Source organism: Heterocephalus glaber, unplaced genomic scaffold, assembly GCF_053883595.1.
Source record: "Heterocephalus glaber isolate CG9 unplaced genomic scaffold, H.glaber_assembly_v1.0 deba00001461, whole genome shotgun sequence".
NCBI lineage: Eukaryota > Metazoa > Chordata > Mammalia > Rodentia > Bathyergidae > Heterocephalus > Heterocephalus glaber.
This window is the reverse complement of record NW_028258308.1, coordinates 48,204,072-48,276,160: the sequence shown is the minus strand read 5'-3', so window position 1 is coordinate 48,276,160 and position 72,089 is coordinate 48,204,072. Positions and strand designations below refer to the sequence as shown.

The 72,089-nt window shown below is 38.9% G+C and overlaps 1 protein-coding gene and 2 pseudogenes across 2 annotated transcripts; 2 read left to right on the top strand and 1 right to left on the bottom strand.

The window, feature by feature from the left end:
• Nucleotides 1-20,584: 20,584 nt before the first annotated feature.
• LOC147826846 (tetratricopeptide repeat protein 19, mitochondrial pseudogene) lies at nucleotides 20,585-34,919 on the top strand (annotated as a pseudogene). Its single transcript, XR_015438747.1, has 2 exons — nucleotides 20,585-21,041; nucleotides 23,464-34,919. The product of XR_015438747.1 is annotated as a tetratricopeptide repeat protein 19, mitochondrial pseudogene (transcript).
• A 4,884-nt stretch (nucleotides 34,920-39,803) lies between these two features.
• On the top strand, nucleotides 39,804-48,468 carry LOC101702205 (arginine and glutamate-rich protein 1 pseudogene; annotated as a pseudogene).
• Nucleotides 48,469-60,753: 12,285 nt separating this feature from the next.
• On the bottom strand, nucleotides 60,754-61,284 carry LOC147826845 (olfactory receptor 14I1-like). The gene has a single exon (XM_087216986.1). It carries the CDS (start codon nucleotides 61,282-61,284, stop codon nucleotides 60,754-60,756), a length of 531 nt encoding a protein of 176 aa, XP_087073112.1.
• Nucleotides 61,285-72,089: the final 10,805 nt, after the last annotated feature.

The following is a 72,089-nucleotide window of genomic DNA, read 5'->3' as shown; positions in this document are numbered from 1 at the left end:
GCATGGTGCCTCCGTTTGTGAATCCCATCTTCTACTGTCTATGCAACAAGGACATCAATGCTGCCCTGCAAAGAATGTTTGGTAGATTCTCAGTTCCAAATCAATGGTTTTCTTGACTAAAACAAAAATCTGAACTCTCATTTAAAGTTGTTTAATTCGTATTTGATGTGTGTTCTTTAATTAGGATCTACACTTGTAGATTATGTCTTTCTAGTTTTCTGTATAGTTTTGCTGTCTGTACTTGTTATGGTTGAGTATATGTCTAGGTCTTAAATATCTTGTACAGTTCTTGTGTGTCTTATATATGTAACCTGAAATACTGCACATCTGGTATACTTTGGTAAAATTTTTTGAAAACATTTGTGATCATTTTGAGCTAAAAATAGTCTGACATCATGAAGAGCAGGGAATGATTATTTGTTCCACCTTAACAGATGTCTGGGCTGTTGAGGGAACCTCAAGTCTGGATCTAACCAAACTGGAGAAGGGCACTGAGTGGTGCCCTGAGAAGACCCTGCTATCTGCACTGTGCTCTTTGCACTCACTCTTCAACTCAGGCTGGGATAAGGGATGAGGTGATTAGACAGGGGGTACAACTCAGGCTTGAGAACAGGATGGGCCAATCAGCTCTGAGATACCTTGCTGCACCAGCTAAAACCCTTTCCTCATTTATTGAAAATCAAGAAACAAAAAAGCTGGCTTTCCAAAAAACTGTAACTTGGAAGTGTTTGGTTTCTCCTGTAATCCAGATGAAAACATGCAGGTCATGCTTGGTCCATTCAAACTTTCTGTCCCATGAAAAGCATGAATCATAATGATGCATGGAGAAAGATAGATAATGGCTACTGGAATTTCTCTGGAGAACAACAGATAATGTTTGTACTGTGGGATGCATATTTTTCATCAAACAACATGAAAATTGATTCACTCAAAATGGGGTGTATTATTTTTCTGCCTCTCAAGACCTGAATCTGAATCCCAGTGGATAAAACACATTGTGTTTCTCACAACTGAATCCCAAATTTCTGGCCTTTTTATCTAGAAGCCCTGTCTGGGAAAACTTCAGCATGAGGTCCTGGTGCCCATTTAGCCCCAGTGCAGCACTGGAACAACAGGCACATCTGGCTCCCTACATCTCCATACTTGTTGCTCCTCCAAGAAGCAAGTGGTGTTTGGCCCCATGGAACTCCTTTCATCCAGAGCTCACATCCTGGTGAAGATCTAGATGTGTCTCACCCTTCTCTGATGCCTAAGAATCCTCAACTTTCAATATTTCTTTCGTGAGGGTTCTGCATCCATTCTCCAGCTTTATCTAGGTATAGGTGACATTGAAAATTGTGTAGTGTAAGGTGCAAATCTTGATTTGATTTCTGCATTTGTTGTGAAATATTTGCCCCAAACAACCTCACATGTCTACCTGTCTTTTCAAAATAGATCTCTACCTGGGTCATCTGCATAACTGTATTCAAAGAAAAAAATCACTCTCTAAGTCATATATAAATAAGAGTGCTATAAAGTTTCAGGGTTAGCATTTCTGAACCTTTTAATATTTTTGTATGAGCTCATTTTACCATATTGTTCATTTGTATCTAAATTTACATGCAAACCTTCTGTACTGGTTTATTTTCCTGAAGATATTTGAGTGAATAAATAGACTGATTTCTAATTTCCATGGTCATTTGATAAGGTTATGACAGTCCAGTTCTTATTTGTTTTGAACTTATCTAGAACGCATTATTTTATTAGGGAATTCATAAGTTCTATATTGTATTTTGTCTGTATATTTTTAGGTAATGTACTATTACCAGTTAGACTTTTTCAATTTTGATAATCAAGTCTTTTCTCTAGAGTAGTTCTTATTTCTGGAATATTTTACTTTTTCTAACTTTATGTGTTTATATAGCCATTGACAAAAAACAATTGTATGTACATTTGGGAAGCAGTGAGTGAACTTCTTTGATATTATTCATACAACGTGGATAGTTTAAATGAGATGAGTTAACTGCATCACTCATTACTCATCACTTTGGGTGTGAAACATTTGAAATCTACTGTTTTTAGCAGTTGAAAAATATATAATGCATTAATATTATGGTCACCCTTGCATGAAATACATCCTGAAGCTTGTTCTTTCTATTTAACTGAAATGTTGTATATATTGATCAATATTTACCCATGACCCATCAATCCCCCCTGCCTGGATCTGAACATTAATCTTTACTCTACAGATCTATGAATTCAACATTGTTAGATTCCCCATATAAGTGAATCAATGCGTGTTTGTCTTTCTGAGCCTGGGTGATTTCACATAGCAAAGTCCCCCAGGAGCAGCCATGTTGGTGCACAGGAAAGGCCCTCCACCATTTCACCTCATTATGTTTACCCTTCATCTGATGAGGGAACCTAGGTTGCTTCTGATCTTAGCTATGTGAACAGTGCCACAATGAGGAGGGAGTGCAGACATTCTTCCAGTAGACTGATTTCAGTGCTTTTAGAAACATGCACAGGGATAGGATTTTTGTATCAGGTAGTAACTGTTTTTATGGTTTTATGTTTTGAAGGATCTTCATACTGTTCTCTATGAAGGTTGTGCTAATTCACAATGAGGCTCAGGGTGATTTTCCTCTGCAGCTCACCAACACTGTCGCCTTTCATCTTTTTGGCATTAGGCATCTTAACAAATGTGATATATCCTCCTTGTTCTAATTGCATTTCCTGATGACTGATGATAATGAGACTTCTTTCATGTATTTATTGGAAACTTTTTTCTTCTTTTGAGAAATCTCTAGGTAGGTGCTCTGCCCATTCTTGGATTGGATTATTTGTTTCCTTCATATTAAGTTGTTTCACTCCCTAGTACATTTACGTATTAGTCAAGTATCAGCATATTTTTTGCAAACCTTTTTCAATTTTGTGAGTTGTCTCATTACTCTACATTTTTTTGTACTAAAATTTTTTGGTCCAATGAAATCTCCTGGGAATTTTGCTTGTCTTGTGTGTATTGTTTTGTGTGCTTTAGGAGTCACATCCAGGAGGTTTTTGCCCAGAGAAATAATGAAGTTCAATTTTCCTAAGTTATCTTTCATCATTTGCACAGTAGAAGGTCTTAGGTGAAGTTCTTATGTTCATTTTTGTATATAATATTAAATAAAGATCCTGTTTAATTCTTCTGTTTGTGAATATGAAATGTTTCAATATGATTCTTGAAGAGACCATCTTCTCTTTCTCTGAAGGTTTATTTCTGGGCGCTTTCTTCTGAATTATGTACCAATGTATCTTTCTTCTATGCTACTTTCAGGGTAATTTGATCACAAAAACTTTTTACAAAGCTTAAAAGTCAAGTAACATGATGATTATAGCTCTGTAATTTTTCTTCAAGATTGCTTTGAATAATTGCAACCTTTAATTGATCTATAGAAATCTTAGCATTTTTTTCATGAGAAAATGATGGAATTTTGAAAAGAATTGTATTGAATCTGTAGATAGTTTTGGTATGATAGGCATCTTAACAATATTTATTCTTCCAATCCAGGAAATCAGATACTTTTTCATGTATTCATGTCAACTATTTCTTTAAATGATATTTTACTGCTTTCAGTATTCACATCTTGGGTAATTGTTTATAATTATACATGAATGTTCTATTTTATGCTATTATGCATAGGATTTATATGTAATTTCTGTTAAGATAGTTTTCATTAATGTACAAAATACAATTGTTTGTTTTTGTTTATTTTAGAACTTTATAAAATTTATCATTCCTAACTGTCTCCTTATGGACTCTTTGGAATGTGCCCCATGAAAGCATGTCATCAGCAAACAATCTCACTTCCTTTCTTTACTTGAATGCCTTTTACTCCATTTTCCAATCTGTTTTGAATGGTTCCAGTGCTGCACTGACTAGAAGGGGAGAGTGAAGATCCTCCCCTCTCTCCAGATCTTGATGAAAACTTTTCAGATTTTCACCATTTACTGGAGGTTTATTGAGGAGGTTGCATGTGTGCAGGTTTGACTGGAGTTTGCATGTGTGTCTTTCTTGCACTGAAGTATGCTCTTCCTAATACCAAACTTGTTGAGAGTTTTATCACAAAAGTATGTTGAACTGTGTGAAATGACTTTCTGAATCTCTTGAGATTATCTATGAATTGTCCTTCCTGTTGCTAATTTTGTGTATCATGCATTGATTTGCATAAATTCAACCAAATTTGCCTCCCAAGGGTAAATCCCACTTGATCATAGTGAACATTAGCTTTAATTGAGTTGGAATTCTATTTGTTAGTATTTTGTTGAAGACATGTGTATCTACGTTCATGAGCAATATTGGTTGGATTTTTTTGTAGCAAATTTCTTGTCTTTGGTCCAGGATAATGCAGGACAATAAAGTGAGCTTGAACCTGAATCTAGATGCCCAGAAGAAGGCCAGAGAGGGCCTATAGCCCAAGTGATAACAGCTCAACCAAATCCAGCCCCAGGAAAAACTCATGCTTATCATAAGCTTCAGAGTAGTATCAGTTATACTGTTAAAGTGGCTGCTTCCATGAGACAGGCTAGCTTTTGGAGAGAAATTCACTGCAGTGCCCCATGTGTAAAAGTGGTACAGTCAGGGGCTATTTGCAGAAGAGGCATATTTAATAAGACTGAGACACTGTGGGAATCAGAATTCTCAGAACACCCCCACTTCAGTGTTGTGGTCACTCACCCAGGTGATGTGGTAAGAGATGGTGAAATAGAGCAGGAGGTGAGCTCATATTCCCTGAGCTGTGGAGCAGCAAACACCTCAGGCTCTGGAAAACACTGTGGTCAGCTCCCCCATGTGGCTCATGTGGTGAGGAACTGGCCTGTTGCATGGGGGCTGTGAAGCTGCTGGGTCTGAAAGTGCTGGGACTGATGTTCTCCTGACACCAACTCCAGAGCCATCGCTCAAAGCTTTGCTCCAGGGACACCTCTACAGCACGTAACTCAGGGATCTCTATTCAGAGTTGGGCTGAAGTTTTTATTCATTTTTTGTAAAAAAAAAAAAAAGAGAACACTAAGAAATCTGCATGAAAGTGAATAGGATACAGTGCCCAAGATCTTTGTGAAATGGGAAGGAATCCAGAGATGGAGGGTGGGGAGGGAGAAGAGGAAAAGGGGGATGGAAAAAGGAATTGAGATATTTTATACACATGTGCCAAATCCACACAAGGAATTCAACATTTGTACTGCAAATGTGTACTAATAATGAAATGAAGATCATATCTTTGTAGCTTATTGACTAATTTAATGATTTGAAAATACCAACAGGTGAAATTTTACATCCACCAATGACACATAAAAGTGTATCTGAGATACACAAAAAGCACCCTGTCACCCATCCCTAACACACACACACACACACACACACACACACACAGACATGTGGTTAACAGTGGCTCCTTGATGATTCTTTCAGTTCCTAGTGCAGGCTTTTCACTCAGTTCACACAGGAACAGTGTGCCCTGTGCTGTGGGCTCATCCAGCTCTCACTAGCTGTGTCACAGATCTGTAACCACATCATGACCTCCACTGTGGTTCAGACCTAAAATGCCCCTCATAGCCTCCTGACTTTGGTGATGACAGGTCTCACTCCTGCACTCAGAGTTGGTTCACTCACTGAGGAGCTCAGGAGCTCACTGTGCTGTTAGGAGGCTGCCTGAATGGAGGAGGTTGCTGGGGGATGAGCTGCTAGGGTGGAATCTCTTCCTCCTGCCTGCTGCCTGCATGGGGTCCATCCTTTCCTCTGCTATTGCTTCTGCTTTCCCCTCGATTGCATGCATCAGCTCACTGTGGACAGAGTCAGCTAAAAGCCATGAGCTAAAAAGAAATACTCTCTCTCTAAGTTGTGGGTGTTGGGTATATGGTCCAGTGGTGAAGAAGATGACTAATGCATGCTCTCTGAGAAATTCTGTTCCATTTTCCCTAGATTATCTACTAAAAAATATTTATATCCAAATATAGGGAGAAACTCTACATTTCTTTGGTTTGAATCTGATTGATTAGCCATAGGAGACATGAAGTGAGTAGAAGGCTGTGAGACCTGGTCAAGAGTGACTGATTAACTGAATGGTTAAACTGTGGGACAAAAGTGCACATGCTCTGTATGGAGGGAATGGTCAAATACAGGGCAAAAACACAAATAATTAAACCAGAATAAAAGGCATGCTGGCTTTGTGTGGAGTGAATGGTTAAACTTTGGGGCAATGCCACACAGACTGTGTGAGTATTGAATGGTTAAACAAGAAGCTTAGATCAGTAAAGCATGTTGTGTCTGGCCATGTCCTTCTCTGTTCTCCAAGAAAAACTGCCCCACATTGAGAGAGCTCCTGGGCCAAGCTGCTTTTCTGTGCTCTTACTCTTACACTGAGATTCTAAATAAAATTCAAAGCATTCTCAGCTTGGTGGCTCTTCCTTCTCCCAGAGTCTCCCTGATGGGTGGGCACTGTGGGTGGAGAATCAGCTTTTCTAGGCCCTTCTATTACTGAAGTGAGTTTTGTGTCTGAGTAATCTTTTCATCCTCCATGCTGCTGTCAGTCGCTCACTGCAACAAGTGCTGCCCTGTGTGAGGAAAGCCTGCTGCTGCAGATGAGTGTTGAGGGCCAGCCTGCAAAACTTTGGAAAAGAGAAAGAAGGTGTCCTCTCTTCATTCAGGGAAGGGAACATAGGCATCTGTAAAATAGCTTAGGAAGCCTAAGGGAGGTCAAGGTTTTCTAACTGTCCAGTTGTTAAGTGAGGTGGTTCCTTTGGTTTGACTTTGCTCTTTTACTGTCATTTCTCTTGCTTTGCCTGTGATGTGAGTCAAACTTTAAGAAGGAAAAACAATGTGAGCAACACTTACAACATCTCCTAAAAATGAAAACTCCTATCAGTATTATTACAAATACTCAAAGCCATGGGAAAGACACCTGAGACTGCACTCTGATTAAATCTGTTTATGTGTTCTCTTTGTGATCTTGTTTGTTCATCAACTATTAATCTTTTTTAATAACTGATAAGGTAACTGAAGCTGCTTCATGAAAAATTTTGAGCTCTCATAAATTTTAGTTTTTCCTTCATTTTTGACCTTATACACTTCTGGATCTTAAGTGAATGAGCTAAAATGAAACTTGTTACAGAACAAAAACTAATAGACTTAAAGAGAAATAATGCATAAAAAGCCTTACAGTTTGATAACATAAAAATTATATGTGATTTAGGCTAATATATATGCTTTCTAGTGTGTGTGTTAACTTTCAGGTTTATCTTACCCTCCAAGTTGATATATGATAGACACTCATGATATTAGCCTAGTGCCTTTTGGCTTACATAGCCTAACAGTGGGCTAAGTTAAATCAGTTGGTAAAAGTAAAGATGCCTTTAAACTTGGTGATGTTTCCTTTCTGGTTGTTAGCTCATCAAAATGATATCAAAATTGGTTTTATATATGCAATGCTTGTTATTTGCTATATGTAACAATTAGAAGTTTTTTCATTGGAATTCAAGGAACAAACATAAGAATGAGACAAAACAGTATATTTCTGGTACAGATTCTTATGAATTAAAAATAAAAACCTTATAAGTTTTCAATGTTGGTGTGCCTACAAACATCAGTCTTAAAAAATAGAAATCATGGATTTCTTTTGCAGCTTCTGAAATCCAATTTGGGTCTAGAAAAAAATTTATATTTTACAATCTGGGGCTCATCTGGAAAATTCCACACTTGCATGTAACAGGTCCTAGGAGAGAGAGAGACATATCCCACCCCATTTTTGAGTGGCCAGCTCTGCCTAAGTAGTAGGTCCATGCAGAAGCCATAGAATACCAGAGAGTGTTGTTTTAAGAACACTGAAACTGATGCAAGAAAACTTAAAACAGACACAGTGAACAAATAACCTCATATAAGAGCAAAAATTTAAAAAGTTTAAAAATAAAATTTCAAGAAATCTATAGATACTTCCTCTTAATTATGAAGACATTCTTCATCTAGCATGTAAAAGTCCCAGTGCTGATTGTGCGTCCCAGAAGCCCTTAAAATTTTTATAAGAATTACTAAAATGATTAAGGCTTAGCAAAATGTTGGAACTGAGGTTTATATGTCACAGTTCTTGCTGCTGTTTAAAGCCTCAAAAATGTTATAAATGTGGCAAAAGGGAGGCATTTTTAAAGGATTATGATGACAATAACCAAGATAAAGAGAATGAACCAAATCAAAAATATCCTAAATGTAAAAAAAGACAACACTGGGCTAATCAGTACTGCTCCAAATTTGATAATGAGGGTAACCATTTTGTAAAAAGCAGAAAGGCCCAACTCCCTCAGCCCCAGTAAAACTGGAGTCAACCCTAAAATACTACTGCTCTGTTGTGAGAGCAAACCAAGATTCCGAAGAAGAGCCTGTACTTAGAAATCTTAGCTACTTGATAAATTTAATTTTGGCTACCAACTCAAGTTAGTATTTTTAATATAGAGAACACATTTCCTGTGCATTATAACTTCTTAAATTACAATTATTGGGTTAATTTGCTCTTCTCTCTGCTTTCTGCTAGCTGTAAGAGCACTGCATCAAGGTAACATGAAAGTCAGATGGCAGCCATTCAAGTTTAAAAATGGAACAGTCAGAGACCAGAGGGAAAACAGGGACAGAGGGACACATTAAAGTCCAAGCAGACAAAACCAAGTTTGTTACACAAAGTTTATTGTAAGTAGGATAGAGGAAAATATATAAAGGAGGCCATAAGATAAGAAAAGCTTGTGGTGAATGCAGTTCATAAAAAGAAATATGAATGTTTGCTTGTTGGTTTGGTGGAGCTCAGACTATTTCTTCTGAAAGCTCCTTGTTGCTCAAGGAAGATGAGGGGCTACAGCCCTAACTCTCATGGGTCACTGCTCCCCACATCTCAGCTCCCCTCTCTGGTTGACACAGGCTACAACTCTCATTTCTACAATTAATAGTAAGCATGAGCTTTTCTGCATGAGTAGTAGAGGCACCCAGGCAGATCTATGACAAAAATAAGGCAAAACTGCCTCCTGGGGCAGTTCCAGCCTAATTTGTGACACTCATTATTGCTAGCTTTATCATGTATTAAGTATATTAAATATTGTTTCCAAAATGCACAGGTCTTCAAAGATACAGATACTTTTTCAAACTTATGCTTAAATGATTATTACATATATATTAAATATTTATGCTACAATCTTAAAAAATCCTCAAACATTATATGGTCCAAACAGTATCAAATAAAATACATCTCTGAACAGATGCATTATTTTTGGGTGATATTTTATTGCAATATTACAATTTTGGGAAAAATTTCTTCATACAATTTAATACAATAATATCATCATGACTGTTATGATAATGTGCTATGTTGTCCTTGATCTCAAATTCTCTCTGTAAACTTTATAATTTTTACCTGTTAACAGTTTAACTTCTAAGACAATCTTAATTGATTAAAAAAATAACAGTTCCCTGATTCACCCTCTCAATATAGTCACTGATTCAGCCTATGTGGTGGAGACTCAACAAGTAAGTAAAACTCCCCTTGTTCATAATAAATATGATGAGATGCTCTTTCATATGTACCCTAGCTCACTAATGGAAGGCGATGCCAATTTTCTTACAAATTTTCCCCCTACTCTGAAATGTTAAGCATGTAACCAATATTACTCACAACCTTACAAGACAAGCCATTGTAAGAAAAGCCAATGAGCTCCTGAGGCCCCATTTATTAAAATAAAAAGGGGGGATATGGAAGTTGAGCTCCCTCACAAACAAGTATCTAAGGAACTGTTTTCTTTAAATTTTTGAAATTGTGATTCCTGAGCTTTTACAAATGGACAAAAAACAAACAAACAATTCATCACTCAAGCTGAACAGATGCTTCAAAGAAGAATTCTCTTCACTTCTAAAAACCTGTTTCTTACAAAGATCATGTAAGTCACATGCAACCCCAAAATTACAAAGGTAGAAGGGCTCCTTATCTTTCTGAGTTTGCTGACATATACACCTCAAATAAGGCACATGGTTTATGGGGCTCATGTTCTTAACTCACCTGTCTTAGGTATAGTGGAAAAATCCAAGATCACCTCTTTCCTCTAATGGCACCACACATACAGACAAAATTTAACTTCAACTCCTGGTGCTGTAAGGACTCTGGGAGGGTCTACACCCACTCTGGCTATTCCAGTGGTTGCCACCTGTAATTGTACAAATGGCACATTATCACAAAAAGAAAATCGGGCTCAAAGAGCATCAACAAGCACTTTAGACACACACTCAACTTAGTTGTGATGATATTTATCATTTTATGTGCATCACATCTCTTGCATTGAGCCATTTAGAGTCCTAAAAGGAGGTCCCTCTGGGGAGCCTGCTGACTGAACCAAGTCTCATCTCCCAGTAATCTTATCCTCCATGCTGCCCATGGATGACCACTGTGACAGATGGCCTCATGTGGCAGAGACTCCAGGAAATCTGTAACTCAAATGCATAGCTCATTCTATGTCATATTTTACTTTTCCAATTCCAGTTTATGAAAAATGTCAATGTTTCACAGTCCCAACAATATCACACTATTGAATTCCTAATGTATTGTATCATTCCATTGATGATACTTATTCTAGGTTATGGGAAATTGTTTTTAAACATACATTTTGCAACATTTGGAGATTTTTACCAGAGACATTCACATACTTCTTCCTTTCCAAAATTTTTCATCCTCCCAACTGAAATTCTGTACTCAGGAAACACTAACCTCACATTCCCCTCCCTCCTAATACAGAGAAGATGATTAATTCCTAATTTACTTTTATGCAACATTTTTGAATACACACTGTTCTGGCAGTTTGTATAAATAAGAATATACATATTATATATATATATATTATATATATAATATAATATATATATTCAAGTTTGTGTAAATAAGAATATTAGTGTTTCTATCCACACTAGTAATGCATAAATCACATGCAAGTACTTTTGAAGTACTACAAAATCTTAAGCAAAGATGATGTTTTCAGCCCCTGTGTGCTTGTAGAATACATGAACTATTTCAGATTCTTATGTTTATTTCAGGCAATTAGTTCTTCAAATGCTCTGTGAGGAACTGTGTTTCATAGATGGTCCAGGTTAAATGGAAAAATCATAGTGATGGGAAGTCACCTGGAAACTGAGCATCCGGTTAAGTGATTTCCAATGGGTAACTAAGAGAGCTATAAGCAGATGAAATCTATGAGGGCATTTCATGCAAATCAAACGACATAAGCAAACATAGTCCTTAAATTAGTAACAGAAGTGGAGATGACTAGTAAGGTAATTATTATGCATAATTTTGATAATAGCTGAATATTATAAGATTTACAATAAAATGTGATTTTTAGTTATATTATTATATTTCCCCCATTTAATAATTTATGAGGAATTAGCAACCACCCCTTTGATGCTGTCCATTCTAGTGTTGTGAGTGAAGTAATTTCAAAATACTCTGAGGAAAGGAAGAGGTGTAGGAATCCCTGGATTCCCCTCTGTGTAAAAATAAGATGCATGGAGAAGAATGGGAGAGGTGAATTAGCACAGGGAAATGGGAGAATTTGCTTGCAATGAGGAGAAAGGACAGTCATCAGGATAGATGGGGGGGACCAGGCCTCTATTGACCTCTCTTTGTGATTTTGGCAAAGGAAATGAAAAATAGCCATATGTATGGTTATATCTGTAACTTATAATGTATCAGTTCTATCAAGATTATCAGCTGGTTTCAGTTGAGAAAGTAACATTCTCTGCCAACAGGATTTTGTCTCTAGTAGAGAAGTAAGGCTAAAAGAAGAAATCACATGGAATTAAAAAGATTACCAGATAAAACAATCTTGTTAAATATTTTTGTGATACACTGAAAACCCATATGAATGTACAACTGTAAACAAATCATTATTCTTATGCATGGAAAGGCAGAAAAATAGTGTCTTTGTAATGCCAAATTAATTACCTATAAAATGTTTAGTAATAAAGGTTCTAACATTTTCAATATTATAATTTCTCAGTCTATTTTTTAGCAATGAAAATAAAATAATGCCAATATTATATCTTTTTTGTAACTAATTTTAGTACTGAAAAGATCATCTCCAAACAAACTCTTTCTACTTGGAATGCTTCAAAACAAGTACAGATGGGACCAGGAAGGTAGTTCAGTGGCACAGGGCCTGCCTGGCAAGTGCAAGGCCCTGAGTTCAATTCCTGGTACCAAAAAAAAAAAAAAGACAGAATAAGGACAGGTAAATAAAGTGTATTTTAAACAATTATTTTAGAATAAGGAAATTTGCACAAAAGCTCTGAGATCACTAGAGGCCAGATGTGGAGAAAATGCTGGCACCTCATCAAATGTTAGATCCATGCCTAATAGAAGGTTGCATTTTGGAGGCGAACTAGAAACTGATTTTGTTTTGTTTTGTTTTAAGATAAAACAGGCAGACAGGGAAGTATAAGATGAAGACAGGTTCAACACTGTCATTAGGAAAATAGAAATTTTATACCCAAATGAAATAACTTTCTGAATAGATGAAGGTGCAAAGGGGGAAAGAAAAGGCTTACAATCAGTTCTGGAAGAGCATCTGAAATGAGAGAATACTGTGGGGTGACTGGCCTAGTGTCCTTTTGTTCAAAATCATTGTCCAAGGAAGCTCAGATTCATGCATTAGATCTGTTAGGGAAAACTGAGGAGAGCATCAGCCAGAGAAGGACTGCATCACAGTCCTTCTCCAGTCCAGGACCTAGAGAATGACCAGCAGATGTGGGATTTCCAACACCTGGAGTTGTTACATAAGCTCACATAGAGTAGGTCTAGGATTGCTGTTCAAAACTGAAGCAAATGGTGTCCTGGAAGAATTAGAAAAGTCATTTTTATTTTTTTTACTTTTATTTTTTATTTATTTGTTTGTTTATTTATTTATTTATTTATTTTTAGTACCAGGGATTGAATCAGGACCTTGTGCTTGCAAGGCAGGTGATGGCACCACTGAGCTAAATCCCTGGCCCAAGAAAAGTCATTTTTGAAGAACAAAAATATGAAAGATTTCTGGGGCTTCATTTCATTTCAAGTACTATATATTTTTTTCAATTTATTGAGTTTATTGGTACAAATTAGGTACACATTATGATCACATTCATCTTAGAGAATTTGTACCTGTACATGACATATCTTGGTTCTATTTTTTTCCCATTACCCTTCCTTCCCTTCAACCCCTCCAACCCCTCCACCCCTCGACATTTAAAGAAGCTTTGTTACCATTTTTTCCTTCTTTTCTCATTTTTCCCTTCTTTCCTTTCCCCCACAGTTCCCCTAGTACTCCTTCCACTTTGAAACTTTTATTTCCATGTCACAATATCTATTATACACTTTAGCATTCATTTACACTTTGTTTCTCACACCAGAGAAATAATGTGGTATTTACACTTGTTTTTCCTATTTATTTTACTAAAGAGTATGGTCTTGAAATGCATCCATTTAGCTATAAATGACTCAATTTTCTTTATATTGATTACTTATCTCATCCCATAAATATTAAAATAAACTGTGTCAGAAGTTTGGAGAAATGAAACTGAAATAGAAATACATATATTCACTGGATTTCAAAATGATTGTATGTACTTATTTTCTCCTGAGTTCCTGATTAGAGTCCACATTTTAGTTGTAATGGGTGCTCTGCATTCTGCTTGTAGCATCCTCTGCTCACTGTAATATCTGACTCTGTAGAGACCATGGCAGGTGGGCAGACATGGACAACCTCACCATCTTCACAGAATTCCTCCTCATGGATGTCACAAGGTCCCAGGAGCTCCAGGTTCTGCAAGGTGTGCTGTTCTTAGTGATTTATCTGGGAGCTCTAACAGGAAATCTTGTGACTGTCACTGTCATCATCACAGACACATTTCTGCACTCTCCCATGTACATTTTTATAAGCAATATGGCCCTCCTAGACCTTGGCAGTATCTCAGTTGTTCCCAGAGCCTTGGTGACTTCCTTGACAGGTGGTAAGATGATCTCCCTGAGGGAGTGTGCTTTGCAGATTTTCCTGTTCACAAAATGTGTAGCTGTGGAATTTGACTTCCTGGTGGTCATGTCCTATGACTGTTATGGGGCTATTTGCCACCCTCTGCATTATGGGGTAATCATCACTATGAGTCTGTGCTCACAGCCTGCAACTGGTTCCTGGGCCTCTTGTCTGGTCTACTCTGCTATCCACACAGGGGCTCTGTTCAAGGTTCCCTTCATCAAGACCAGTGTGATCCAGCAATATTTCTGTGATGTACCTCAAATTTTGAGGATTTCATCTTCACATGTCCAGTTTTCTGAATTTGTAATCCTTGCTATAAGTATTTTCCTTGTCTCAATATGATTTTTTCCTTTATGTTTTTGTCATATGTTAATATTTTCAACTGTGCTTAAAACTGGTTAAGGGGAAGATACAAAGCCATATCTGCCTGTACCCCAGAGCTGGCAATTCTACTTTTGTTTCTTATTTCTGGGTCAGTGGCTATCTTTGGTCCCACTGCAGAGAAGCCATCCCTTAAGAATCTACTGACTACAGTGTTCTACACAGTGGTGCCTCCATTTGTGAACCCCATCATCTACTGTCTACACAACAGGGAGAGCAATGCTGCTCTGCAAAGAATGTTCAGTAGATAATCTGAGTTCCCACTCAATGTTTTTATTGAACAAAAGAAAAATCTCAACTCTCATTTCAAGTTGTTTAATCCATATTTGATATATATACTTAAATTAGGTTCTACAACTGTGCATTATCTCTTTCTAGTTGCCTATTTTTTCTGTCTATGTCTCAAATATATTACACAGTTCATGTACATCTTATACATCTAACCCGAAATACCACATATCTGGTTTACATTGTAAAATGCTTTGAAAATATTTTAGATCATTTTGAGCTAGAAAAAGTCTGGCACCACGAAGAGCAGGGCATGTGCTATGTGTTCCATCTTAACAGTCACCTGTGCTGGACCTGAGCAACCTAGAGAAGAGTACTGAGTGGTCCTGTGGGAAGACCCTGATGTCTGAACTGTGCTCTCTGCACTCACTCTTCCACTCAGGCTGGGATCAGTAACATGGTGATGAGACAGAGGGACAGCTCAGGGTTGAGGACACAATGGTGCAATCAACACTGAGACACTTGCTGGCCCCTTTGCTGCATCTGATAAAACCCTTTCCTCATTCAGTGAAAATCAAGAGGCAAAATAACTGACTTTAAAAAAGACTATAACTTGGAAGTGTTGGTTTCTGCCTGTAATCCAGATGAAAACATGCAGGCCATGCTCACTCGATCCATTCAAATATTTTGTGCCATGAAGAGCTTGAATCAGACTGAAGCATGGAGAAAGAAAGATAACTGCTACTGGAATTTGCCTGGACAGCAACAGATAATGCTTGTACATTGGGATGCATTCTTCTCATCAAAAAGTGCATTAAATTGATTCACTCAGAATGGGGTGTATTATTTTTTGCCTCTCAAAATTTAAATCTGAATCCTGGTGGATAAAACACATTTTCTTTTTGTCAGAACTGAATCCAAATTTCCCTCCCTTTTCACCTAGAAGCCTTCTCTAGGAAAACCTCAACAACAAGGCACTGTTGTCCATTCAGCACCCTTGCAGCCCTGGAACAGTCTCCACGCATCTCCTTACTTATTGCTCCTCCCAGAAGCAAGTGATGTTTGGCCCCATGGACCTGTTGTCATCCAGAGCTCATGTCCTGGTGAAGGTCTGGACATGGCTCACCCTCCTCTGATGCCTGAGACGCCTCAACTTTCAAAGTTTCATCACTGAGGAGGACACATCTGTTCTCCAGCTTTATCTAGGTATAGGTAACATTTAAAACTGTGTGAATGTAAGTTGCAAATCTTGATTTGGTTTCTGTATTCATTGAAATATTTGCCCCAACCAAGGTAATATGTCCATGGGTCTTTTCAAAATATATCTCTACCTGGGTCATTTGCATAACTGTTTTCAAAGAAAAAAATTACTCTTTGAATTATATATTAATAACAGTCTTACAAAGTTACCAGGTTCACATTTCTGAACTTTTGAATGTTTTTGTATGAGTTTATTTTCCCATATTGTTTATTTTTATGATAATTTATATGTAAACTTTCTGTCCAGGTTAACATTTCTACAGATATTTGAATGAACAAAATAGACTGATTTTTAATTTCCATGGTTAATAGATAAAGTTATTTCACTCAGGTTCTTATTGATTTGATTTTACTTAGAACACATTTTATCAGAGGATTCATAAAATTCCATACTGTATTTTTTATATTTTTAGTTAATATTCTAGTACTAGTTAGATGTTTTTAATTTTGAAACTCAAATCTTTTCTTTGGGTATTTTTTTTTTTTTGGTACCAGGGATCAAACTTGGGATCTTGTGCTTGCGAGGCAGGCAGTGGAACCACTGAGCTAAATCCCCAGCCTGCTTTGGATATTTTTATTTCTAGAATATTTTATTTTTTGTAAATTTGTTTACTTAGTTATTGACAAATAACAATCTTATTTAATGGAGTGAGATTCTGTGAAATAATTAGTACAAAGTGTATCATCAAAATGTGATGACCTAACTGTATCCTTCATTATACTTATCCTTTTGGGCATGAAACATTTAATATCTACTGTTTTTAGCAGTTGAAAAATATATAATACATTATTACTATGGTCACACTTGTATGCAAATACATCCCTGAAGCTTGTTCTTTCTATTTAACTGAAATGTATACCTTGATCAATATTTTCCCATGACCCATCAATCCCTTCTTCCTAGATCTGATAACATTAATTTTACTCTACAGATCTATGAATTCAAAGTTGTTAGATTCCCCATATAATTTAATCCCTGAGTGTTTGTCTTTCTGAGCCTAGGTGATTTCCTGTAGCAGAGTCCTCCAAGAGCAGCCATGTTAGTGCACAAGAAAGGCCCTCTGCCATTTCACCTCATTACCTTTACCCCTCATCTGATGAAGGAACTTAGGTTGCTTCTGATCTTAGCTATGTGAACAATGTCACAATGATGGAGTGTGGACTTTCAGTAGAAGGAGTTCAGTGCTTTTTGGAAACACACCCACAGATGGGATTCTTCTGTCAGGCAGTAACTGTTTTTATGATTTCATGGTTTTATGTTTTGAGGGATCTTCATTCTGTTCTCCATGCTGGTTGTGCTAATTCACAATGGAGCCTACGGTGATTTTACTCTGTACATCACCCACACTGTCACCTTGTTTCTTTTTGGCCATAGCCATCTTAGCTAATATGAGGTGCTGTCTCCTCCTAGTTTTAATTGCATTTCCTGATGACTGATGGCAATGAGACTTCTTTCATGTATTTATTGGTGACTTTTTGTCTTCTTTTGAGAAATGTCTATGTAGGTGCTCTGCCCCTTACTGGATTGGATTATTTGTTTTCTTTGTATTGAGTTGTTTCACTCCCTAGTACATTTACATATTAGTCAAGTATCAGCATATTTTTTGCAAACCTTTTTCCCATTTTGTGAGTTGTCTCATCACTCTACCTTTTTGTTTGTACTAAAAACTTTTGGTCCAATGCCATCTCATGTGAATTTTGCTTGTTTTGTGTGCATTGTTTTGTGTTCTTTAGAAGTCACATCCAAAAGGTTTTTGCCCAGCTGAATAATGGAATTCAATTCTCCTATGTTCTCTTTCAAGATTTACACTGTATAAGGTCTTAGGTGAAGTTCTTAGGTTCATTTTCATATATGATATCAGACAAGAATCCTGTTTCATTCTTCTATTTTTGAATATGAAATGTTTCAATATTATTCTTGAAGAGATCCTCTTTTCTTTCTCTGTCCTCTGTCCTCAGCACTTTATACTGGATCATTGGTTTTGAATGAGGGTTTATTTCTGGGATCACTCTCCCGATTTATATATCAATGTGTGTGTCGTCTATGCTACTCTCAAGGTAATTTGTTCACAATAAATTTCTATGAGACTTAAAAGTCAAGTAATATGATTATTCCAGCCCTGTCATTTTTCTTCGACATTGCTTTAAATAATTGCAACCCTTAACTGATACACAGAAATCTTAGCATTTTTTCATGAAAAATAATTTTCAAAAGAATTGCATTGAATCTGTAGATAGTTTTGGTATGATAGATATCTTAACAATATTGATTCTTCTAATCCAGGAACTCAGATACCTTTTCATGTATTCATATCATCTACTATTCTTTAATTGATATTTTACTGCTTTCAGTGTTCACATCTTTGACTACTTTGTTTACAATTACATGTGAATGTTCTATTTTATATTATGCTTAGGATTTATATGTAATTTCTGCTCAGTTAGTTTTAATTAGTGTACAAAACTTTTTTTTCTCTCTTTTATTGAACTTTACAAAATGTGTTGATCATATCTAACACTCTCCTTGAAGATTCTCTGGGATATGCCCCATGAGAGAATGTCATCGGCAAACAAAAGGTCTCACTTCTTCCTTTCTTTACTTGGATGATTTTACCCCATTTTCCAATTGCTTTCTTGGGGTACCAGTGCTGCTCTGACTGGAAGAGGAGAGTGCACTTCCTTCCTTTTCTCCAGGTCTTGATGAAAACATTACAGGTTTTCACTATTCACTAGAGGTTTGCTGTGGAATCTCATATATGTCTTTGTTGCACTGAGGTACACTCCTCCTATACCAAACTTGTTGAGAGCTTTTATCATGAAAGAGTGTTGAATTGTGTGAAATGACTTTCTGAATCTCTTAAGATTATCTATGAATTGTCCTTCCTGTTGTTAATTTTGTGTATCACACATTGATTTGCATAATTTCAGCCAAAATTGCCTCCCAAGGGTAAATACCACTTGATCTTGGTGAACATTGTCATTAATTCAGTTGGAATTTAGTTTGTTAGTATTTTGTTGAAGACATTTGTACATGTGTTCACGGAAAATGTTGGCAGGCAATTTTGTTCTGTACTGACTTTGCTTGTCTTTTTATCTGTGTAATGGTGGAGACATGAATTTGAAGGCATTCCTCCTCATCCTTTCTGTGACAGCCCAAAGGAAGGCTAGGGAGGACCTACACTTCAGGTGGTAACAGCCCAGCAGCACCAGTGCCATGAAGACCCATGATTATTATCATCTGCAGAGCAGTGTCAGTTTGAACCTGAAAGTGGCTCCTTCCACTAGGCAGGCTAGCTTTGGAGGAAAAATTCACTGCAGTGCCACATGTGTAGCAGTGGTACTGTCTGAGGCTATTTGCAGAAGAGTCATATTGGAATAACAGACACTGTGGGAGTCAGAATTCTCAGAACACCCCCACTTCAGTGTCATGGTAACTCTTCCCTAGTGACATGGTAGGACATGGTGAAACAGAGCAGGAGGGAGAGCTCAGAGTCCCTGAGTTGTCAGCAAGGACCTCAGGCTGTGGAAGACACTGTGGTCAGCTCCCCCATGTGGTTAAGAGTCTACCTGTTGCATGGGGGCTGTGAGGCTGCTGGGTTCACAAGTACTGGGACTGTTGTTCGCCTGACACCAACTCCAGAACCAGGGCTGGCAGCTCCACTCCCAGGCCACCACCATGCAATACATAACTCAGGGATCTCTGTAGAGTCAGTCTGCAGTTCTGTTCATTGTTTATACCAAACAAATCACTAAGAAATCTCCTTAAAAGTGGAAAGGATACAGTGTCCAAGGCCTTTCTGAAATGTGAAGGAATCCAGAGATGGAGGGTGGGGAGGGAGAAGAGTGAAAGGGAGATGGAAGAAGGAATTGAGACATTTTATGCACATGTACCAAATCCACACCAGGAATTTAACATTATGTACTGCAACCATGTACTAATAAGGAAATAAAGATCACGTCTTTGTAGTTTTTTGACTAATTCAATGATTTGAAAATATTGATAGGTAAATTTCACATACACTAATGACACATGAAAGTGTACCTGAGATACACAAAAAGCACCCTTGCACCCAACGCTAACACACACACACACAGTCACACACAAAAAGATGTGGTGAACAACACCTCCTGGGTGATCCTTTCAGTTCCTACCACAGCCTTAGGGTTTTGACTCAGTTCACACAGGAAGAGAGGACCCTGTGTTGTGAGTTAATCCAGGTCTGACCAGCTGTGTCACAGTTCTGCAACCACATCACCAACTGCACTGTGATTCAGACATAAAATGGCCTCATAGCCTCCTGGCTGGGATGGTAATGGATCTCAATGATGCAGTACAAGTGAATTCACTCACTGAGGAGCTCAGGACCCCACTGTGCTGGGAGGAGGTCACCTGGATGGAGGAGGCTGCAGTGGGGTCAGCTGCAAGGGTGGATTCTTCTCTGTAGCTCTTCCTACTGCCTGCTGCCTGCATGGCATGTGCACTTTCCTCTACCATCGCTTCTGCCTGCCCCTTGATTCTGTGCATCAGCTCACTGTGGACAGAGTCAGCTAAAAGTGATGAGTGAAAAAAATGGTCTCTCTCTAACTTGTGGGTGTTCGGTATTTGGTCCAGTGATTGAAAAGATGACTAATGTATCTCTAAAACATTCTCATCTCTCTGAGAAACTCTCTTCCCTTCTCACTAGATTATCTACTAGAAAAAGTCATTATACCCTAATACAGGAAGAAACTATATTTCTCTGATTTTAACCTGGTTTGATTAGCTATAAGAGACACCATGAGATAGATAGCTGTGGGACCTGGTCAGGAGTGACTGATTAACTGAAAGATTAAACTGGGACAAAGTGCACAGGCTCTGTAAGGAGGGAATGGTCAAATACAGGGCAAAAACACAAATAATTAAACCAGAATAAAAGGCTCTATGAGGAGTAAATGGTTAAATTATGGGGCAAAGTCACATGGACTGTGTGAGAATCAAATGGTTAAAGAAGAAGCTTAGATCAGTAAAGCATGTTGTGTCTGGCCATGTCCTTCTCTGTTCTCCATGAAAAATGGCCATGCCTTGAGATAACTCCTGGACCAAGCTGCTTGTATCTGCTCTTCCTCTTGCACTGAGATTTTAAATAAAGGCAAGTGTGTTCTTGGCTTGGTGGGTCTTTCTTTTCCCAGAGTCTCCCTGGTGGCTGGGCACTATGGGTTGAGAAATACTCCCCTGGGCCTCTGGATTACTGAACTGAGTTTTGTGTCTGAGTAATCTTTTCATCTTCCATGCCACCCTCAGTCACTGACTGCAACAAGTAGTGCAAGTGGTGTGAGGAAAGACTGCTGCTGCAGATCATTGTGGAGGGCTGGCCTGCCCAGCCTGGGAAAGGAGCAAGGAGGCGTCCACTCTTCATCCTGGGAAGGGAACATAGGAATCTGACAAATAGTGTAGTAAGCTTAAGGGAAGCTCAAGCTTCCAGTTTATCAACACAGAGGGTTTTTTAACTGTCCAGTTGCTAAGTGAGTGAGGACAGTTCATTTGTTTCTCACTTTGCTCCTTTACTTTCATTTCTCTTGCTTTGCCTACAATATGAGTCAAACTTTAAGAAGGAAAAGCAATGTAAGCAACATTTAAAATGTCTCTTAAAATGAAAACTCTCATGAATATCGTTACAAAGAGTCAAAGTAATGACAAAATCATGAGTGGACTCTGATTAAATCTGTTTATGTGTTCTGTTTGTGATAGTTCATCTGCCTGTTTTAATTTATTTTACTAAGTGATAAATCTGTTAATCTGTTTTAATAATCTGTTTTAATCTGTTTTAATAACTGATAAAGTGCCTGAAGCTGATTTATTCAAAATGTTGAGTTCTCCTAAATTTTAGTTTTTCCTTTATTTTTGAACTTATAAACTTCTGGCTCTTAAGTGAATGAGCCAAACTGAAACTTGTTACAGAATAAAAACTAATAGACTTGAAGGGCAATTACACTTGAAAGCCTTACAGTTTGATAATATAAAGTTATACATGATTTAGGCTAATATATTTGCTTTCTATGTGTGTGTTAACTTTCAGACATATCTTATCCTCCAAGTTGATTTATGATAGACACTCGTGATATTAGCCCAGTGCCTTTTGGTTTTCATACCCTAATAGTGGGCTAATTTAAGTAAGTTGGTAAAAATAAAGATGCCTTTAAAGTTGGTGATGTTTCCTTTCAGGTTGTTAACCCTTCAAAATTGGTTTTATAAGTGCAATCCCTGTTGTTGGCTATATGCAACAATTAGAAGTTTTTTCACTGGAATTCAAGGGACAATCTTAAAAATGAGACTAAAAAGTCTATATTTCTGGGACAGACTCTTGTGAATTAAAAATAAAAACTCATAGCTTCTCAATGTTGGTGTGCCTGTCAACATCACTCTTTTTTCTTTTTTCTTTTCTTTTTTTTTGGTACCAAGGATCAAACTCGGGGACTTGTGCTTGTGCAGTGGGCAGCAAAACCACTGAGCTAAATACTCGGCCTTAATTCTTAAATAATATAAATCAAGGATTGGTTTCACAGCCTCTGGAATCCAATTTGGGTCTAGAAAAATAAATTTATTTCTTACAATAGGTGCTCATCTGGAAAATTCCACACTTGCATGTAACAGGTACTAGGGGAAGGGGAGACATGTCCCACCCCACTTTTTAGTGGCCAGCTCTGCCTAAATAGTAGGTCCATGAAGAAGCTATAGAACACCAGAGATTGTTGTGTTAAGAACACAGAAACTGATGCAAGAAAAATTAAAACAGACATGGTGACCAAATGACCTCGTACATGAGCAAAAATAAAAAATAATAATCTATAGATACTTCCTCTTGATTTTGAAGACATCCTTCAATGAGCATATAAACGTGCCAGTGTTAGGGCTGGGGATTTAGCTCAGTGGTTCCTGCACCTGCCTTGAAAGCACAAAGTCCCAAGTTTGATCCCCGGTACCAAAACAACAACAACAACAAAAAAAACAAAAACAAAAGTGCCAGTGCTTATTGTGACCCCTCACAACCCTTAAAAATTTTATAAGTATTGCTAAAATGATTAACGCTTAGCAAAATGTTGGAACTGATATTTATAAGGCACAGTATTTGCTGCTGCTTTAAAGCCTAAAATATGTTATAATTGTGCAAAGGGAAATATTTTAAAGGATTATAAAGACAATAAGCCAAATAAAGATACAGAAACAAACCAAAAATGCCCTAATTGTAAAAAATTACCTCACTGGGGTAATCAGTATGGCTCCAAAATTGATAATGAGTGAAACCTTATTGCAAAAAATGGAAATACCCAACTCCCTGAGCCTCAGTAGAAGCTGAGTCTACCCTAAAATTCTCCTGCTCTGTTGTGAGAGCCAATCCAGAGTCAGAAAAAGAGCCTGTTTTTACAAATCTTAGCTACTTGATAAATATACTTATAGCTTCCAAATCAAGTTGGTATTTTCATTTAATTAACATGCTTAAAACATTCTTGTGCTTTATAAAATCTGAAATTACAATTATGGGGTTAACTTGTTCTTCCCTCTGCTTTCTGCAGGTGACAAGATCACTGACTCATGGTTACATGAAAGTCTGCTGGCAGCCAGTCAAGTTTGAAAATAGAACAGTCTGAGACCAAAGGAAAAATGACAGAAGGAACCTTTAAAATCCAAGCAACTGCAGACAAGTTTGTTATAAAAAGGTTTATAGTAAGTAGGAAACAGAAAAATATACAAAGGAACCTATAAGATATCCTTTTGATATGAGAGGATTTTGTATGATAAAAGTTTTGCTTTGCTAGAAAGATAAAGAGAGATACAGTGTTAGAACTGGAAAGCTCAAGTATGTTGATGAAAAGCTTGTAGAGGATGCAGTTTATAAAAAGAAATATGTGTGTTTGCCGGTCAGTTTGGTGGAGCTCAGACTATTCCTTCTTAAAGCTCCTTGTTGCTCAAGGAACATCAGGGGCTGGAGCCCTAACTCTCATAGGTAGGTCCTCCCCACATCTCAGCTCCCCTCTCTGGCTGACAAAGGCTACAACTCTCATTTTTAGAATTAATAGTAAACATGAGCTTTTCTGCAAAACTAGCAGAGGCATCCAGACAGATCTATGACAAAAAATAAGGCAAAGCTGCCTCCTGGGGCAGTTTCAGCCTAATTTGTGACACTCATTATTGCTAGCTTCATGATGTATTAAGTATATTAAATATTGTTTCCCAAATGCACAGGTCTTCAAAGATACAGATACTTTTTCAAGGCTTATCCTTAAATGATTATTACATATATGTTAAATATTTATGCTACAATACTTAAAAAAGGCTCAGATATTATATGGTCCAAAAATATCACATAAAATACATCTTTGAACAGATGCAGTCTTTTTAGGTGACATTTTATTGAAAGTTTACAATTTTGGGAAAATTTTTTCATGTCATTTTATATAATAATGTCATCATCCTGATTGTTATGATAATGTGTTATGTTGTTCTTGATCTCAAGTTTTCTCTATAAACTTTATAATTGTTACCTGTTAACAGTTTAATTACTAAGACAATCTTGATTGATTAAAAAAATACCATTTCCGGGCAGGGGATTTAGCTCAGTGGTTTCGCTACCTGCTGCGCAAGCGCAAGGACCCGAGTTCGATTCCTGGTACCAAAAAAATATATATATATCATTTCCCTGATTCAGCCTCTCAATATTGTCTTTGATTCAGCCTATGTTGTGGGGACTTAACAAGTCATTAAAACTGCCCTTATTCATAATACATAAGATGAGATGCACTTTCATATGTTCCCTAGCTCACTAATGAAGGCAATACCAATTTCTTTAAAAACATTTCTCCTACTCTGAAGTGTTAAATATGTTACTGATATTGGTCAAAACCCTACAAGACATCCCATTGTAAGAAAAGCCAAGGAGCTCCTTAGGACCCATTTATTAAAACAAAAAGGAGGGATATGTAGGTGGACCTCCCTCACAAACAAGTATCTAAAGATCTATTTTCTTTAAATTTTAAAAATTGTGATTCACGTGGTTTTACAACTAGACAAAAAAAGCAGTTCAACACTCAAGTTGAACATACACTGCAAGGACAAGAATTCCCTTCACTTCTACAAACCTGTTTCTCACAATGATCATGTAAGTCACATGCAAATCCAAAATTACAAAGGTAGAAAGCTTCCTTATCTTTCTGAGTTTGCTGACATATACACCTCAAATAAATGACATGGTTTATGGGGCTCATGTTCTTACCTCTAACCTGTCTTAGATAGAGTCCCATGGAAAAAGCCAAGAACATCTTTTTCCTCTAATGACACCTCTCAAACAGATAAAATTTAACTCCAACTCCTGGTTCTGTAAGGACTATAGGAGGGTCTACACCAAATCTGGCTATTATAGTGGTTGGCACCTGTAATCATACAAATGGTACTTTCTGATGAAAAGAAAATCAGGCTCAAGAAGCATCAACAAGCACTTTAGACACACAGTCAACTTAGTTGTGATGGCATTTATCATTTTATGTGCATTACATTTCTTGCATTTAGCCATTTAGAGTCCTAAGAAGAAGTTTCACACCTTTTCATTGTTTCCTTTCACACAAATCTGGATGGAGACATCACTAATCTCCAGGGCTGACCACAGGCCCAGCTTCATAAATCACAGTGGAAGCTGGCAATGTCATTTTAAGTTACCTTAATAATATCACCTGCTGGATCAACCCAAAAATTTGGTTTTCTGGCCTCAACCTTCACACTGGATTCTTATTACTGTTGGAATTATCTTTTTGTTGTTTTTTCTTATAGTCCTCAAGGCCCTTTATATGCTATTCCAACAGATGCTATGTGCCGAGTCCATGATGACCTCCCTGCATGAGGCCCATTACTCCTTACACTATATTTCTCTTCCTCCCCAGGCCTGATTTTGTAAAACAAAAAGGGGGAAATGTGGGGAACCTGGCCAGGAGTTAATGATTAAATTGAATGGTTAAAATGTAGGGCAAAAGCACAGGCTCTATGAGGAGGGAATTTTTAAAATATGGGACAAAAACACACAAATAATTTCACTGTGAGGCAAAAGAACACAGGCTGTGTGAGATTCAAGTGGTTAAGCAACAAGAAATTTACATTAGTAAATTATGTTGTGTCTGGCCATGTCTTTCCCCTTCCTCCAAGAAAACTGCCCAGTCTTAAGGCAGCTCTTGGCCCAAACTACTTTTCTTTGCTCTTTCTCTTACACTAAGATTCTAAATAAAAGCCACAGGGTATTTGGTAAGGTGCTGTTCCTTCTCCCAGAGTTGCCCTGATGGCCGGGCTCTCTCTCTGTGAAGCAGCAGCCCCTATGGGCTGTCTGGTGACTGAACCAAGTCTCATCTCCCAGTAATCTTCTCATCGTTCATGCTACCCATGGATGATCACTGTGACAGATGGCCTCATGTGGCAGAGGAACAAGGAACTCTGAAACTCAAATGCATAGCTCATTCTATGTAATATTTTACTTTTCCAATTCCAGTTTATGAAAAAAGTCAATGTTTCACAGTCCCAACAATATCACACTATTGAATTCCTAATGTATTGTATCATTCCATTGATGATACTTATTCTAGGTTATGGGAAATTGTTTTTAAACACACACTTTGCAACATTTGGAGATTTGTACCAGAGACATCCACATACTTCTTCCTTTCCAAAATTTTTCATCCTCCCAATTGAAATTCTGTACTCAGGAAACACTAACCTCACATTCCCCTCCCTCCTAATACAGAGAAGATTATTAATTCCTAATTTACTTTTATGCAACATTTTTGAATACACACTGTTCTGGCAGTTTGTATAAATAAGAATATATATATGTATATATATATATATTTTTCAAGTTTGTGTAAATAAGAATACATATATATATGAATATATTTTTATATAATGTTTAATAGCATTTATCTGACTTGTGCACTGCAGGCAATCAGAAGATCTACTAGAGTAAAACATCAGGACATGGTTTAGTGCACAAATAAGGAATTCAGTGAAACACAGGCAATGATTCCTGAAGTACTGAACTCAGTATGATTTGGCTAGACTTAGAAAAATATTTACATGTCACTATTGCTTCTTATGTAATAAAAGTTATGCTTACTCATTTCAGGCTTGACATTTCAAATATATTACTAATTTTTATAGTCTTCCAATTTTCAAAAAAACCAAGTATTATTCTCATTTTGCATTTTAAATGACTAAAATTTAGGACAGTTAAGTGATTCCTGACTTATCCTGCTATTGAAGTTCACTGCCAACCTAAAACAAATTTTATGATGTAGTCCTTTTTCTACCTGTTTTAGCCAAAAAGAAACTGTCTGTAAAGCTATCATGACATTGTGGAATGATACAGGCAAGAAATGTGCACTACACATAGCACAGGGGCAGTTGTCACCAGGCTGTGTGTAATGCCATGAACTAATAACATGAGTGAACTACCAATACCTTGCTTCACAGATTCATATTTCTGGTAAAGTTTCACTTTGACAAAGCCAAAGGTTTTGTAATTGATTGAGTCACTCAATGTTTTAATTAATCAATTAATCAAAAAATTATTATCCCAGCATATTAACCTATTTATGTAAGGATTCTACTGTCTTTTATTTCATATGTATATATTATTGACTTTCCAACTTGTAATCATATATGTGTGGAAATCACTAAATTTTACTTATACTGCATGCATTGTTGATATTTTCCCCATTTTTTGTCTCTTTTTTAAGTTAAATATTTATTACATTTTCAGGTTGGTCCTTTATGCTTGATCTTTTAAAAATGTATTTTATGTTCATGAGCACATTCAATATGTCTTCTAACTCCATGCCTGGCATCCAGGGAAAATAGTTATAACATGTGAGTTGCAGAAAGTTTGGGCTGTCCCTACTCCTGGTCCCTATAACATAAATTGGTCAGGTTTCTCATCTATGCCAATAAATATCTCCCCACAACTTAAATGATTAGAGGTTAAATTTTGCTCTTGGATTCAAAGAATTCAGTCCTTGGTCATCTGGCTGTAAGATAGGGATGTCAAAGACATGGAAAAAAAACAAAAACAAAAACAGGAAACACCACAAGAGAGGAAGAGGTTCCAGACTCAATATAGACCTTTAGGTCATGTCTCCGTGAACCTGACACACCCAGAAATGTACTTCACTAAACCTCTAAGTGTCTCCTGACACAGTCAGTATCACACTTCAAAGAATGGGAAAATCCTTGAGCATGGATGCCACTATTTGATACCATGATAATTTATGTATTTGGTTCAAGTATGGAATTTACAATTGATAATGTCCAGTTAGTTGGGTGATTCTTTACATTCTTATTTTGTTCGCTATTCTAACCAAGGTGAGACCACCTACATGTCCCAGATATATGAGCATGCAACACCTAGAGAAACAGGGCACAAGAGAAGACAATTAGAATGCCTAGTGGGAGGGAATAGCTAAGTGACTGAGCACACTCAGCAAGAGCATTCATAAATCTACCAAGCACATGGAAACACACCCTGAATGAGCCAGAAGAAGGATTTGCATTGATGACATAAGTAGCTGGGGTGCTGGTTTCTTTCAGCAGAGATTCTACCACACTGGATGTATTTATCCAGCTACAGCAGGAGGTGTTGGGTGCCACCTCATTGTGCCTAGTTCATGTAAGGAATAAAGCAAAAAAGTCGTGTTATCAAAAACAAATTTAGCAGAAGAATTGGAGCTCTCTGGGCAACTGTGGTCTTTGCAATAGATTTAGCGATAGCATCCAATGTTTGAAATAGATATCTTATGTTAATTTTATTTACATTTACTCAAAACCAGTGTAGGAGTATTTTTTAAAAAGATACCCCCTTATATGTGCTAAATTATTCTTCATGCAAATTAAGAGTTATAGAAAAATAATCAATTTCATTTAACCATGGAGTGAAAATGGTACTAATCAAGTCTCTTTTGAGTCATTGTCCCATGGACTTTCCCACATGAACAGTGGGTAATTACATCCCTCAGATGAAAGGGATCCTGGGGAGGCAGAAGGGAGCTCCCTGTGGGATGCCTTGGGACTTCATTTCCACCTTTAGGGAAGCACTAGTAATATCCATTTCTCAGGCTCCATTATCAGAGTCTAAGATACATTTGAATGCTACTGAAGATTATCAGATTGGGGATGTGAATTTGTCTCTAAATTATTGCATTAACTTTCATTTGGTTTTCTTATTCAATTTCTGGTGTAATTTACTCATAAAGCCATCAATGTAGGATCTCCCCAGTGCTAAACTAAAGTTAGCAATTTGAGTATGTGAAAATAAAAACCTAACCATAAAGGATGAGACATTGTGCTTTCTACATCGATGAAACTCACTAGACATAAACCAGAGAATCTTTAAGATCAGGAAAATGCTTCCTTCTAACTTGATGCTGAGGCTTGTATGCAGTCCATGCTCCAAAATTTGTGTGTCCCACTCCCCAGTGTAATGGTAACAGGAGATGACAGAACCTATGGATGTGGGGCCTGGTGAGAGTTAAATAATTTATGGGTAAAATCCTCCAAAAAGACTAACAAAGAATCAAATGTTCATCCAAAGAGAGTGTCGTTTAAATAGACCAAGCTGAGGTCTTCACCAGTTCTCTTCTCTTTTCTCCTTTCCTCTCCACTCCCCTTCCCTTGCCTCCTCTCCCATTCTTTCTGCTCCTCTCCCCTCCTCTCCTCTCCTCTCTTCTTCCCACTGCTTTTTCTCCCATCAGCCACTCACCAGCACCAAGGCCCCAGCCATGGACTTTGACCTCAGAACTGTTTGCTAAAATACATTTGAAAAATAAAGTATTCCCCACAGGTACTGTGCTATGCTGAGCACAAAAGAGACCAAGACACAGGACAGCTAAGCTTTCTGAGGAACCTATGCATTAAAAATTCCTACTGAACCTTATCTTTTCCTGTATGAAGAAAGGACCAGGAGACTTTCATGGTTACAGAGGACATGACTCTCCATCTCTGAGCTTGGGAAAGCTGTTCTTTGTGATTAATTTGGGAGCACCAACAGAGAATCTTGTGACTGTCACAGTCATCATGACAGACACACATCTGTACTCTCCCATGTGCTTTTTTATAAGCAATGTAGCCCTTGGGGACCACAGCAGGATCTAAGTTATTATTCCCAAAGCTGTAGTGAATTCTATGATGGGCAGTAAGATGATCTCCCAGATAGTGTTCTTCACAGATTTTCCTGTTCACACTGTGTGTGGCTGTGGAATTTGCCTTCCTGGTAGTCATGTCCTATGACTGCTATGTGGCTGTTTGCCACCCTCTATGCTATGGGGTCATCAGTAGCCTGAGTCTGTGCTCTCAGGGCACAGCTGGCTCCTGGGGCTCTGGTCTGATTTACTCTGATATCCACACAGGTGCTTTGTTCACGCTTCCTTTCACCATGATCAGTGTGATCCAGCAATATTTCTGTGATATTCCTCAAATTCTGAGGATCTCATCACCAAATGTCCAGTATTTTGAATTTGTAATCATTGCAGTGTGTTTGCTTTGCCTCACTGTGTTTTGCATTTATGTTTGTGTCATATATTAATATATTTTCAGCTGTTCTTAAGACCCATTTAGTGAAATCCCCTAACAAAGCCATGTCCACCTGTACCAAGCAGCTGGCCATTTGGTTTTTGGTTGTCACTTTGGGAGCAGTAGATCTCTTAAGTCCCATTGCAAAGAAACCATCCTTTAAGAATCCTCTGGCTGCCATGTTCTACACCATGGTGCTCCCATTTGTGAACCCCATCATCTATGGTGTACACCACAGGGAGATCAATGGTGGTCAGAGAAGAATGTTCAACAGATATTCTCTGTTCACAGTCAAGAATTATCTTGACTAAAACAAAATATTAACTATCATTTACAGTATTTTATTTTATGCTTGATACATGTTCTTAAATAGGGATCTATACCTTTGAGTTATCTAATTTATTTGACTGTGTACATTTTTGATTTCTGCATGAATTACAAATCTATGTCTCAGTTTTCTTTTTCAGTACTTGTATGTCTTATACATGTTTCCCAAAACATTAGAAGTCTGGTGTGCATTGGAAAATTGTCTCAAAAATGTTTGGGGTGATTTTGAGATAAAAACTAAGACAGGTACCATAAAGAGCAGTGTGTGAGTTATGTGTTGCACCTTAACAGACACCTGTGCTGCTGAGATAACCTCAGTTGTTGGATCTGACCAACCTGGAGAAGCACACTGAGTGGTCCTGTGAGAAGACCCTGCTGTCTGCAATGTGCTCTTTTGCACTCACTTTTCCACTCAGGGCAGGATAAATGACAATGAGATTAGACAGGGGATTAACTCAAGCCTGAGAACAAGATGGGGTGATCAACACTAAGAAACCTCACGGGACCCTTTGCTGCATCTACTAAAACCCTTTCAATTCACTCAGTGAAAATTAATACACAAAACAATTGGAAATAAATCTTTGTAAATAGAGAGAGGTGAACTTCTCAAAATTTTTATTTTGGAAGTTTTGCTTTCTCCCTGTGCTCTGAATGAATAGATGAACCTCATGCTTTATTTACTAAAATTTGTGCATGAAGAAAAATAGTTATCAGATTGTAGGATGGAGACAGATGAAAATATAATTGCTCCTGGGATTTACCTGGGGAGTGACAGGTAATGCTTGCATGTGTAGTACATTTTACTCATCAAATAGTGGATACAAGTGCATTGATTGAAAATGGAGACATTTTTATTTTTCTGACACCCAAGAGCTAATACTGCAATCTAGAGGTTAAAATAAGTACAGTTTTGGAAATTTGATGTCTAATAACTGAATCCAAAATTTTCTAGATTTTTGTCCAGATGCCCTGTCTAGGAAAACCTCAGCATCAAGACTCTAGTGCACATTTAGCCCTAGTCCAGTATTGGAACAACAGGCACATCAGGCTCCCTGTATCTCCATACTTATTGTTCCAGGCAGAAGCAAGTGGTGTTTGGCCCCATGGACCTGCTGTCATCCAGAGCTCATGTCCTGCTGAAGGTCTGGATGTGGCTCACCCTCCTCTGATGTCTGAGATGGAACTTTCAATGTTTCATCACTGAAGAGGCTACATGTGTTCTCCAGCTTTATCTAGGTATAGGTGACAATTATATATTTATATAAGGTGCAAATTTGATTTACTTTCTGTATTTGTCATCAAATATTTCCTCCAACCAAGCTTACTAACATATCTACATGTCTTTTTAAAATATAATAGTATCTGGGTCATCTTCATAGCTACTTTCAAGGAAACAAGATCTCTTTCAAATTTATATTTAAATGACACAGTTGCAAAAGTAGGATGTCAAAAATTCTGAATGTTGGAATATGAATTTCTTTTGCCCTATTTTCTCTGTTTATTTAGATTTATGTAGATTTTTCTGTCAAGATTTATTTTCCTCCAGATATTTTAATGAATAAGAAGATTAATTTGTAATTCCCATTCTCAATTTATAAATTACTCCAGTTCTTCTTTGTTTTAACTCTCTACCTAGAACTTATGATTTCTATTAATGGATTTATGAAATTCTACATCAGTATATTCTAGAATTTTCAATGAAAATACTATTATGAGACTTTTTCAAATATAATGCGCAAGTCATTTACACTAAGAAATTTTTATTTCTAGATTTTGATTTGAATAATTTTATGCATGTATTTATTTACACATAATAATCATGCACATATAAAAGATGCTTTCTCAATCCTCAGTGTTTTCAAAGTGGAATGTTGAAATGAGAGTAATTATCAAATCCATCATCAATTCTAATTAACATTTTTAGGTGTGAACATTCAAAGTCTACTTTGTTCAGCTACTGAAAATATATAAAGCAACTGTATGTTCACCATCCTGTGCAATAGATCACTGAAGGCTAATCTTTCTGTGTTGTTGAAACTTTGAACACTTTGATCAATATTTCCCTGTTACCCACTGAACCTCCTCTGCCAGAATCTGGTAAAAATTGTTTTACTCTATAGATGTATAAATTCAACTCTGTGAGATTCCACATAGAAGTGATTATGCCTGGCATGTTTCACATGGAATAAAGCCCTCAGGGTTCAGCCAGGTTGGTGCAAATCCCAGGACTTCCTGATGATTAACCTTGTATAGTTCCATTCCATTAGTTTATGTGCTGGATTTTTTCCCCTCTATCAGATGAGGGACACCTAGGTTGCTTCCATGTCAACAAAGCTGCAGCTAATAAGAGTTGAAGATATTTCTCCAGTGGAGTGATTTCAGTATCTTGGATATACCAATGATGAGATTGCTCTGAGATATGTGCTTTGGCTTGTATCTAGTTGTCCCTCAAAGCCTCATGCCTCATACATGGGGCTTTTTGTAGGTGTCTGGAACTAGGGTGTGAGAATATATATGGATTATAGGTTTGTGACAACTGGATTACTCTTTGTGGAGAATTTTGAACATGAAAGATTGTTGAATTTTGTCTAATGATTTTCTGCATTTATTGGGGTGATCTATAAATCTATTTTTCATCCTGTCAGTCCATTCCATCACTTATATTTATTTGCATGCATTCAACCAAATTTGCTTCCCAAGAGTAAATCCCAAGTGGTCATGCTAAAACTTACTTTTAATGTGCTGTTGAATTTGGTTTGCCTGGATTTTGTTGGGGGATATTAGATGTATGTTCATGAAGAATACTGGCTGGGAATTTATTTTCTTGTACCATCATTTTAACTTTGGTATGAGGATAGTGCAAGTTACATAACTTGAATTTGAAAGAATTCCCTCCAGAAGCTGACCCAGCAGGCACAATGTAAGCTCAGAAAGAACCTGCAGCCCCATTGAGAAAAAACAGACAAGCACTTGTAGCACCAAGAAAAACAATGCTTATTGCAAGATGCAAAGCAAGTAGATTTTACCCTGAAAGTGACACTTTCAGCATGGTAGGCTAGTTTTGAAGAAGAAATCCACTGCAGTGCCACCATATTTACAAGTGGTCTGATCAGAAGCCAATTTGAAAAGAGATTTATTGGATAAGACTGAGTTCCTATGGGAATAAAAAGTCACAGAAAACATGTTCTGGCTCCTGAGTGGGATGCTGAGCTGAGCCTTTCTTCAGGCCAAAGGGCATCATTGCCCTGTGGGTTGCTCAGTGCACTTGCTCCCTGGCTGCTGAAAGCCAGGAGCTCCATGCCTCAGCCTGCTCCCACTGCTGGCAGCACTCGCCTGATTCTCAAGGCCTGCTGCAGCAGATGGGATGCATCAGACGAAGCCTAGGCAGAGATCATCCAGCTTCTAAAAGGAGACAAGTTGAGCATCACGAAAGATGAGCCAGAAGAGGCTGAGCTAATTTTGCATGATGCTCTCACCTTGCCTATCAGAGTGAGAACAATAAGGCTATCCCTTACACTTATGATGTGATGGCTAACTGAGGATTTATATGAGGTCAGCTTGAAAATGCTGAACAGCTTTTTAAGCAAAAATGAATTACCTGTTTGGAGGGGGCATGAAGCAGGAAGACAACACAATAATTGGAATCTCCCAGAAGCTGGACAGTATCTATGCTGCTCAGAAGAGCCAAGAATTTGCTCTTGCTGGATAAGAATTCTACATTTCAACTCTAGAGGAAAAAATTGAAGGAGAAACAGAGTTAGCAGAAGATCTTGTGTCAGTGGAAGAAAAAGCTAATACCTACCTCCTCCCAGCATGTGCATAGATGCCTGTGCATAATAACTTCTGTTTTCCAAAAAGTCATCACTGGCACAAAGGATGTCTGAAAATTCTCTGCAGGTTTCTGAAGAATTATAAGAAGAAAGACCCCATAGACAATTGTACTGATGAATGACCTGGCTACTATCTTGGATGCACAGGGCCACTTTGATGAGGCCAATGTTTATATGCAAAGACCATCAGAACTGGCAAGACAGAAAAATCATCCTGGGCTGCACATTACTGTACTCAGTAATCTAGCTGCAATTTTGATACATAGAAAATGATACACACAAGTAAAAGAGATCCACCAGGAAGCAATGAAGCAAGCAGAGCTGAAAAGAGATGAGGATTCTACACAGCACATCAAAGAAGAATTGGCTGAGCTGTTCAGAAAAAAGATCTTTGACTTAAAGTTATCAAACTCTAAATCTATTTTTGTGGTAGGAAGAATCCTTAATTTCTGGTAACCAACAGGAATAGTTATTTCAATGACTGTGGCACCCTAGTCAATCATGTAAATCCTTTGTTCTTGATATTCAGGTTTCCTCCACATAGCCGTGGCAAAGGACAAGTTGTATACACTGCCAATTTTGCTTTTAAAGGAAAAATAATTTTGACACAAGTAATCACAACTTCTAAGGACTGATGTTAAGTGAAGGTTTCTGTTGTACTATGATTAGTTGGTGTTCATGCTAGTGTAATTACAGATTGAAATGGGCCAGTTTTACTTTGGGTATGGTAATTATACCTAGTTATCTCTACCACAAGGTATTGGTTCACTGATTTATTGCCCTTTCTTCTCTTTATTATGATCTGGCAGAACAAGCTATTCATCTCCTGGCATGGGGGGGGTATGGTGAGTTAATTCTGTTACAAACTACTTCATAAAGCACAGTGTGGATTTAATGTACAAAGGAAGATTGCCACCAGCACTCCACATGAAGTTTTGAAGTGAACATTGGGTACCTGTGAATATAATACCCACATGATGATTATTAATAAAAGTGAACAATTTGTCTGGTTTTATGTAGCTATTAAAAATGGTGGTGCTATCCTGTCATCTGCAAATAATGACAATTTGACTTCTTTATTCCTTTTATTTCTTTCTCTTGTCTAATTGCTGTGGATAAGGTTTCTAGAACTATATTGAACAAGAGTGGTGATAGTGGACATCCTTGTCTTGTTCCTGAGTTTAGTGTGAAGGATTTCAGTTTTTGACCATTTAGTATGATATTGGCTGTTGGTTTTTCATAGATGGCTTCTATCAGTCTGAGGTAGAGACCATCTATTCCAATTTTCATAGGGTTTTTATCATAAATGCATGTTCAATTTTGTCAAATGCTTTTTCTGCATCTATGGAGATAATCATATGTTTTTGTCTTAGCTCTATGTGGGGGGCCTTGCCCCCCCGCTAGAACTCTTGAGTGCCTTTTACGGACATATCCGGGCCTGCTGCAAATCTACCCGGCAACAAGGAAGTAGCCCCAGTACCCTCCTCTTGCTCCTCCCCTCTAGCCCTACGGTATATATGTTGTAGCAGCTTCCGCAATAAACGAGACCTGATCAGAAACCTGTCTTGTCTCCATCTCTCGTGTCCCCTGTCCTTTGTCATTCTCACCCCCCCTCTAGGGTCTCCGTTGACTTACCCGCGGGCCGGGACAAGTGGCGCCCAACGTGGGGCCAGAGAACGGGGGGATCCAGTGAAGAACGCTGCTCGGGGGCCCAATAAAATAAAATAGAAAAAAGAGGATTGCGTCTGACGTGAACCTGCCGTCTTTCCTGCACCTCGGTGAGTTGAGCAGCGATTATGGGACAGGGCATTAGCCAGCATGAGTTATTTGTACAAGGTCTTAAAGAAACTTTACAGGCACGAGGGGTAAAGGTTACAGTCAAACAGTTGTTAAAATTTTTTGATTATATTAGAGATCTCTGCCCTTGGTTTCCCGCCGAGGGTACTATTGATGAGAGGAGATGGAAAAGAGTAGGGGAGGCCCTTAAGGATTACTATGCTACTTGCGGACCAGGAAAGGTCCTGATCACTGCATTTTCTTATTGGAATCTTATTAATGACATTATCTCTCAAAAAACCAAAGATCCGGTGGTGGCTCAAGCCATCCAGGTTGGGGAGATAGCTCTCCAATCGGAGGAAGGGTCGATCACTCTCCCTCCGAGTGAGGAGTTTGTAAATACCCTGCAGGATGCCAAGATGGTGCCGAGGCCCGAGCCCCTGCGGGACGGGACTCCCTCAAAGGATGAAGGAGAAGACTTGATGTCTTTTGATAGCGACGATGACTTAGACAAGAAAAAACAAAATGTTCTTGATGAGGGCTTACAGGCGGGCTCTGCCTCTTCCAAGCCTTTTAAAGAAAAGCTTCAGTGCTCCTCAGCTTCCGCCTCCGCTCTTTCAGCCCCTGCCTCTGACCCCGCCCCGCCTGTTAAGGAGGTACCAGCCTTGTATCCTTCCCTCCGACATTTCAGAAACCCCCCCTTTTCACAGAACAGTCCGGGGGAGGCTGACTGGGCCAACCTCGAGGAGGAGGCAACCAGATATCGCAATCCTGATTGGCCACCCGTAGTTCAATGTCCGCCTCCTTATCTTCTAGAACCCAACACTCCCATTGTGCCCGCTCTAGCATGCCCTGTTGTTGATCCCCAAAAGGAACTCCGGGACAAAATAGAATTTCTAAAAGAACAGATAAGGTTAGAAAAGGAACATCAAGAACTTATTACCCAGCTTGAAGGCTTAAGAACAGGCAAAGCCCATGAAAATGTCCGTAGAGAAGACACCCTTAAGCCACGACCCCCCATTAGAGGGGCGACCCCCAGGGTGCCATCTGGATCAAGGGTACCCCTAGAACTTGAAACTGTGGAAGTCTTTCCTGTAACTGAGACTGCTGACGCACAGGGACAGGGGTGGAGACACCATAGTGGTTTTGATTTCAAGGTTATTAAAGAACTTAAAACGGCTGCAGCTCAATACGGGGCCACTGTACCTTACACCATGGCTATTTTAGAATTGGTGGCAGAAAATTGGCTCACCCCAATTGATTGGCAGACTCTGGCCCACGCCACCCTTACAGGAGGTGATTATTTATTATGGAAATCTGAATATGTTGAAAATTGCCGAGATACTGCTAGACGCAATGCTCAGGTGGGTAATGGTTGGATACTTGATATGCTTCTAGGGGATGGGGCCTATGCTACCAGCGATCAGCAGATGCAATTTGATGCGGGGTTATATGCCCAGATTCAGACCGCAGCCACTAGAGCCTGGAGAAAGCTCCCTTCTAAAGGGGATGTGAGTGCTTCGCTCACCAATATCCAACAGGGGCCTGATGAGCCCTTCGTGGATTTTGTTCACCGCCTGCTCACAGCAGCGGGTCGGATTTTTGGGAGCGCAGAAACCGGGACAGATTTTGTTAAACAGCTTGCTTTTGAAAATGCAAATGCTGCTTGCCAGGCCACCATCCACCCTTATAAAAAGAAAAATGATCTCTCAGGTTACATTTGCCTTTGCTCAGAAATTGGGACCGCCTACCAACAGGGACTTGCTATGGCTGCTGCCATGCAGGGTTACACGGTCAATTTTTGTCACGCCGCCCAGGCAACAAGTGTTTCCAGTGCGGGACAATGGGTCATTTTGCCAAGGAATATCAGGCCCCTAGGGCATTGGCCCCTGGGGCCTCACTTCCGGGGCCTTGCCCTCGATGCAATAGAGGAAGACATTGGGCGAGAGAATGTAGGTCCAAGAAGGACGCTCAGGGCCGGCCCCTCCCACTTGTCCATAACCCAGATCAGGGAAACGGGAGAGGGGGCCAGCCCCAGGCCCCCACACCCAAACAAATTGACAGGGCACTCAATTCTGCTCCAGCAAGCAACAATCCATTTCAGACCTCTTCAGAGCAACAACGGGAAGTGCCGGACTGGACCTCAGTTCCACCGCCCACACAGTATTGACTCCAGAAATGGGGGTACAGGCCCTTTCGACAGGGGTCTTTGGGCCCCTGCCTAAGGACACCTTTCGGCTTGTAATAGGCAGAAGCAGCAGCACTATGGATGGGCTGCTGATCTACCCGGGGGTGATTGATAGTGATTATTCCGGAGAGATTAGAGTTATGGTTTCTTCCCCCAAGGTCATTAACACCATTCAATCAGGCCAGAGATTTGCTCAATTGTTACTCCTTCTCCTTCTCCCTACCTCTAATAAGGCTCTTAACAACGCCCGAGGCAGCCAAGGATTCGGCTCATCCGATGTCTACTGGTCGGAGATGCTTTCAGCACAGAAGCCTCTCATGACCTTATGGTTAGATGGGAGACAGTTTTCTGGATTGGTAGACACTGGTGCTGATGTAACTATCATCAAAGGAGAAGATTGGCCTCGGGCGTGGCCATTAAAAGACACCCTCACCCATCTCAGAGGTATAGGTCAGAGTCAAAATCCTAAACAAAGTGCCAAAGATCTGACCTGGAGAGACCAAGATGGTAATCAGGGCACCATTCAACCTTATATCATCTCAGGGTTACCCATTAATCTATGGGGGAGGGACCTATTATCACAAATGAGGATGATTATTTCTAGCCCTAATGAAATTGTCACTATGCAGATGTTCAAAAATGGGTACGTTCCAGGGAAAAGGCTAGGTAAAAACTCTACAGGCATTATACACCCCATTGAGCCAGTCCTTCGGCCTCCCTGAGCAGGGTTAGGCCATTTTCCATAGGGGTCATTGACACTCCTGCAGTCCATACTGAAAAGATCACCTGGCTCTCAGATGATCTGGTATGGGTCGATCAATGGCCCCTTTCCAAAGGTAAGTTATTAGTGGCTCAGCAGCTGGTGCAGGAACAGCTTCATGCTGGCCATATCATCCCCAGTAATTCCCCATGGAATACTCCCATCTTTGTCATTAAAAAATGGTCAGGAAAATGGAGACTCTTACAAGATCTTAGAGCAGTCAATAAGACCATGGTACTTATGGGAGCTTTACAACCCGGTCTTCCCTCACCGGTAGCCATCCCCCTTGGATACTATAAGGTTATTATTGATTTAAAAGACTGTTTTTTCACCATTCCCTTACACCCTGTTGATCAAAAACGCTTTGCATTTAGCCTTCCGGTGACCAATTTCTGTGCCCCAATGCAGCGCTTTCAATGGCTAGTGCTGCCCCAAGGCATGGCCAATAGTCCCACCCTATGCCAGTCATTTGTGGCCGAAGCCCTCCAATCCACCCGAGACAATTGGCCTCAAATGTACATTGTCCATTATATGGATGATGTCCTAGTGGCGGGACAGCTAGGAAGTGAGGTTTTAGCCTGTTATGCTGACCTCCGGCAGGCCCTTGAATCTCGTGGCCTCCAGATTGCCCCTGATAAGGTTCAGCTAAAAGACCCCTACGCTTACCTCGGATTTCAGATGAAGGGACATAACATTTCCTCTCAAAAGCTTACCTTACGGCTGGACAATCTTAAAACCTTAAATGACTTCCAAAAATTGCTCGGAGATATAAATTGGCTCATGCCATATTTAAAACTTACTAAACATGACCTAAAACCTCTCTATGATACCCTACAAGGTGATAGCCACCCCACTTCACCTCGGGAGCTCACTGCCGAGGGGCGCAAAGCCATTAGCACGGTAGAACAAGCCATCCAAAATCAAACAATTACCTTTATAGATTATAACTCTCCTTTACAGTATGTTATCTGCAAAACCTCTCTCTCTCCCACTGCTGTTTTCTGGCAAACCGCTCCCCTTGTGTGGGTTCATCTCCCGGTTTCCCCTAAACGGGTCTTCTATCCCTATTATGTTGCAGTTGCAGACCTGGTTATCTTAGGCAGAGACCATGGAAAAATGTATTTTGGAAAAGAACCTGATATCATTATCCAACCCTACCCTAAAGATCAAATCGATTGGCTTATGCAGACTACGGATTCCTGGCCAATTGCTCTCGCTTCTTATTCAGGGTTAATAGACAATCACTATCCTCCAAACAAACTTATTGACTTTGCCAATAGACATGAATTCATTTTCCCAATAGTCACTTCCTGTTCTCCTCTACCAGAAGCCCTATTAGTTTTTACAGATGGTTCTTCCACCGGGATAGCTGCCTATGTGTGGGACAATAACATTGTCCAATTCCAAACCAGCCATTCTTCAGCCCAAATAACCGAGCTACATGCAGTTATAGCAGTCTTTTCTGCATTCCCTGAACAAGCCTTTAATCTCTTTACTGACAGTGCTTACATTGCTCAATCTGTTCCCCTATTAGAGACATGTGGATTGATAAAACACGCTTCTCAAACTGGTGGTCTTTTTATTCAACTACAAGATCTAATCAGAAAATGATCCAAGCCTTTTTTTATTGGGCACCTTCGTGCCCACTCTAACCTACCTGGCCCACTTACAGAAGGCAACCGGTTAGCAGATCTGGCCACAAGACCTCAGGCTTTTGCCTACTCACTAAGTATTGATGCCTCCATTCAGATTGACCAGGCACAAAAGGCACACCATTTACATCACCTTAATGCTCGCACGCTTCACCTTATGTATAAACTTACTAGGGAACAAGCTAGACAAATTGTTAAAACCTGCCCTGTGTGCACTCTTCATCTTCCCACACCTCATCTGGGAGTTAATCCTCATGGCTTGATTCCAAATGCCCTATGGCAAATGGACATCACACATTACCCTGAATTTGGAAATCTTAAATATATACATGTCAACATTGATACATATAGTGGATTTATATTTGCCACCCTACAGTCCGGGGAAGCTACTAAACATGTAATTGCCCACCTTCTAGTTGCCTTCTCAGTACTTGGATGTCCACAGCAAATTAAGACAGACAATGGTCCAGGCTATGCCAGTTCTGGCTTCTCAAAGTTTTGCAAGCAATTAGAAATAACACACATAATGGGAATCCCATATAATCCACAGGGACAAGGCATTATAGGAAGAGCCAACCTCACACTCAAAATTACATTAGATAAAATAAAAAGAGGGGAATGGTACCCTATCAAGGGGTCACCTAGAAACCTGATATCACATGCACTATTTATTCTTAACTTCTTAAATTTGGATGCCAAAGGTTTATCTGCAGCCAACCGTTTCTGGCAACCAGAGACACAAAAACAATTTGCCTCTGTGATGTGGAGAGACCCCCTGGACCACTCATGGCATGGGCCTGACCCCATACTCGTCTGGGGCCGAGGGTCAGTGTGTGTTTACTCCAAGGAAATGAAGTCAGCCAGGTGGCTTCCAGAACGCTTAGTAAAACAAGTTGATAAGCGTGTTGATGATGCCGATGATCCAACACTGTCCAATTTCAACCAGTTAACAATGGCGTCTACAATTACAATCTAATAATCATAAAGAGAATAGTATAATTCAATTTGGCTAGTTATATTTGGGTGCACCCTAATTTATACACTGTATCATATGTTTGTCTATTGTCTGTTGTTTGTGTTCGTACAGTTGAGCTCCATGTTTCCCTTCCTCTTCAAAGGATATTCACCTATTGTTAAATTGACTTATAGATAATATTATTAAACTAAAGACATGCTTTTCTTCCCAGGTTGTTAATTGATCAAAGTACCACTGAAATTTATTTTATGAAAGTGACGTGCATTGTCACCCACATGCAACAATCAAATTGCAATTAACAGTTACAAAATAAAAAGATATATATTCTTAATTGTTTGTCAAAACGATTATAGATGGGAACTCCCTTTGATGAATATAGAAGTGGCCACCCAGAAAATGATTATTCTGGTCTTAATTCATTAAAGGGACCCCCTAGTAAATTTTATATTATATAATCTTATGGGAGACATATCACAATGAATATTATCTAAATATGTTATAAATTGATTGTATTGGTTGTCCTTGATATTTAAGCACTGAATATGTTGTTACAAAATGTTTACAGTGGTTAAGTTCTGAATATGTTATTGTAATATGTCCACATTGGTTATCTTCAAAAGCTTAATCAGGTTAGCCTAACTCTCTTATCTACAGCCCAGCCTTGTTTACATCGCAGGACGAAATTTTGCTTACAGGTTAAGAAGATGACATCCCTGATTCCGTTGCATGGTCTGTTGCTGTTCCTGGCATCGACAACAAAAAGTGGATTTCAACCAGTTAACAAAGAACAATTGCTCATTGCCCTGTATGGTAACCCCTGTGACTGTGCTGGGGGTTCTGGCAGGGCTGCACCCACAAGTTACACTTGTAGTACTGATTACGGTGACAAGATTGCCTACTTAGTTTATGAGGCCGCATTAGTGGGAGGATATAACCAAAAATGGAAATGTGTCATTAAGCCTAAAATCATACCAACTGTCAATGGCAAACCAGGGCCATGCCTTGCCAGTTGTGTCATGGCCTCAGAGATGCATTCTACCTGTTACACTGAAGCCCAACAATGTACATATTCCGATGGAAAAATATATTTAACTGCTGTTCTACAAAGAACTTACAGGGGCTCCGTCGGAGGTGACTGGGATTTTCCCAGCCCCACTGGATATTCTAAATTTGGCCAAGCCTCTTGCAATGGCGGTCTCGGCAAAGATGTCTGCTGGTCGCCACAGGCCCCAATCCATATATCTGATGGTGGTGGGCCTTCAGATCAGCTCAGGGAAGAGCGAGTGCAAAAACAACTTGAGACTATCATCCAAAAGATGTATCCCTCCCTAAATTATCATCCACTGGTCCTTCCCAAACCTCGAGGCCCAGACCCTGATGCCCAAACCCTGAGTGTCCTAGAGGCCACTTATCATTTGATCAATACATCCAACCCAGCCTTTGCTGCGGATTGTTGGCTATGCTTGACTCTTGGCACACCCCTGCCCCTCGCCTTGCCAGTTGTCCACCAAACTAACTATGCCAACAGTTCTAGTTATAATTGCAGTTTTTCTCTGCCCTTCAGGGTCCAGCCAGTACAGTTCAATGCCTCAGTTTGCTATCTAAATACGGGCCACAACAATAGTTTCGATATACATGTTGGAGTCCAAAATTTCTCTCTCTGCTCGGTAGTGCTTAATGGCCCTGCCACCATTTGCCCTGCCCCGGCTCACGTACTCATCTGTGGAGGGAGCTTGGCATTCACCTCCCTCCCTACTAATTGGACTGGGCTGTGTGTGGTGGCGACTGTCCTCCTGGACATCTCCCTTATTCCTGGAGATGAGCCAGTGCCCTTGCCCAGCTTTGACTATATCACTGGGTGACATAAAAGGGCCTTCTCACTGGTCCCCTTGCTCGTGGGGCTAGGGGTGTCCGGCGCCCTTGCCACTGGCTCTGCTGGCGTTGGAGTGGCGTTACATTCCTATGCCAAATTATCCAACCAATTGATTAATGATGTTCAAGCTCTCTCCAACACTCTTACAGATATACAAGATCAGATTGATTCTCTGGCTGAGGTGGTCCTTCAAAATAGAAGGGGTCTGGACCTCCTCACGGTGGAACAAGGAGGGATTTGCATAGCCCTAAATGAATATTGTTGTTTTTATGCCAATAAATCTGGGATCGTCAGGGGAAAAATTTGCTAACTTCAGGAAGATTTAAACAGACGATGACAAGAATTCACTCAAAATCCCCTCTGGACTGGCCTCAATGGTTTCCTCCCTTATCTCCTCCCTTTGCTGGGACCCTTATTGGGTCTACTCTTGCTCATTTCTTTAGGGCCCATACTTTATAACAAAATCATGGCCTTTCTTAGAGCCCAGATAGAGGCAATAAAAACAGCGCCCATACAGGTCTACTATAATAGATTGGCAATGGCTGACCAGGATGAATGTCGGACCATCGATTAGGTCCTTGCCGTGGCGAAGTGTTCTCGCCCCACCTGGTGAGTGGGCTGGCAAGCCAATGACGGGCAACTGAGCAAGCGTGCCATGCAATGAGAGAGCCCTCGTGTGCCGCCTAAGACAGGTGCCAGAGCCTTGATTCTCTGGTTAACCGATGACGGGTAAGGTGCACAGTGCAGACACGTATGTTGCTCTGACCCAAGACAGGCTCAGCCCCCGCAGGCTTGGCTCTCCTGACGCCTTTCTTATAATTATAATTTTAAAGGGAGGACCTGTGGGGGGCCTTGCCCACCCGCTAGAACTCTTGAGTGCCTTTTACGGACATATCCAGGCCTGCTGCAAATCTACCCGGCAACAAGGAAGTAGCCCCAGTACCCTCCTCTTGCTCCTCCCCTCTAGCCCTATGATATATATGTTGTAGCAGCTTCCGCAATAAACGAGACTTGATCAGAAACCTGTCTTGTCTCCATCTCTCGTGTCCCCTGTCCTTTGTCATTCTCACCCCCCCTCTAGGGTCTCCGTTGACTTACCCGCAGGCCGGGACATACCATAAACATGTAGTGATAAAAATTAAATTATACAAAGCCAAATAGATATATTTATATACAAATATTTTAACTGTTGTGATAAAATTGTTCCATGGCAAGAAAATAAATATCTAACCAGCTAAAGAGCTTCTCAACTTTCTACAGGAATATTTCTGTTTAAATTGTACTGTTTCACATGTAATTAACTGTGAAAGTTATTTTTTAATCCCTTGTGCATAGTTTGAGTCTGCTCCTGTGTACAATCTTTGATAGAAGCCCCAGAGCATTTCAGTCTTTCTGTGCAATAATTTTATTGTTTTGTGGTCTTATCTTCAACTCACCCAGGCAAATTCCTCAGGACAAACATGACCCTACAGACAAATAAATTGGAAGAAGGGAAATTCCCTATGGAAAATTCATCTCTAGGAGTTTCATCACAGCATTAATTATCTACACACAGTCGCTCCAGTGTCAGAGGATCTAAGGGGATAAACCTCAAGAGGGTCCCCAAGACAGCAGCACAGCAGCCTTCTCCTTCTCCTTCTCCTTCTCCTTCTCCTTCTTTCCCCTCCTCTTCCTCCTCTTCCTCATCCTCTTCTCCTCCCTCTCCCTCCTCCCCTCCCCCTTCCCCTCCCTCTACCTCTTCCTTTCCCTCTCTCTGTCTTTCTCCTTTTGGATTCTTATTAATGAATATATAATCCTGTGATTTGCTTTCTCTTCTTTTGAAACTTTGCATAACATTCACCACTCTGATCTGTGAAAGCTTTTTCTGATCTGCAAGTATTTTCCAAGACTCCAATCATTAAAAATGTGTCATTGGGCCAGGGATTTCACACAGCAGAACCACTGCAGTGTGGTAGGAGGCTCCTCATCACACACTGAGGCTGGAGCTGTGATTTTAAGATAACTGTGCCCAGGGATACAAGAGCTAATGGGGATGTGTGCACACACTCCCATGATGCATATAGTCACTCACCATGCACTGCAGATGTGTACTTATAAAAGAACTAGGACATCTGAAACTGAAATGGAATCATAGAGCTTGAACATTCATGGCCTACAAAAATTATGTGATTTTTTAAAATGCATAAGGGCACAAAAGTCTGACAAGAGACTAGGATGTAATGAAATGAAAGAGAAGTGAAAACATCAGAGGACACAGAGGCACAGGAATCCTAACTTGATAAGAGACCCATCAGTCCCCACTGTGACCTGGTGGCCCACAGAATCCCCCAGGTGACTGACAGATCCCTGGCTGTGAGCCCAGAGACAACTCCTGACATGATCTGTGGTTGAAGAATGTCAAGTCTGGATCTCACCTGGCAGTAGGACCAGCAGTGACTGAGCTCCTGGAGAGGCTGCTCCACAAGACAGGGCTGGGGTATCCCTGGAGACCCTTCCCCAATACCAGGGAACAGGCACCTGCATCACAGGCAGTGGAGGACAGGTCTGGAAGTCCCTGTCATGCACCCCAGCTCCAGGTCAGTGAGATCTAGGACATGATACAAAGAATTAGATCAAAGAAATAAGTTCTAGTGCCTCCTGCCCATCAAAGTGACTGCAGATTCCTGTATGTACTGTATATTTCTAGGAGATAGAACATTGTGAGTGTTTTCACCACCAAGAAATAAGAAGTGTGTGAGGAGATAGATGTGCTTGTGCAGCTTGAACATTATAAGATGAAGTAAAACATCTCATGTTGTGCAGTTTTCTTGTCAAAAGAGAAAAGACTCATGGTGCATGCCCAGAGGAGGCAGAGTCGGGAAAACCTGGGAGAGGCTGCCTACACCCTGTCTGGTGCCCAGGACACAGACAGCCTAAAGCAACGAAGCTACAACCACAAGAAACAAACGGGACAAATTGCCAACCTAGGGAAGGGGACAGATGCAATTCCTGTTTTTAGATTTAAATGTGTACTTTTCACCAAACTAACAAGACCTATAAAGACATAGGAGCGTATGACCTATTCAAATGAAAACTAAAGGAACCAACAGGAAGAAATCCTCACGGAGACCTGCTGGACGATCTACCAGACCAACACTTTCAAACACTGATCTTTAAGGTGTCCATAGCATTGAAGGAGAGAAGGAGAAAGTCAGGAAATCAAGGTAGAGAATCTGCTCATTCAGGAGGAGCATGCCCCGCACCAGCCAACAGGGGGCACCAAACCCAGTGTCCAGTGTGTGCACTGCTGGGGCTTTTGGCTATGACACTGGTTAATAGTTAAGCAGGGCACAAGAAGACACTGGGAAAAAATGATTCATACTTCAATAGAACAATTATACCACAGTCAGGGACTCTTTATGTTTCCAAAGGAATTTTTATATTTAAATCTTTTTCTATTATCTGAGTTTATCACTATATACTGCAAACTTTGCTTTTGGATTCATTATTTAAAATGAAGATACAACTTTAGTCCCATTTTTAAAAATAAAGTTCTGCTAAAAATACCATAGTCAGAGATATTTAAAATGTACGAATTGTTATTTCTGCACTATTCCATTTGAAATAATAGAGCCACAGTAGACACCAAGTAATTGTGGCTGTAGAAGCCCACACATTGGGTAAATGGGGATAAAGGTGGGATCAAACTGGAAATACCAGGAAGGAGAAAGCATCAAAATTCAGAAAGTCCACAAATGAAAAGTACAGTGCCTGGATGGAAAGATTCCCTCTAGAAATCCAAAGGCAGAACCCACAGCAGAGTGAAGCAGGACTCCCTGCCTTGCGACCTTCCCACAGGAGGCGGCCTGCGTGGAGTTGTGGGTTGCGAAGAGATACAGATGTAGGGGCCTCCACAGGTCAGGGAGCTCGAGTCTGCATCAAGGAAGGATTGGCCGGTCGCAGAGCCGGAGCTCCTCGCACTCCAAGCATGCCAAGAAAAGCAAGCACAAGAGGCTCAGCTGCTCCTGCTCCCCCTCCTGCTCACGCTCCACCCATGCGGCGGCCTCCCCCGGAGCATGCCTCACCCTGCCCAAGTACAACAGCGTCTTCTGGCTTGCAGTGAGGAAGTGCAGCAGCCTGGATGAGAAGATTCGGCATCAGGAAACAGAAGAAAAACTAATCGAGGAAGAAACACCATGGAGAGTGGAAGAATTGGTGGTGAAAGGGGTAGAGGAAGAATTGGAGAAAAGGAAGAATGAAATTGAGCAAGAAGATCTCCGAAGGGTGGAGGAAACCAAACGCATCATGGAAAAGCATTTGCTGGAACTACAGCAACAGAGACAAGCTGAGCTCACAGCACAAAAAGCTAGAGAGGAGGAAGAACGTGCAAAACGTGAGGAGCTAGGGCAAATACTAGAAGAAAATAACCGAAAAACTGCAGAAGCACAAGGCAAACTGGCTGTAGAACAGTTGAGAATTGTTTAAGAACAAAGAAAGATTCACGAGGAAAGGTTGAAACTAGAGCAAGAATGGCAATGGCAGCAAAGGGAAGAACAAACAATGATCCTGAGCAAAGGAAAGCCTAGGCCAAAACTGACCTTCACATTAATGATCCAGGATTAAACTGCAAGCCCTGAACTTTTTACAAAGAAAAATGGAATAACTTTGTATGATAGCTTCATGTTGAAGTGTTTCTTTTGTTGTATTTATTTATTTATTTATTTATTTATTTATTTATTTATTTATTATTTTTTAATTTGGAAAATCTGGAAAGTTAGCTTGTTCTAATAGGTGTTACATTCTGCAATCCCTTTTATCCCCCTTAACTTCCATTGTCAAATCCTTATCAGATCATTGTTGTCTTCTAAAGACAACACTTCTAAAGTGATATATTTTTCATCTGTTTGGATTCTGTACTGTGGTCTGAGAAAGAGATCACTGGGAAACTATGGATGGTCTGATAAAGTTTTTACTGATCCACTCCACTGACTTCAAAGTTTTACTCTGTGTAACATTGCGATGCTGGTTCTGCTGACTTTTTTATATATTGATAAAAAATTAAAAGTTGGTCATTGTACTGGAGAATTCCCAGGTTGTTACTGATCTGTGTGGTGCACTGTTAGCCAGTGTTCTTTGGCAGTACTCTTTTTTTTCTTTTTTTTTAAATTAAATTCTTTTATTGGTACATTTTAGGTACACAACACAATTACATTTCTCATTGGGAAATGTACCTTTACATAAAGCATCTTGGTTTTTATTTTTTTCCCCATTCCTAGCCCTCCCTTCATCCTCTCCACCCTTCCCTATTTACAAAGACTTTATTTCCATTTTTTCCATTTCTCAACATTTTTCTTTTCCCTTCTTTCCTTTCCCCTGCCCCTCCCACTACCCCTACCACTTTGGACCTTTGCTTCCTATTTTGCATTATCAATTATTCATTCTAATCATTGGTACATTTTAGGAATACAATATAATGACATTCATCATTGTAAATTTGCAGCTTTACATAATCTTTCTTGGTTCTTATTTTTCACTGTTGCCCAGCCCTCCCTTCAACCCCTCCATTCCTCTCTATTTTCAAAGATTTTGTTACTATTTTTCCATTTTCTCATATTAATCCCATTCCCTTCTATCCTTTCCCCTAGCCCTCCCACTTCCTTCCCCTTTGTCCCTTTTCTTCTTATTTCACATTACCTATTATACATTTTAGTCCTTATTTACACTTTCAGTCTCTCATATATGTGCACCCATATTTATAGCAGCACAGTTTGTGTTAGCTAAAACTTGGAAACAGCCCAAATGCCCATCAACTGGAGACTGGGTAATGAAAATGTGTTTTTTTATAAAATGGAGCACTACTCAGCCATAAAAAAAGAGAAATTAGAGACATTTATAGCTAAGTGGATGCACATTGAGGCAATATTCTTAAGTGAAACAAATGGGGCGATGCTCTTGATGATCCTGATATGGGTAAGAAGACACCCAGTCAGCTCAGATGATACATGCATACATGGTTCAGTGTTGTCTCTGTTCAGCTTGTTTTCGTTTCATTGACAAAATCAAACCAGCAGTCTCCATTGTGTAAATAAATGATTTTGCTGAATAAATTAAAGTATTAAATTTTTTTTAAAAAGAATGAACCAGCAAACTTGAGAATAGGACAATGGAAACTGTCAAGTCTGAAAAATGAGAGGAAAAGGATTGGTGCACAGTGGACAGATACAAAGACCAATGGGACCCAATGAAACAGCCCAAGACAGAGCTGTGGGAGACCAGAGAAAGCAATGGTGAAGTTGGGAAATCGTGGAGGTTTCTAACAACATTGGAAGGAAATTAAGGTGCTACCAGAAAATGCATTCATTAATCAGCAAATAATAATGGAGCCTAGATATTACTAGTACTTCTCTAATAGTAGGAATGAAAGCCTGCAGAATCCTTCAGGGAACTCTCTTCTGTGTGTGTTCAGAATATAAGTTTATCCATAAAGTATTTATTTAGCTAGCAGACATGTGAGCAAGTTCATGTTGCATAAAGTGGAAATGAATTTCTATTGGTACTGGGATGACATAGCTAATTGAAATTCAATATTTATCTATAAATCTTAATTAGCACTAAAACACAAACAAAAATTTGGCATCAGATATAAACACTCTTAAGTGGACATGTTTTGAGAAATGCTTCTACATTGGCTTGGCATAAATGTAAATGAACTAATGACAATAAAACTACTTCACATATTGTGTACTGCAACTAAAGCTACCTCTGCCCAGAAAACTTCCCTTCTGTTTCTAAATTGATGTAGACAATGGGTTTTCCTTGCACCATCTGTCAGATGATCATCAGAGACTGTGGTGACTGTCAACATCTAGTGTTGTACTTGGATAAGTCCATCTGATGTGGTAAAACTCTGTGGAAAAAAATGATGTAGATGCTACTTAGTTAAACAATGTCTCGTTTGTGATGTATCTCACTTTGGTTAGTTTCCTGATGGCTATTCATAAAGAATATACTCAGTCACTTACTGATATCTCCCCCCATCCATTCTCATTTTCTCCACCATGTGCTGTAATTCTCAAAAATGTTTCATGCTCATAAAGAGTCATCCAAAAATGTCACATGGTCAGAGCATGGTTAGGATAATGGAACAAAATTATAATATAAAGTATCATTCTGCTAACTTGACATCATGAATTGCAAATTCTGTATTTGGACAAATAACTAAATTATGACAATAACATATTGTGGCACCAATGCTGAAGGACTTGGAAAAATCATTATAATGTTGTATACTGACTGCAGTGATTAGCCTTTATTGTCATCTTGACCTAGTGATGAATAAAGTTCACTTATTGGTGTCTCTGTCTGTGCCATCGAGTCATGACCTTGAGGTCTATATTTGGTCCCTACCCCCTTCCCTTCTACCACTATTCCCTTGACCTGCACCTTACCTTCATCATGACATTCTACCATGATATTTCTGCTTCAGAGACAGCTGTCCATGGGCTAAATAATCTGAAACCATTAGCCAAATTAAGTCTCTACTCTTTAAGTTGTGGCTGTCATATATTTTGTTCAAGAGATGGGACTATACCAGAAAAAGCACCAGGTGCAAAGTCATTGCTGTGACTCTGCCTGATCATGAAGTTTAGAATTGCTTTGATAAGGATTTTGGAAAGACTTGAAGATCCAGAATAGAGAAGGCCTACAATGTTTTATGCAGAACTTGATGGTTATCCTGGTTGGAGTTCAGAGGACAAGAATGCTGATAGAAATGGTGGCAGTAAACCAAGGCTCAGGAAGTTTTAAGGGGAAATAGAATAATATTGGGATGTATACAAGAGGCATGAATGTTATACATTTGGGGAAAAAAATCATTCTGTATTTGCCCATATCCTCACACTTTGTGGGGAGCTGATATTAAAGGCAGTGGGATTCATTGTTCTGGTGGAGGAAAAGTCAAGGCTGCCCAACACTCAGGCTGTCATACGTAATGCTGGCTGCTTTTGGCCAGATGCACAGTGAGATCTGGGGCTAAATATAGAAGAGAAAAAGTTTAAAATCTTAAAATTTTGCCCAAATAAAAGCACACATACTGTTGGCATCAAAGAAGTTTTGGTTGTTTCAGAGATTAGTGGCATTCTACAAAAATCAAGTAGTTTGAATGGGAACAAGTAGAAACATGCCAACAATACACTGTAGCAACTGACAAGACCTCATTTATTGCTAGCTCAATGGTGCTAAGTATAAACTTTTCATTTGAGCACTGAGCCCCTGATCCCCATACTGAAGAAAGGGTGCCTAGGTAATTGGTTCCATTGGTGTTATTTCATGATACTCAGCTATCCTGGTGGTCAGAGTCTTGTGTGGCCATGATCCAGGAGGCTGGGTGGTCAGGAGCAATTCTACAAAATTTTGAGGAAAAATCACTTGATTAGGCCTAGTTCTCTGGCCTACAGGCCAACTGTGGCATTTTGAGACATAACTCCATTTTGGCCTCCAGTCACAGCTAAAACATCAATGGTCCAGTGATGCTGTGATGATCCAGGACAAGATTACATCAGCTGAAGACATCTTGGAAGGAACAAAATCTTCATCTACATAGTTCTTCATTGTTCTAGGATTTCCACTTCTCCTGCCCTCCATGTCCTGTTACATCTTTTTGTCCCAATATACTGAACTCTCTGTCCTGAGTCACTTGTTACATTTGTTTCTCCTGATGTACTGAATAAAGGTACAGCACATTGAAGGGCTTTCATCTTTGCCACTCAGAGCAGCATAGATCAGTCTCAGACCTCATCTTCTTCACAAAGTCTCATTTTTCTACATTTCCTGTATAATAAGTTAATTCTCCTTGTGCTGCCATGGCTCCCAGGAGACTGGGACTTACTGCAGAGGTTCTAGTAATGTCCCCTTTCCCTGTTCCCTACACTGGGCTACTTCTGAAGCTGGCAAAAGACCATGGCATCACCCACTTGCTGCTAGTTGTTTAGGATGCAGAATGTAGGATTATGGGGCCAGAAGGATTATAGCCAGAGTCCAGGCAAGAAACCTCTAAGAGATGGGTAGACAAAGCTGTGGGAATGAAGCAAAATGTACAATAGTGATCACAGGAAGTCAGAAGGGCCAGGAACAAAAATATTTGTCAAAGACAACTGCCAGGAGCTGAGGATTTAGCTCAGTGCTTCTGCCACCTGCCTCGCAAGTGCCAAGACTGGAGTTTGACCCCCGGTACCAAAAATAAAGACAACTGCCAGGAGCAAGCATCATCAGCCTAAAAGAGCAGCTGTGTGGGCTGCAATGGGCAAATTCATAGAGTTGGGGCTGCTCAAGCCTGATGGACCTCACTAACACCATGTGTGCTGTGTACAAAATCAGAGATATTGGACTTGATGAATTTGCATATGATCATATATATTTTAAAAGAGTAAGTTGTGATAGACTAAAATGAAAAATTGAAATATATTAAAGTTAAAACAGTTAAAAGAAAAAAGTCAGAGAAAAATATCTGCAATGCATATGATGCAAAGAAAATATGGTTTGGACGGTCATTTCAACAAATATGCTATTAAAAGTTGGAAAACCAATGGTACATATTGAATAAAATACAAGAGGATCCATCCCTACATAAATAGGATCCTGTGCTATGGAACAAAGAAGTTGCTAAGTAAATTTTAATCATTGAGTGAGAGCTCTCTATATCAAAAATCCAGCACTCTGAAAAAAGGAGATCAAAGACAATATCAGAAAATACAAAGATATCTTCAGTTGCTCTATAAGCTAAAATAATATTGTTCAAATGGACATACTTCCAATATTGATGCCCAGATTTAAAACAATCCCAATGAAAATAGCTAAATGTCATACCTCATTGAACAAGAGAAAACAATAGTAAAATTTGAATGGAATCTGTTGGAACCCAGAATAGCAAAAGCATTCTTGGGTTGCAGGACCAAAGCAAGTGGCAGGTGTCACAGTCCAGGACTTCAAGTTATATTACAAGGCTATAAGGGTAAAAACAGCATGATATTTGAACAAAAACAGAAAAATGTCTCATTGTAACACAATAAAGAAAAGACTGCAGGGATATTCAGCTAACTGATGTTTGACAAAGGGTTCAAGCACATACACAGGACCAGTGGAGTGATCAAGTACATGAAGATTTATCATCATATTTCTATGAGCCTGCCTTTCCATTGGATGACAGCCATAAGGAATTCACTGTGCATTTGATCACACCCATAAAGACACAAAAGAGGAATTCCAGATCTGCTTCAAAAAGTGGAAAGAACAAGGTGATTGTTTTGAAAGTGAGGGGTGTATTATTAGGGGATTAATCACTGTAAGAATTTTAAAATTAAGCATTTATCATATATTTTGATCATTTCTCATAGTTTTAAAAAATCATGGAACTTTTAGGATGAGATTAAAAAGTAAATTAGTCGGGAGAAGGGCAGTGGAAACTTCTCTAAAAAACAATCTAGTAATTGTTATATATAGAAATGATCTCTAATTTCTTTACTATTCCCATTATCAATAATATTTAGGGTTAGTAGCTTAATTTAATGAGGGTTTCATGATTTTTGTTGGTAAAACAAAGCCTTGCACATAGGACTTGTGAAATTTCTTCCAATATATTTTCTCCTAAACTTGAAAGGCTGCATCAAACACATGCAAACCATTACATTGGCCTGAAGTAACACTTGGTGATAGACAATTACTAGTCAACAGAAACATAGGCAGGAAAAATTGAAGTATCTTTTCAGAGTACAGCTATATTTTTTATTATGTGCTTTGTATTTCATTGAACTAGAAAAATAATTATACTATGAAATTAAATGAATAATTAAACCATTGATCAAATCAATCTATTCCAAAACATTGGCTTTGGGAAAGCGAATATTTGAGACTATAAAGTAAAAGAATCTCCCTATGATATAAGATACTGACAGTGCATTGACATTGTTAATTTATACCAAATACTATAGATCATGGCATCATGCAGAGGTTGGCGACAACTGCTCCTGTACTGTGTGTATACAAATTTCTGGGCCATATCATTCTACAATGTTGTGATAGTTTTAGAGACAATTTATTTGTAACTGAAGAAACTACAGTGAGAATGGTATAAAAATTTTGAATTTTCATATTGGCACTGAATTCCACTAACAGGATTGCCATAGAGCCATCTGCTGGCTTCTTACCTGTTTACTCTTCAGCCTCTTCCTCTCTATGCTTCACATTTAATCAGGAGAGATGAATTTTACAATCTAAGTATCTTTTCAATCCATTCACTTCTCCCTAACAGTGCAACTACCACCATGGTCCACAATACTGTCATCTGCAGGACACTCACAGCCACTCCTCACCATTTCCATCCTTAGCTCCTTCAATATATTCTGCATTCTACAGCCACAGTAGTCTTTAAAAATGCCAATCTGGTGGTTTCATTTCTTGTTCTGAAAGTCTTCAATGATTTTAAGGAACAAGTAAGTTACAGAGTAAAATCTTCTCAAGCCCTACAAGAAAGACGTAAATACTGAATAAAATATTGATGAAAGAAATTGTAGGTGATACAAATAAATGAAAAGGTCCCTGTCTTAGTGGATTGGAAGAATCAGAATTGCTAAAATATTAAAATGTCCGTACTTCCCAATCATCTACAGAGTAAATGCACTTCTTTTCAAAATTTCAATATTTCTCATGAAAAACATTTATAATTTTCTCTGTAACTATAAAAATTGCAAGTATCCAAAGCAATCTTGAAGCAAAATAACAGGGCTGAAATATTGTAATACCTGACTTCAATGTCTGGTACCAATTTACACAAACACAAACAGCCTGAGAGTAGCATAAATTGCAGTTATATTCACTATTGAATGATGTGATTCTCTTGCAGGCTGCTGTTGACCTGTGGAGTTAGTTGGATTACACAACTGTGGAACACTGAGATTTTCATTTCTTAAATGTAAAAGAAGGGAGAGAACAGGGAGAAGAAGTGTGCTCTGAAGAAGTGTGGCAAAGGAAAATATGTCCTGCACACAATGTGGGCCACAGCAAGAAAAAGAAGAGAGTGGCCCTGAGGCCAATGGCCAACATCTTTGTTACTGATGCTCTGAGGTCAGATCTGGCATCCTGTGTAGGGCTTTGAAGCTCTTCTGCACATGGTTTCTGGCCACTGTTCCAGGTCTCCTTGACTGACAAGTTGTCTTGGTTACTTTTCTTGCTGCTGATACAGAATACCAGATATCTTTAGTGAAAGTAGGAAATGTTTATTGTAGTTGATGGTTTGTAGTGGTTTCAGTTCATAGGTGGCTGGTTCCAAGCCAAGGTAGCAAATCGGAGGGGCATCGCAGATTAAAACAGTTCATGGGGGGCAGATGTCAGCATAGCCAAAGGCATCTAGTGGTAATCATGAAGCAACAAGCAACCATAGCAGCCTTCTTCCTGTCCCTTATATTCTACTCAGGGTATACATCTTTAGGACAGGGAGCAGTCAATCCCAGGAAGGCTTTCCCATAACTCACACCCAGAACTATGGTGAACCAATCAACTGTGTCAAACTAACTTAGTAATTACCCACCACTGATCACAGTATGACACACATAATCCCAGCATGACACACCCCAGGTCCAGCCACCTCTAAAAGCCCCATCTATGACTGTGTGAGGCTGTGGGGGGACATCCAGACAGGAGCCATATGGCAGGTCATGCCCAGATGCCCAGCTGCTTTGCCATGCTATAATTTCCTGCCTTGCATTTACCCTTAATTCAAGAAAGCAAGAGCCCAGAAATAAATCCTCAATCAAAATCAACTCAATGATTACAAAGTCCCACAAACACAGAACAGAGATGATATGGAAAAACTTTATATTGCCAACTAGAAGGAAACAGGATGCTTATCTGATACCACATACAAAAATCAACTCAAAAACTTTATCACTTAAAACCTTGTTCTGTGTAACTGCTAGAGGAGAACATTGGGGCATTGCTCCTCTCATTCAGCTGGACAAAACCTCTTGGACATGACCCCTAATCTCAGATAACAAAGAAAACAAACAAACATTCACACAAGAGTTCATTAAACTAATTTTTTTTCCCTGAGAAAGACAAAAAATGTACAGAGTGAAGAAACAACTTGTAGGAGGAATATTTGTGATTCATATACTGATATGGGACTAATATAGAAATATGTAAGGAACTGAAACAACTCAATATGGAGAACATAAATAATCCAGTCCAAGAGGACAGAGCACCTACATAGATAGTTCTCATAAGAAGACGTAAAGTGGCAAATAGATAAAAGGAAAACACCTCATCAGTACCAGTCATTGGGAAATGTAAACTAAATCTGCAAGGAGGCATCACCTGACATCTGTTAAGATGGCTATTCTCACAAAGATGAAAGGTGACAGTGTGGGTGAGGTGTAGAGTAAAATCAACCCTGGGCCTCATTTGTAGGTTTGCATATTAGCATGGCAAATCATGCTAATATGGGAAAAAGCATGGAGGTCCCTGAAAACACTAACTACAGAGGTACCACATGATAGAGAATTCCCCTCCCTTGTTTCTAAGGACTGGAATCAATCTACTGAAGGAATATCAGACCTCTCTTCATGGATGCATTGTTTATGTAGCTAAAATATGGAAGCAACCTAGGTTCCCTCATTAGATAAGGGGTAAATGAAATGTCCTATATATACTGAATGGAAAATTATACATGCTTAAAAATGGAAAAAGTGCTGGGCATGGTGGCTCATGCCTGTCTTGGCAGGACTTGGGATGCTGAGGCAGGAGGATGTCTACAAGTTGAAGCTGGTCTAGGCTATGTAGTGAGCTCAAGGCCAGTGTGAATTATATAGCAAGTCCCTGTTTCAAAAAATAGAAGTCCTTTCATTTGCATCAACATGGCTTCACTTAGACGACATTCTATGTGACATAAGCCAGGTGCAAATAGACAAACACTCCATGAGTTTATGTATATGTGGAAAGTGTTAACGTTGAATTCATAAATCTGCAGAGTAAATTTTATTTTACCATATCCTTGCATAGGGGGTTTGTGTTAGTCACCTTCTCTCTCATGCTAAGACAAGATGCCTGACGCTCAAAAATGGATGGGAAGGGGGTTATTTTGCTTATACCTTGTGGAGGTTTCAGTCCATATTTAGCTGACTCCAATGCAGAGGTGACAAAGAGGTGTTGCTGAGCAGAAACAATATGGCACTAACAAGCCAGCAAAGGTAATAAGAGGGTTACCAACATCTTTCTGCTCCTTTTATCTTATGCAGACTACCAGGATTAGGGCAGTGCCAAACAATCACTCACCTGTAGTAGTTCATTAACCACACACCTTTAAACCCAGCATCACACATTCCAGATTTAACTACCTCTGAAAAAGAAAATCCCACCTCATTGGCAAGAGGCTTTGGGGAGATATCTAAACACAAACCATGACAGGGTATGATAGCAATGGGAAATATTGATGAAAGTATACAAAACTTCAATTAAAGAGAAAGAACGATTTTAGCGATCTACTGTGCAGAACAACCACTATTAGACTAGAAAATTATCTTTTTCTTAATAGTTGAAGAAAGTAGATTTTAAAGATATCACACCCTCATGTGGTTAACATAATCAGTGATAGATGTGCTAAGTTGCCTCATTTAAACATTCCATTTTGTAAAATTTATATCAAAGTATTACACTGCATTCTATAAGTATGTACAATTTGTCAAGGATTAATAAACAAATAAAATTACAAAAATAAAAAAATGGAAATGTGAATTATGCAAATAAAAGGACCAAGTCATAATGGTACCTTACCTGAAAATATACAAGCGCAAATTTAATCTGGAATTTTTAATATCTCTTAATAGAAAATAAGTTCTAGGTAGAAGATCAAAATAAAGAAGAACTAGAATGACAAAGTTTATAAATTAACACTGGAAATTATAAAAGAATTCATTTGTTCATTTAAATATTTGGAATAAAAATATTGGACAGAAAGTCTACATATAAATGTAGATGGTAGTAAAGGAATGGGGCAAAATAAATTCATATAAAACATTCAAAGATTCAGAATTGTTAACTCCCTACTTTTGTAAGAGTGTTACTTAAATATAAATTTGAAAGTGATTTCTTCTCTTGAAAACAGCTATGGAATTGACCTAGGTACAGAAACATTTAGAAAAGAAATGTGAATATGTTAGTTTGGTTGGGGGAAATTTTTCAGAACAAATGCAAAAATCAAATCAAGATTTACCCCTTACACTACACAATTTCCAATGTCACCTATATATATATATGTAGATAAAGCTGGAGAACAAATGTAGCCTCATCAGTGATGAAACATTGAAAGTTGAGGTATGTCAGGCATCAGAGGAGGGTGAGCCCCATCCAGACCTTGACTAGGACATGAGCTCCAGATGACAGGAGGTCCATGATGCCAAACACCACTTGCTTCTGTGAGGAACAATAAGTATGGAGATGCAGGGCACCTTATGTGACTGCTGTTCCAGTGCTGAACTGGGGCTAAATGGGTGCCAGCCTCTTAGTTCTGAAGTTTTCCTAGCCAGGGCTTCTAGATGAAAAATGAGGGAAATTTTGATTCAATTCTGAGATACGTCTCCAATATGAGCATTAGACACAAATAGTGCAGATTCAGCTCTTAGAAGCAAGAAAAATAAAATTCATTGTGTTGGGTGAATCCATCTGTATGTGCTATTGATGAAAAAAGTGCACTACACAGTGCAAGCATTATCTGCTGGTCTCTAAGAAAATTCAGTAGAAGTTATCATTTCATTTTTCTCCATAATACACAATGATTTGTTTTTTATCCACAAAGTGTGAATGGATCAAGTGTGTCCTGCATATTTTCACCCATAACAGAGAAAGAAAACAACTTTCTAAACTAAATTTTTTAAAGGTCAGTTGTTTTTATCTTGATTTTCATTGAATGAGGAAAGTATTTTAGCAATGCAACAGAAGGGGCTGGCAAGGATCTCATTGTACTCAGGCCTGAGTTGTCCCCCTGTCTGATCTCCTTGTCACTTATCCAAGCCTGAGTGGAAGAGCAAATCCAAAGAGCACAGGGCAGACACCAGGGTCTTCTCACAGGACCACTCAGTGTGCTTCTTTGGGTTGGTCAGATCCACCACCTGAAGTTCTCTCAAAAGCACAGGCATCTGTTTAAGGTGCAACACATAACACATGCCCTGCTCCTTATGGTTCCTGTCTTTTCTTTATAGCTCTAAATCATCCCAAATATTTTCAAAATATTTTGTCAGTATTGACAACACTTCTAGTTTTTCAGAAAGCATGAAATATACAACTAACTCAGAATGAAAAATAAAACAAAATTCCTACTTCATCATAAGTATAGACAACAAAAACATACAGAAACATTTAAAATGAGAACCAACAGGTTAGATCCTAGCTTTTAAAAAAAATTCATCAAATATGAAGAAAACTACTTTCAAATTATAAATTGATATTTATGCTTTATTGCAGAAAAACCTTGACTGTGAACTGAGAATATCTGTTGAATATCCTTCACAGAGCCACATTGATCTCCCTGTTGCATAGACAGTAGATAAAGGGGTTCACAAATGGGGGCACTATGGTATAGAAAATGGTAGTCCACAGATTCTTAAAGGATGGTTTCTTTGCAATGGGACCTAAGGCAGCCACCACCGCAGATATGAGAAACAGGAGAATGGTCAGCTGTGAGGTACAGGTGGATATGTCTTTGTTATGGGCTTCCACGGAATGCATCTTGAGCACAGTTGAAAATATATAAATGTATGGCACAAACAAAAATTTTAAACATATGAAGACAATGCAAACACAACAATCACTACAAATTCAGAAAACTGGACATCTGAAGATGAAATCCTCAAAATTTGAGGAATATCACAGAAAAATTGCTGGATCATATTGGTCTTGGTGAAGGAAAGCCTGAAGAGAGTGCCTGTGTATAGCAGAGTAGACCAGGCCAGAGGCCCAGGATCCAGTTGCAGCCTGAGTGCACAGACTCAGGGTGATGAAGAGATTGTAGTGCAGAGGGTCGCAAATGGCCATATAGCGGTCATAGGACATGACCACCGGGAGGGCAACCTCTACAGCTGCAAACAGTGAATACAGGAAAATATGAGCTGCACACTCTATTAGGGATATGGTCTTTCTGCCTGTCATGGAATTCATGACAACTCTGGGAACAATAACTGAGATGGTGCTGAGGTCTACGAGGGTCACATTGCTTATAAAAAAGTACATGGGAGAGTGCAGTTCTGTGTCTGTGATGATGACAGTGACAGTCACAATATTCCCTGTTAGTGCTCCCAGATAAATTACTAAGAACAGCACACCTTGCTGAACCTGGAGCTCATGGGAGCCTGAAACATCCATGAGGAGGAATTCTGTGAAGATGGTGAGGTTGTTCATGTCTGCCTACCTGCCATGGTCTCTACGGAGTCAGAGGTTAAAGTGACCAGAAGATGTTACCAGAGGAATGTAGATCATCAGAACTCCAATGTGGCTTCTAATCAGAATCTCAGGATGGAGTAAATGGACATAGTTATGTTGAAGTACAGTGAAGGGTCATTTTCCAATTCAATTTTCTTTCTGAAACTGCTGATACATATTCTAGTTGTGTGTATAATAATCAAATGTGTGAATTAATCAATAAAGTACTTAAAATGCATCCAAGTCCAAGTAATCTTTTGCTTATTTGGCTTATTTGTGTTTTATAGTTCTACAGGATACTTTTGAGTGTTTTTTCCATTTGATTCATTTTTGTGTGGCTTTCTCTGAGCTACTCTATGAGAGCTTCTGTAATAACCCCAGATGTTCAAAATCCCACATCTGCTCCTCATTCTCTGGGTCCTGGGCTGGAGGATGACTGTGATGTGGTCCTTCAGTAGCTGATTCTCTCATCAGTTTTCTCTAACAGATCTAATGCTTGAACCATGTCATGTTGACTATGGCTTTCATCTAAAGAATGTCTGACTGGTCACACTGCACCATTTTCTCACTTCAGATGCTCTTCTGGATGTGTCTATGAGCCCTTTCTTTCCCCCTTTGTAATGTCATCTATGCAAGATGATATTTCTTTTGGGTTGTTAAAATTCTGTTTTCCTATTGGCAGTATATAGGCTGTTCCCACCTTGTACTGCCTTGTTTTTGTGTTTTATAAATAAATACAAGAGGAAAGAAGAAAGAAAGAAAGAAAGAAAGAAAGAAAGAAAGAAAGAAAGAAAGAAGAAAAGAACTTATTGAAGTAGTTTTCCTACATGCAATCTTCTCCTAGGAACAGACTCTAATATTTAATGATGTATCAACTTTCTTCTCAGAATTCCCCTCTGCTTCCTTTCATTTGCTTAACTCTTACTATTCTCAAATAATTTTTTGAAATTGATTTACCTGTGCTTCTCTTGAAGCATTAAAATCACAAATGATCTGTTTACACATTGTATTTTCAGGGTCAAAATTAGTTATACAAAGGGGTCTAATCTCAGTGTTATTTTATTTTCATTGGGAAAAAAGCAAAATTTTGGGATTATAATATTGAAAATACTGTCATCTGCATCTTTAATACTTTATAGGTAATTGCCATTGCAACAACATTCACAATTATGCTTTTTATGTGCATAAAAATAATGAATTACTGACAGTGGTACATTCATATGACTTTTCAATTTTTCAAATACTTATAAGAATTTTTTTGCCTGTAAATTCTTTCAATTACATGTGTTTTTTCCCTTAGCCTTATTTCTCTAGTGAAGAGAAAATCCTTTGAGCACAGAATATCAGTCTCAAATCCAATGCTACCTGTTGGGGCTGATGCTGGGACATGGTGTAGATCACTGCTGCAAGCCACACTAAGGTGATTTTTAATTTCCTTCCTCAAAATAACAGATGGGGTCATTCAAAACCTGGTTCCCTTTCTCCATCTCTTCTTATTACATGTCCTCCTTTCTCAGTGAAAACAAATATTCCAGGTTCCCTGAGCTGAATTCAGCTTACATTTCCATTCTGCACACCACATCCTGATCCTGTGCACAAGAGGAAATCCAAGTATTATCCTTGTTCTCAGTGATGACACCTTGGAATTATTTGGCCACAATTTTAAAATGTGAACAACAGAATGAGTGCGAGTGCTAATTCCCCATAAATTGTAAAATGGGGGAAATATAATAATATATCTAAAAATCAGCTTTATGATTTTATATACAAAATCCAGGTTTTATAAAAATTGTCCATAATAATGACGAGACTAGACATCTCAACATTTTTTGTTACAGGCTACATTTGCATACATGAAATTCCATGTATTCATATTTATTCATGAAATTCATATTTCCATGAAATTCTCTTATAAATTTCATTAGCTTATACAATTTTAGTTACCCTTTTAAATCCAGCTGAAGAAATGTTAAATTCACATGTGCTGATGCTATGTTCCAGGGTAAATTTCCCTCACTATGATTTCTGCCTTTAGACCTGAGTGACATATGAAACACAGCACCAAAGGAAACATTGGAAGAAGTAATTACCTAAAATAAACACCAGAATCTCATATAGTTCAGTCTATCTGCAAGTACACATACATCATATGGAGCTGTAATAGTTACCTTAGCTGAAGATTTTGAAGTCTTAATTTCACAGGTACTAGTATGTGACTTATGTTTTACCAATGTTAATGGAAATGTGGAAATTAACATATACAAAATTACCTGAGCATTGAAGCACTGAGTTTTACCACATTAACCATGAATGTTGTTTGTGTTCAATGTTAGGAGACCTGATGAGACCCTTGCTCCTGCTTCTTTCTTCAGTGAGGAAATATAAAGATACTTCCAAGTGAGACTCCAGTGTGGAATGTGAGTCCAGCACTGCTTCTGAAACACCTGTGAGCCTGCTGAGTGTTCAGCACAGATGTGTGAGGGTCGCACTTCTGATGAGCTCTGGGGACCTAGTGATACCAGCTCCAAAGGGCCCATTTTCCTTCAGCCTCTAATTGCCCTTAATTGGCCAGGATGCTTTGGCCACACCATTAAGACTAACTAAATTTCCATTTTGATAAGGTTGGCTAAGGGTTTTCAGTTTTGTTTATTCTTTTGAAGAATCCACTTTTAGCTTCATTGATTTTTTATATTGTTCTCTTAGTCTCCATTGCATTGATTTCTGCCCTGATCTTTATAAGTTGCTCCCTTGTATGAGATTTGGGTTTGTCCTGCTCTTCTTTTTCTAGAAGCTGGAGGTTCAACATCAGGTTGTTTAATTGGGATCACTCTGTTTTCCTAATGTGAATATTCATTGCTATGCTTTTCCCCTTAAAACTGCTTTCATTGTGTCCTATAGATTCAGATATGCTGTATTGATATTGTCATTTAATTGTAGGAACTCTCTGATTTCCTCTTTAATTTCCTCCATGACCCAGTGGTTATTCAGAAGTGTGGTGCAGTTTCCATGTGTTTTTGAAATTCTTGTGGTTTCTTTTGCTATTGATCTCCAAATCCATCACACTGTGGTCTGATAATATACAGGGGATAATGGATGCACATTGAGGAGATACTCTTAAGTGAAATAAGTAGGACACACATATGTAAATACTGAATAATCTCTCTAGTGTGAGAATCTGAGAGTGTAAATAAGGACTAAAAGGTATAATAGATAATGTGAAATAGGAAGACAAGGAGCAAAGGAGAAGGGGAATTTGTAGGGGTAGGGCAAAAGAAAGAAGAGAATGGAATTAATATGAGAAAATGAAAAAAATGGAAACAAAGTCTTTGTAGATAGGGAGGGGTGGGGTGGTTGAAGGGAGGGCAGGGGAATGGGGAAAAATAAGAACCAAGATGGATTATGTAAAAGTGCAAATTTCCATTGATGAATGTTATTACATTGTATGACTTAAATATACCAATAAAATTAATAAATTAAAAATTCCAATATAGACTATAAAGAAGTAGTATGTGTGTGATACTTAATAAAACAGAAATATGTTTCATGAACGAGTTTACTTTCATTGAATTTTCCAGTTCAAAAATGATTATATATTAATTTAATTACATTATAGTAAATACCTCAAATTTTGCCATTATGCAGTCAATGCAATCACAATTTTCCTGACTCTTTCTAGTTCTATGTTGATGCAAGGTAGTTTCTTCCTTGTTCAACAAATCCCATTAGCTCTCCTGGTGAGCAAGTTTCTCCTCAGAAGCACATGACTGCTGCACAGCTTTCCCAAGCTCATGGACCGAGGCTCTTCTCCCCCATTGTCACAAAGCTTCCTTGTCCTCAGTGTAGCTTTTATGATGGTATATGGATAGATAGTGTAGTGAGTAGGAACTTGTAATCCTTCAGGAAACCTAGCTCAACACTGTGTGTGTCCTGTGTCTTGGTCTTCTTTGTTCTCAAAATAACAAAATGCCTGTGGTAATGAATTTACTCTTTTGATGTATTTATTTATTTATCAAACAGTTCTGGATTTCCAAGAGCATGGCATGGGCACTGGTGCTGGTGAGCAGCTGAGGGCAGCTTGCACTACTGAAGCAAACTTTTGGTAAACAGGTCACTCCTGGAGGCAATCTAGGAATCTCTTCTGAGGATTTTAACTCAAAATTTATTTGCCTCTCACTAGGCCACCTCTTAAAGCTTCCATCATCTCTCATTCCCCTCACATTGGGGAACTTGTGTTAGCAGAAAGACCATAGAGAAGCCACATCATCATATTAAACAGGAGTGTTTTCATGAACTTTAAGATTCTCTGATTTACTTTGTGGTGAAATTTACTTGATGTATCAAATGTACCATTTGACTCTTTAGGGTTAGGTTTTATTTTTACTCATTCAGATCGGTAGCTGTCATGCAGCACTACACAAACCTAAAGTGAGGATTTTATTGTTAAATTATGCCACAGATCAAATAAGAAAAGCAAACAACAGGTAATGCAACAGTTTATTGACAATTTCATGACTCTGATTTTGTAATCTTTAGTAACATTCAAAAATATCTTAAGCTTCAGTAATGGAGCTTCTGGCATGCATATTATTAGTCCTTCACTAATGGTTTAAGCAAAGGCCAACGGGATCCTGCAGGGAGCTCTATTCTGTGTGTGTCCAGAATATAATTTTATCTGTTAAGTATTTATTGAGATAGCACACACATGGGAAAGTTCATGTTGGAGAAAGTGGAAACAAATTTCTATTGGTTCCAGGATCATTCATAGCTAGTTGCAACTCAATATTTGTCTATAAGTCCTAATTTGCACTAAAGCACAAAGAAGAATTTGGCGTCAGGCATAAACACACCTGAGTGGGCATCTTTTCTGTAAAATCCCCCTATGCTGCCTTGGCATAAATGTAAATGAAGTTAAGACAAGAAATCTACCTCAAACATTGTCTGCTGCACCAAAAGCTGCCATACCAAGAAAACTCTTCTTTTTCAAATTGATTTATACAATCACATTTGATTGTGTCATCTATCAACAGATGATCAACAGAGACTGTGGTGACTTTTATAATCTAATGCTGTGCTTGGATAAATCCATCTGTTATGGTGGAAACTCTGCTGAAAGAAATAAACATATGAACTACTTAGGTAAACAATGCAAGTCCTTCTTGTGGCTCACTTATGATGTACTTCACTTTGGTTGGTTGGTTTGCTGAGGGTTATTCATAAATAATATACTCAGTCACTTGCCATTATCTTCCCTCATCCATTCTAATTTTCTCCTCTGTATGCTGTAATTTTCAAGACTGTTACATGCTCATATACCGATATCTACCACATGTAAAATGGTCAAACTATGGTTAGAATAATGGGAAAATGATAATATAAAGAATCATCCATGTAACTTGACATCATGACTTTTAAATTCTGCACTAGTATCAAATATATTAGTTTTGACAGTAATAGAGAGTGACATCAATGCCAAAGGATTCAGACAATCATTGTAATGTGGGATATTGGCTGATGATTTGGCTTTATTGTCAACTTGACTGGGTTGGGAGCCACCTATGGGAAAAGTAAAATGCACTTATGGGTGTATCTGTCTGGGTCAAGGAGACATGACCTTGAGGTCTATCTTTGATTCCTAGTCCCTTTCCTTTCCAGCATGATCCCCTTTCTCTGCACCTTGGCTTCATCATAGCATTATGCTATGATAGTCCTGCTTTGAGGCTTTTGGAGGTGTCCATGGATTAAATCCTGTAAAACTATTAGCCTAATTAAACCTCTAGTCTTTTAATTTGTGGGTGTCATATATTTAGTACTAGAGATGGGACCATACTAGAAATAGGTGCAGTGTAATTGCCATGACTGTGCCTGATCATGAAGTTTAGAATTGGTTTGATGAAGGAGTTTGGAAAGGTTTGAAGATGTGGGATAGAGAAGGCCTACAATATTATATGCTGAAGCTGATGGTGGTTTTGATTAGAGCTCAGAGGACCAGAATGATATTAGGAATTGGGACAGTAAATGCCAGGCTCTGAAGGTTTCATGGAGAATGGGAATGTTTAAGGAAGTACACAAGAGGCATGAATGTTACACATTCTGGCAAAAAAAATCAGTCTGTATTCTTTCCATATCCTGAGAATTTGTAAGAGGATGAGATTCAAGGCAGTGGGACTAATCGTCCTGTTGGAGTAAATGTCAGGACTGCCTAAATTTCAGGCTGTGTCATAAATTCTGCCGGCTGTATTTAGCCTGATGAACAGAATCTGGGGCAAAAGGTAGAAGAGAAAAAGTTTTTTAGTAAAAAGAGATCCAACTTGTTGATTGTGCTAGTTCAAAGACAACTGAGGTTTTGTTCATAAAGTCTTTTCCTCCTCAAATGTCTTCAAGAGTTCTGCCTAACCTCTATTCCAGCCTATTCAGCACTGCTGTTTTTATATTTAGATCTTTAATCCATGTTGATTTTAGTTTAGTGCATGGTGAGAGATACAGGTTTAGTTTTAGACCTTTGGCAATTTGAAACGCAATTTCTCCAGCACCATTTATTAAAAAGACTATCTTTCCTCCAGTGAGGATGTTTGGCTCCTTTGTCAAAGATGAGGTGACTGAGTGTGTCTTGAGTTGTTTCTGCATCTCTCAATCTATTCTGCTCGTCCTAGGGTCTGTTTCTTTGCCAGCACCATGCTGTTTTTATCCCAGTAGCTTTATAGTGCAGTTGCAAGTTGGGGGTTGTAATACCTCCTGTCATGTCTCTGTTACCTAGAATTGCTTTTGCTATTCTGGGTCTGTTCTTGTTCCAAATGAATTTTTGGATTGTTTTCTCAAGGTCCATGAAGTATGCTGCTCAGATCTCAATTGGAGTTGCATTAAATCTATATAGCAATTTTGGAAGTATAGCCATTTTTACTATGTTGGTCCTTCCTACCCAGGAGCAAGGGATGTCTTTCCATTTTCTTATATCCCCTTCAATATCTTTTTTCAAAGTGCTATGGTTTTTAGAGAAGAGGTCTTTGATTTATTTTGTTAGGTTGATTTCAGTTTTTCGGACGCTATTGTGAAAGGAACTGTTTGCCCTATTTCTCTCTCAGTGAGTCTGTTGTTCCTGTAGAGGAAAGCTATAGATTCTTGTGCACTGACCTTGTATCCAGCTACTTGACTGAATTTGGTTATTAAGTCTAGAAGTTTAGAAGACTTTTAGTGGAATTCTTGGGGTCTTCTATGTAGAATATCATGTCATCTGCAAATAATGACAATTTGACTTCTTCATTTCCTAACTTAATTACTTTTATTTCTTTCTCTTGTCTAAATGCTGTGGCAAATCTTTCCAAAAGTATAATGAACAGGAGTAGTGCTAGTGGACATCCTTGTCTTGTTCCTGATTTTAGTGTGAAGAATTTCAGTTTTTGACCATTTAGTATGATATTGGCTGTTGGTTTTTCATAGAAGGCTTATATTGAATTGAGGGAGATACCATCTATTGCAATTTTTGTAAGGTTGTTATCATAAATGCATGTTGGATTTTCTCAAAAGCTTTTTCTGCATCTATTGAGATGATCATATGGTGTTGTCCCTGGCTCTATTGATATAGTGTATTAAATTGATTGATTTGCATATGTTGAAACATTCCTGCATCCCTGGGATGAATCCCACTTGGTCATGGTGTATGAACTTCTTGAAGATCTTCTGCATTCTGTTTGCCAGTATCTTATTAAGGATTTTTGCATCTATGTTCATTAGTGAGATTGGCCTATAGTTCTCTTTTTCAGTTGGGTCTTTCTCTGATTTGAGGACCAAGGTGATGCTTGCTTCCAGGAATAATTTCAGGAGTATTGCTTCCCTTTCAATTTCATTGAAGAGTTTAAACAGTAGTGGCAGTAGTTCCTCTCTAAATGTGTTGTAGAATTCAGCAGTGAAGCCATCAGGGCCCAGGTTTTTATTGGTTGGTAAGTTTTTAATTACATTTTCAAATTCATTGATTGATATTGGATTGATTAGAATTTTTAGGTCTTCTTCATTCAACTTCAATAATTCATACATGTTGAGGAATCTGTCCATTTCTTCTGTGTTTTCTGTCTTATAGGCATATTGGTTCTGGAAGTAGGTATTGATGATTCTCTGGATTTCTGCTGGGTCTGTTGTAATTTCCCCCTTTCCATTCCTAATTTCACGGATTTGGGCCTTTTCTTTCCTTTTTCTGATAGGTTTGGCTAAAGGTTTGTCAATTTTCTTAATTCTTTCAAAAAACCAACTCTTGGCTTCATTGATTTTTTGTATTGTTTTGCTAGTCTCCATTGCATTGATTTCTGCCCTGATCTTTATAATTTCCTCCCTTGTATGAGATTTGGGTTTGTCCTGATCTTCTCTTTCCAGAAGCTTGAGGTTCAGCATCAGGTTGCTTAATTAGGCTCACCCTGTTTTCCTAATATGAGTATTCACTGCTATGTATTTCCCTCATATGACTGCTTTCATTGTGTCCCATATATTCTGATATGTTGTATTGTCCTTGTCATTTAATTGAAGGAACTGTCTGATTTCTTCTTTAATTTCCTCTGTAACCCACTGGTTATTCAGAAGCGTGTTGTTCAATTTCCATGTGTTTATGAAGTTTTTGCAGTTTGTTTTGCTATTGATCTCCAATTTCATCATACTATGGTCTGATAATATACAGGGGATAGCTTCAATTCCGTTGCACTTGCCTAAATATGTTCTATGAGTGAGTATGTGGTCTATTTTGGAGAACAACCCATGTGCAGCTGAAAAGGGTGTGTAATCTGATTTTATGGGGTGAAACAGTCTGTAAACATTTGTTAAGTTCATATGTTAAAGAGTTTGATTGCGTTTTAGTATTTCATTGCTTGTTTTTTGTCTAGTTGATATATCTATTTGTGACAATGGAGTATTGAGGTCCCCCACTACTATTGTATTAGTGTTTATGTGGTTTTTCATGTCCATTAATATTTGTTTTATATAGTTGGGTGCACTAGTGTTTGGTGCATATTTATGACTGTCATTTCTTCCTCGTGGATATTTCCCTTTACAAGGATATAGTGTCCTTCTTTGTCTCTCTTAATCAGTGTGGGTTTGAAATCCACTTGGTCTGCAAAGAGGATAGCTACTCCTGCTTTTGTTTTTTTTTTTTGGACCATATCTCATGGGGCATTGTTTTCCACTTTTTAACTTTCAGTCTATGAGTTTCTTTTTGAATTAAGTGTGTTTCTTGAACACAGTATATTGTTGGATCTTGCTTCTTGACCCATTCTGCCAGTCTATTTATTTGATTGGTGAGTTGAGACCATTAACATTGATGGTCATACCTGATACATATTGAATTATCATTGTCATGAATTTTTCTTTTTGTTTGATCCTCCCTCTTTTCTTTTAATTTCTTGTCCTGCCTGGTGGATTCATTCTTCTGGGCTTCCTGGGGTTTTGATCCTCATTGTCTTTTCCTAGGATTTTGACTAAAGTTTTTTTGGAGTGCTGGTTTGGTATTCATGAAGTTCCTAAGGTGCTCTTTGTCATGAAAGTATCTTAATTCAACCCCAGTTATGAAAGATATTTTTTCAGGATACATCAATCTGGGTTGGAGGTTGTTTTCCTTTAGGGCTTGAAACACATCACTCCAAGATCTTCTTGCCTTGAGGGTTTGCACTGAGAAGTCCGGTGTGATTCTGATGGGCTTTTCTTGGTATGTTATTTGTTTCTTTTCTCTAACTACTTGTAGAATTTTGTCCTTCTGTTGGGTTTCTGGAATCTTAACAATTATATGCCTATGTGTAGATTTTTTTTGATCAAATCTAGTTGGAGTCCTATTTGCCTCTTGTCTGTATGTCAAATTCTTTTCCCCTGCTTTGGAATTTTTCTGCCGTCACTTCTGTAAACAATTTTTTTCATGTCATCTGCACTCTCTCCTGTTTCATCATTGACTCCAATCAGTCATGTTATTTTTCTTTGCATCATCTAGCAGCTGCTGGATTGATTTCTAATGGTCCCTTAAAATTTTAAAGAATTTTTTCTTCTCCTGATCACTAATTGCAATCTTATCTTCTATACCTGAAATTCTGTCTTCACATTGGCTCATTCTGCTTCATAGACTTTCAATGGAGTTTTTAATCTCCTGGAAATCTGTTTGCATCTGTTTTATGGTTCCAATTTGTTTTGTATGTTGTGATTCCATCATATTCTTCAGATCCTCTATTTTTTTATCTGTATCCTCTCTAGATTTATTAATCATGTCTTGCACTATGGGCACAATCTTTGCTGTTATGTGAGAAATTATTTGTGATTTCATTTTTTCCAGATCCTCTTTTGTTGCTAGTTCAGGGAGTCCAGGTGGTTGAGTATCAGAGTGTTTCATCTTGTTTCCCTTTGGGGTTGCTGTGGGTGCTCTGGAAGTCTGGTTCTGAGACTTGTTTACCTCTCTTCTTTGTGATGCAATTGGGGGGTGTTGTTCCTGGCACATGTGCGGCTCACCTCCTCTGTGCTGGAAGCCAAGGCATGCCTACCTTGAAGCCTCCTCTATACTGGAAGCCATGGCACACATACCCAGAAGCGTCCTCCTGCCTGGGAGCCATGGCAGGCTGACCTAGAAGTCTCCTCCAGACTGGGAGCCTTGGCATGCCTACCTGTAAGCCTCCTCTATGTTGGGAGCCATGACATGCCTACCCGGATACCTCCTCCTTCCTGGAAGCTGTGGCACGCCAACCTGGAAGTCTCCTCTGTACTGGGCATCTCAGAACACCGATCTGGAAGCCTCCTCTATCCTGGTAGCCATGGCACGTCTACATGGATAT

Excerpts from the sequence above, each read along its gene's own strand:
- LOC147826845 (XM_087216986.1), bottom strand. The coding sequence starts at position 61,284 with ATGAACAACCTCACCATCTTCACAGAATTCCTCCTCATGGATGTTTCA.